This window comes from Salmo salar, chromosome 16 (assembly GCF_965601325.2).
Source record: "Salmo salar chromosome 16, fSalSal1, whole genome shotgun sequence".
NCBI classification, from domain to species: Eukaryota; Metazoa; Chordata; class Actinopteri; order Salmoniformes; family Salmonidae; genus Salmo; species Salmo salar.
The window spans coordinates 42,345,211-42,406,158 of NC_138306.1; the positions used below are offsets into that span (position 1 = coordinate 42,345,211).

Genomic DNA, 60,948 nt, shown 5'->3' on the forward strand with positions numbered 1-60,948 from the left:
ATGGGGAAGCCCCACAATGAGATGGGAAACTCTATGGCTCATCCACATGTGTCCAACAGAAGTGTGTCTGGCCTTTAAAAGTACTCTGGAAAAACAACACACCTAGCCGACCCCAGTAAGGATGATGAACACCATGAGCCTAGATTTTGCAGGTTGGCATTTATTAAGATGACTCATGTACTGGAGGCAGCTCTGCAGTGGTCACTAGTAGGCACAGCCACAAAGTCATCAAATCTGATTTTAAACCTAACCCTAACCGTATAACCCTAACCTTAACCACACTGCTAACATTAATGCCTAACCCTAACCTTACATTAAGACCAAAAAGCACATTTTTGTTTTCAAGAATTTTATGATTATAGCCAATTCTGACTTTGCAGCTGGCCCATCTATCGAAAACTGCTCAGTTCTGCCTCTAGGGCAAGACTCATGACAATAAATGCCAACCTGCGTAGATTTTCCCCAGGTGCCCTCCAGGCAGAGTACCTTCCTAGAGGTTCCCGGAGATCCACCTGAAAGACATGGAATAACTCATTGGATGGGGACAGATGATAATGGTTGTTCTATTGGCATTTTCTAATTCCTTATTGTGTGATTCCTTGGTTCTGTTTCTATTTTACCAGTGTTTCAATTGAACTCAGCTTTAAACCCAATGATAAAGGGGAAAGAGCCGTTTATCACCGTAACTTGAGCATTGATTGATTCCTTTACGATACCTCTATTCGGGGTTGAAAGACATAAACTGGGATTTTTTTAACAATAGATTGGCTGGACTTTAAATGAAACTGACACAAACTATGATGAGGTATTAAAGCATACACTTTACAATAGTAACACAGATCACAGATATGGCAAAAAAAATGTATGACTTCGATGGTGCAAATAAATGTATCAGCTGCCATGGGTGAGTGCTTTCCATGGAAACAGGAAACAATACACTTCCAGTGGAACCTGCTGACTACTGCAGACACAACCCAGCAAACCAAAATTGATTCTGTGAAAGTTCCCAGAAATGTTTTTAAATCGCGGCAAATGTTCTCATAACACAAAAACTGACCAATCGTGCTGATGATTATAAAACATTTGCCTAATGTTGCAAGAACGTTCCTAGAACACATTTAATCTGTTCTTTAAAGGTTCCCTAAACCTTTCATAAGGTTGTGGAAACAGTTTGGTGAGAACATTGTGGGGTCATCAAAAAATATATGGTGCAAAAAACACTCCTTTGATGTTGCAGGAATGTTGACAGAACAGCCGTTCTGATTCTTTAAAGATTCCCAGAACATTTAATTAGGTTGTGGGAACAGTGTGGGTACATTACAAGAGATAGGTTCCCAAAACACAAAATATGCTCAGTTGTGATGACATTTATACCATGTTTAAGTTAGGTTGCACAGGACATTCATATAATGTTGTAAGAACGTTTACAGAAGTTATTTAAAGGTTCCCAGAACATTTAATTAAGTTATGGGAGTTGTCAGGGATGTTGCAAGAAAATTATTGTGATATTCACATTCAATGCATTCGGAAAGTATTCAGACCCCTTGACTTTTTCCACATTTTGTTGCGTTACAGCCTTATTCTAAAATTGATTAATAAAACAATTATCTCATCAATCTACACAATAACCCATAATGACAAAGCGAAAAAGGGTTTAGATATTTTTGCACATTTATAAAAAAAAAAGTACCAATCATAAGTTTGGACACACCTCCTCATTCAAGGGTTTTTCTTTATTTTTACTATTTTCTAAAACTTTTGACTGGTAATGTGTCATATTTCAGTTTTTAATACATTTGCAACAAATTCTAAAAAACTGTTTTTGCTTTGTCATTATGGGATATTGTGTGTAGATTGATGAGGGGAAAAAAACAATTGAATACATTTTAGAATAAGGGTGTAGCGTCACAACATTTTGAAAAAGTCAAGGGGTTTGAATACTTTCCGAATGCACGGTAGGTTGCACAGAACATTCCCACAATGTTGCACAATTTTCCACAATTTCCAAATAAATCAGTTTTTATGACGTTCATATACTGAACAAAAATATAAACACAACATGTAAAGTGTCTGTCCCGTGTTTCATGAGCTGAAAGGAAAGATCCCACAAATGTTCCATACGCACAAAAAGAAGATGTCTTTATTTCGTCCAGATTTATAAATCCAGTCAGAAGTGTAGAATTTTGACTAACTGTAAAAAATAAAGCATTCTGTAAAAATGTACTGTTCAACTTCTTAAAAAACACACCCAATATAATTCCTACCTTGAGACGCTTGACATGGTCTTGTTTTTTATTATCTGAAAAGCAAAAGTGATGCTAGATTAGCACGCATAGTCTTGGATATGTCACGCCCTGACCTGAGAGAGTCGTTTTTCTCTGTTTGGTTAGGTCAAGGTGTGACATGGGGTGGGCATTCTATGTGTTGTATGTCTATGTTGTTTTTTCTTTATTGGCCGAGTATGGTTTCCAATCAGAGGCAGCTGTCATTCGTTGTCTCTGATTGGGAATCATACTTAGGCAGCCCTTTTTCCCACAGTCAGTTGTGGGATCTTGTCTTTGTGTTGCATGGTTTTGCACGCATAGCTTTTTGTTAGTTGTATTGTTTATTGGGTTTTTTTCTGGTTCACATTTAAAATAAAAGTATGATGAACCTAACTCACGCTGCGCCTTGGTCTACCTTTAACGACGGACGTTACAGAAGATCCCACCACTAAACCACTAAAGGACCAAGCAGCGTGGGCCGATGGACTGGACATGGGAGGACATCCTGGATGGCAAAGGATCCTGGACGTGGGAGGAGATCCAGGCCGGAAGGGATCGCCTCCCATTGGAACAGGTGGAAGCAGCGAGGGAGGTACAGCGACGAGATCAACAGGCAAGGCAACAACAGAGGCCCGAGAGGCAGCGGCAAAAATAATTGGCTGAGGCGGTTTTAAGACCTGAGCCAACTCCCCGTGCTTACCGTGGGGAGCGAGTGACTGAACAAGCACCGTGGTATGCGATGATGCGCACTGTGTCGCCCATGCGCACTCACAGCCGGTGCGCTCGGTGAAAGCTCCACACCGTTGCCGTGCTAGAGTTGGCCGTCAGCCAGGAAGAAGTGCGCCGGCTCAGCGTATCTGGTCTCCAGTGCGTCTCTACGGCCCAGGTTATCCTGCGCCTGCTCTACGCACGGTACCCCCCGTTCACCAGCGCAGCACAGTTTGTCCTGTACCAGCACCTTGCCCTTGCTGGGCTACAGTGACCATCCAGCCAGGACAGGGTGTGCCAGCCCTGAGCTCCAGACCTCCAGTGCGCCTCCACGGCCCAGTATACCCTGTGCCTGCTCTGTGCACCCAGTCTCCTGTGAGTCTCCCCAGGCCGGTGAGACCGGTTCCAGCTCCACGTAGGAAGCCTCCAGTGATGATCAATGGTCCCAAGCCTCCAGTGATAATCCATGGCACGAAGCCTCCAGTGATGATCCATGGCCTGGAGCCTGTAGTGATAATCCATGGCACGAAGCCTCCAGTGATGATCCATGGCACAAAGCCTCCAGTGATGATCCATGGCACGAAGCCTCCAGTGATGATCCATGGCCCGGAGCCTCCAGTGATGATCCATGGCACAAAGCCTCCAGTGATGATCTAGTAAAACTTTTGTTACTTCAACACCGTCTGCATCTGGGTCTTCTCCTGAAACATGATATTTAATGGGGTTGAATGACCTCTGACCTCTTTTCTGACTTTCTGGTGAGGCCTGATCACCCTCACTAGAAAGGCTAGAGACATTGAGTGACATTTAAATGTAATGTGGACACACTGATAATTAGGAAGAAGTTTATTATTTATCAATAGCCCTATATGTGATTGGACCACGAGAAGAACAGAGAGAGAGCGCTGCCCCTAAATGAGGGGCACCTGTCTCTAGTCTATTTCACAATTTATTGAATTACCTTATGGGATACAATTATCTTAAGATGGAGTTATCAAGGGTTGTAATTGTAATTGTATTTCTTATTTTGATTTAACTGGCAGTGTTGTTGTTTTTTTTGTCTTGCTTCAATACAGATTTCTCCAGATTGGGTCTGCTGGATGGTCGGGATTTCTCCCTAAGGATTGGTCCTGTAACTTCCTGACCATGTAACTCTGCGGTGAGGTCGCTAATGTGATAGGGGAGTGTAAGCCAATTTGCAAAATTGGTTTCAACAATGTGTTGTTGTTCTCTTCTCTCAGAAATGCGGATAAAAACATATTGGTAGTATTAATAACTTGTCATATAGTGAATAGTTTGTCTGGATTTCTTGAATTAGAAATGCCGTAAACTAAACTGTTGTTCTGGTCTGTCCTCTCTCGAGGTTATGGCGAAAGTGACCACAGATGGTGTCTAGATGCATGTAAGGGATAATATAAATGAGAACAGTGTGAGCCTCACCCCCTCTAACCAGCTGAAGTGATGGCTACAATGGCATTCACTATCGCCCTATCCTTCACCACTTCTACCTGAGACCTGAGTCAGCAACCTGTGCACAGCATCCAGTCGAAGCTATCCCCTGCCTTTTCTTTCAGGAGTGTGACATGAGTCCACGTGGAGTGAGCATGGAGAAAGACCCTGTCCAAACTTCTCTTATGCTGCTGGTGTACTGGTCGGAAAATGAACAAGACATAATGGACCGTAAAGGATGGTGGCGGCTCAGGTGAAATATTTGTCTGCTTGGGAAATATTCCCCAGATATTGGAATAAGGACATTATCAAGGGCCATCCACTTTGAACATGTGCCATTGGGGGGATGAACTGAAACACTATCTGGAGAAGAAAATGAAGAAATGCCAGAAGAATGAGTGCCAGGAAGGAGGGAGAGGATCAACCGTGACCGTAATTGATTTAGGCTTGTCCAAAATTGTTTGTTTGGGGTATCAGGTTGATTGTGGAGGTCTGCACACTGAGAAATGTATAGTGATTTAGAATAAAATGCATTGACATGCCGATCTGTCATTAACATGCCACACGCAACAAAAGCGCCCGCTGAAATGTCATTGCCAGAATCCATCAATTAAATTGTGTAATGAAGCATATGTGTAACTGTATGAGCTATGGAAACAATCTGAGTCTACAGATCCCTTGTGTCTATTTTAGATTGTACAACACAGAGTGAAGGGTTTTAAAGGATGAAGTGTCTGGTTTTATGTGTTGATTTCACTTACATTAATAGAAGTACAGAACCTCCTTTTGATAGAAGCTTTAATCTAATGCTTACCTTAATATTTAACGATAATGATCACATGGTGATGAGGAGGGAATGTGAAGGAAAATGTTATGTTGTGATTTTCTAATAACCAATTTGACTGGGTCCATGCAAGTGACTGATTGATCGTGCCTGGAAGGAATCCTCACTATCAGTATAAGCAATTTGGCAGTACATCCAGGAAATTGCTTTGAGAACCGAAAGGTGTATCTCCGTTTCAAGGTCTCAACTTGGAGAGAGGAAGTCTCGTGAGGTATTGGTTGGTCACATGCATGAACCAAACGTTATTGATGAATTAATGATGAATAACTAAAAATGTAAATCATGCGAATTTAACTTGCCTGTGTAAGCAGTATATAAGAGAACTAATAGGACTGCCCCGGCGAAGCTCCCAACCGACGTGTACTATGGTGCTGATAATAAAGAATGATTCATTTAAGATTGACTTCAGGTGTCCCTGGTGGTAATTTCCACTACAATATCTTTTGTGATGTCCCAACAATGTTCCCACCAGACTGTTCCCACAACCTAATGAAACATTCTGGGAACCTTTAACCTCTCTGGTATAAGCGGGCGTCCCACCTCAACAACAGCCAGTGAAATTGCAGGCCGCCAAATTCAAAACAACAGAAATCCCATAATTAAAATTCCTCTAACATACAAGTATTATACGCCATTTTATAGATAAACTTCTTGTTAATCCAACCACAGTGTCCGATTTCAAAAAGGCTTTACGGCGAAAACACACCATACGATTATGTTAGGTCAGCGCCTAGCCACAGAAAACCATACAGCCATTTTCCAACCAAGGAGGTGTCACAAAAGTCAGAAATAGCGTTAAAATTAATCACTTACCTTTGATGATCTTCATCTGGTGGCACTCCCAGGACTCCATGTTACACAATAAATGTTCGTTTTGTTCGATAATGTCCCTCTTTATGTCCAAAAACCTCCGTTTTGTTGGTGCCTTTAGTTCAGTAATCCAAAGGCACAAAGCACGCTCTCAACATCTAGACGAAAAGTCATTGGTTACGCTTGTCATACATTAAAAGTTGGTAGAAACAAGTCAAACAATGATTCAAATCAATCCTCAGGTTGTTTTTGTCATAAATAATCAATAATATTTCAACTGGACAAAAGCTTCGTCAATAGAAAAGGAGAAACAAGAAAGGCACGTTCCCGATCACGCGCTGGACTCATGTCTGGAAATTTCCACTGTCCACTCATTGAAAGTGCTGTATCTCCCTCATTTTTCAGAGTAAAAGCCTGAAACAATGCCAAAAGACTGGCCACATGTAGAAGAAGAATGTTTAATACGTGGTTTGGTAACATCAGTTTTTTAGGTGCATAAACGCTATAGTGCATTACAAGTAAGAATCGCACGATGGTCAGTTCAAAGTGGGAATCAAAAAGAACCTGTGTTTGAGTCAAGGCTATAATATTTATACAGCTGGCTCAGTTTAAGGCGACATGTTCAAGTGTGTGCGAGTTTGTGGTCTTAGTTGTGTATAAAAACTCTTTGGCCTGCCTCTGCTTTAGAAATTCAACTCTGCAATGTAACGAGTCGCTCTGTAATTCCCACTCCTAAATAAAAAAGAATGACTGTTTTTGGCAGATCCTCCAGCAATCCTGTGGTTTCGAGACAGAATGGACGGGAATCTAGAGCATTGAAATTATACGAACTCTGCCAAGTTCAACTCTAAAAAATCTCAACCCAAGCTTATGATTCCCTATTCTAATTGTTGAAACCCTTTTGCTTTCAGATTCCTTGTTCCTGTTTGTTTAATAAAGACTCATGTCCGCTCCACAGTATTGTTATAACGGCTGTCCAAAACAAAGTGATGAAGTTATTGCCTTTTGACTGGATCTCAGTTCACTCTCTCTCTAGCGTTGACCTCACCATCACGGGAAACATCTCTGGTCATTGGACGTATGAGGATCCCCTCTTTCATATATGTGGGAGAACACCATAGCATTGCGTGACCACTATGGGAGGAGTTCTCAAACAGGGCCCAAAAGAGTTCATACAGATGTGCACATTGTTGACACGCAACTCTGAGAGAAAACAGAAGGAAAACAGAAAAAAGTAAGCATGTCTGTTTTCATTATTTCAATAGAAGGCCACTTTTCACCTTGCTAGAATGAAAACATTTCCAACAGCCAGGATTACAGTATGTGTCCGTGGAAGACCTGAATGATTTGGAGTTTTAACAGCTAATAAAATTGCCTTACTCTCCCCAGTGAATAACCAAACCAATTAGATCCACATGCACCCACATGCACTCTCTAAAACATGCCAATCATGGAATAAGGCCTTCCGTGTTGTTCTGGCACGTCCTGTTTTGAAAGGGAAGGAGGTCTCCTTAGTGTGCAGCAAAAACAGACCTACACTGTAGTGTTTATAAAAATGCCCCAGTGTTTCACTCAAGTTCAAACCAGATACACGTTTCTGAATTCAGATCGAGGTGCTGTTAAATGGCTAACCCTCCTGTTGAGTTTGCAAACCCTCCTCCAGTACTCAGTCCAATTATCTGGGACTTGGCCTCACACCTACGCACTACATTGAGTGGCTTAATCCAATAAAAAAGGAAAAAATCTCCCCTTTAAATACTTAATAACCTCAAATTGTTAACAGACATGTGAATCCTTAAAAACATCCCAGAGTTAAACCCTATAAAAGATGACAAATGAGGGACATTTAGAACAGATCTTATGTTGTTTTTGACCAATTTCACATATGAAACCATTCACTCAACTCGGCTAATAAAAAATGGTTACCTGGGGTGGTAATAACAGAATAGAAAATACACTGGTTGATTCATTTCTAACCTGTTCTCAGAATGGGCCCCTATACATTCCTTAAAACCATGAATACAGCACTGTATAATGGTAATGAACCCATCCAGTGTAACACACTGCTCTCCCTCCCATTTGTTATTATGTTTTTTGACAGTCTCCCGCCTGCCTCAGCAACAGTAGAGGAATCTCTCTCTCTCCCTCTCTCTCTTGCTCGTTCTCTCTCTCTCGCTCTCTCTCTCTCTCTCTCTCTCTCTCTCGCTCTCTCTCGCTCTCTCTCGCTCTCTCTCGCTCTCAGCCCCGGCGCCTGAAGGATTCCCCCAGGGACACAAAAATGTAAACAGGCGCAGCCACCAGTCTCACAATTATCTGTGCCACTGTTTCAGACAGAGATACTCTGAGAGAGGTGCACTTTAAGGCCTGGAAGAGCCACTGAGACGTGCTCTGTCAGACTCTGTACATGTGCCAGGCCAGCCTTTTGGGAAAAAAATCCATCCCCCTTTTTTTTCTCCTTTTTTCCCTCCTCCTGGAGCCTGGCTGTCTCAACGCTATCATTCCCTGATTCCCTTTGAATCTGCCCGCGTGTGAGCAGGATATGGAGCCAAGCGGGCTTCCTGAGCGTCCCGGAGAGGAAACGCTGTAATAAGCAAGGGGTGTGTGTTTAAAAATAACCCTCCTATATAAGAGGCGAGCAGGAAACCCACTCACTCTCAGAACTCTTGATCGCTCTCTCTGGCTCCGGCAGTGGCTCTCTTTCGCTCTCTCTCAGTCCAGCGCTCTCCATCTCCCTCTCCCCAAAGCGCACACACAGAAAACGAGACAGCCTTCCTGCCGTGCGGAGGTAGGAGGAGAAGGAGAGCAGGTGTTTCCAAGAAGTTTAACAAAGAGATAAAATATGCACCATGGAGGCCCACTTTATCCAAACCAGGCATTCATAACTCTCAGACAGTGAGAAAAAGTCAGAGCTGTTTCAAATAAGAAATCAGGACACAGATAACATGATTCAGCCTTTTATAGAAATGCTTTGACATTGATCTCATTCACTTTGTACATAACCTGAGCCTTCTTTTTTTAAAGCTGAAGAAGATGCATGGCAGCTTAGATAGTAGACCTGAGGGCTACAAGTCCAGAGTTGTAAATCCATGTCAAAACTATGACATGGACACTGATTACCACATGTGTAAACCATCTAGCCTTTGGAGGCTCCAACCCTTTACACATGGAAACCAACGCTGACACAAAGTGACATCACTCAAAAACACGTAAAAACACACTCAGTCAAAACCATTGGCCATCAAGTGATGTCGTGCTGCTGCCTTGGGACACTTAAAGTGCCTAAACGTATGGACACGATTATCAGTGAGGGCTATGAGGACAGATGCAAGTGGTTCAAATAGCAAATACACTCTTTCACTTTAATGAACCACATCGTTTGGAAACACAACACGGAGGACAGAGATGGGACTCTCTTCAAGAAGATATATTGATTCTCATATGACGTGCCAGGTAACTGCCTCTATGCCAGAGCTGTAAAGCAAATGCTGCAACCTCACATTCATATGGTGACCAACTGGGAAAAGGTGTTCAACATGCTACCCATTAATAATACAAAAGAAAGTGTCTAGGAAGTTAATTGTACATGGGAATGTACTTTTTTTTTGCTTTTACAGTGCTTAGGAGAGTATGTCATGTTCTGTCCTGTTGTACCACAGCAAAAGCAGATAATTAGCTAGAAACCAAAATGTAGCATGAATGACTGGAGATGCATAACTTTAGGATGGCACTTGAATAATTTACATTAAGACACCACTCAAGTAGCCTTTCCTCTGAAAGTTATGTGCCTGCATTCATGTAGCACTAATCACGCTTAAGCACCGAGCAGTGAGTCAAATTCCTCCTAATCACCAACAGTTTAGGGTTTTACCTTATCAGGTCATCTATCAGAAGTTGACACTCAGGGCCAGTGAACAGTTCATGCCTGCTGTCTGATACTACTATGTAAGTGCTTCTGAATCTTGGACTGTATGTCGAGATTGGCTCTGTGCTCTGCAATACTGAAATTCCTTATAACCTAAATAGGTTTTCAGAGATAAAAAAAGGTCTGACTGGACATCATTCTAAGGAAACAAGTGAAATCGGATACACATGTGGTAACAGCTGTTACCGATACCTGTTAGCTATCAACAAAAAGATTGATACCTACCCTATGTGCTCTCCTATAGTAACTTTCATGGATACATATAAAAAAGTGAAACATTTCGAGTAGCCTAGTGACCGTAATATTCTAGGGGTCATACAGATGCTTTGACTTGTGAGTCACTGATACAACTGGTCATCACTAATGTTGCACAATAATCTAACCACTCTACCAATCACGAGTTGAAGGATATATCAACTTATGTCCTGGTAGACGTGCAGTTTTCACCAACCGTCTTATACGCTGGAAACAATGTCTGGCCGCCAAACAAACGTCACCACGCATTGTAGAACATTGTTGCGAAACCTGATTTAATAGAGACATCCTTACTAATGACGTTGGAATGTCACACATGTACATACAGCGTATGCAAACCACATCATCCCAGCCTATAATTAATACACCAAATTGATGTTGGCCTGAGGAAAGAACACATTGTGAAGTACAGATTAAAGTCTCACCAAATTGAGGTTGGCCTGAGGGAAGAACACGTTGTAAAGCACACTCCCCAGTCCCTGCCGGTGACAAGCGTAACCATAACATGATGCTGCCATCGCAATACTTGAAAATAAAGTAAGGATGTATGAAAGGAGGAAAGCCTGGATAAAAAGGAAAACCCGCCTCAATCTTCTGAAAACCTACAGTGCCTTCATAAAGTATTCATACCCCTTGACTTATTTCACATTTTGTAGTGTTACAGCCTGAATTTAAAATGGATTCAATATAAAATGTTTTACCCATCTACACACCATACCCCATAATGACAAAGTGAAAACATATTTCCAGAAATGTTTGTTAAATTTATTTAAAATGAAATACAGAAATATCTTATTTACATAAGTATTTACACCCCTGAATCAATACATTGTAGAAGTACCTTTGGCGACGGTAACAGCTTTGAGTCGTCTTGGGTATGTCTGTATCAGCTGTGCACGTCTGGATTTGGAGATTTTCTCCCATTCTTTCTTGCCAATTTTCTTAAGCTCTAAAATTAGATGGGGAGTGTCAGTGAACAGCAATATTCAAGTCTTTCATGGAGATTTTCAATGGAATTCAAGTCTGGGCTTTGGTTTGGCCACTCAAGGGATTTCACATAATTTTTCTGAAGCCATTCCAGCGCTGCTTTAGCAGTAAGCTTGGGGTCATTGTTTTGTTGGAACGTAAATCTTCGCCCCAGTCTAAGGTCGTTTGCACTCTTGAAGCAGGTTCTCATTACAGGATTGACCTATATTTGGCTCCATTCATTGTTCACTCTATCCTTACCAGTCTCCCAGTCCCTGCCGCTGAAAAGCATCTCCATAGCATGATGCTGCCACCACCATGCTTCATGGTAGGGATGGTGTTCGAAGGGTGATGAGCTGTGCAGTCTGTGGAGACTGTTGTTCTTCTGGCAGAGTCTGGGTAGTTCTATATTTTTTTCCTTTTCCCAATGATGGAGACCACTGTGCTCTTGGAAACTTTCAATACTCAAGAAATTGTTTTATACCCTACCCTTCATGGAGATCTATGGACAGTTCCTTGGACTTCATGGTATAGTTTTTGTTCTGACATGCACTGTCAACTGTGGGACCTTATATAGACAGGTGCGTTTCTTTCTAAACTCAGCAACAACAACAAAAATACTCTCACTGTCAACTGCGTTTATTTTAAGCAAACATGTGTAAATATTTGTATGAACAAAACGAGATTCAACAACTGAGACATAAACTGAACAAGTTCCACAGGCATGTGACTAATATTGTCTCCCTGAACAGAGGGGGGGGGGGGGGGGGGGGGGGGTCAAAATCAAAAGTAACAGTCAGTATCTGGTGTGGCCACCAGCTGCATTAAGTACTGCAGTACATCTCCTCCTCATGGACTGCACCAGATTTGCCAGTTCTTGCTGTGAGATGTTACCCCACTCTTCCACCAAGGCACCTGCAAGTTCCCGGATATTTCTGGGGGGAATGGCCCTAGCCCTCACCCTCCGATCCAACAGGTCCCAGACGTGCTCAATGGGATTGAGATCCGGGCTCTTCGCTGGCCATGGCAGAACACTGACAATCCTGTCTTGCAGGAAATCATGCACAGAATGAGCAGTATGGCTGGTGGCATTGTCATGCTGGCAGGTCATGTCAGGATGAGCCTGCAGGAAGGGTACCACATGAGGGAGGAGGATGTCTTCCCTGTAACACACAGCGTTGAGATTGCCTGCAATGACAACAAGCTCAGTCCGATGATGCTGTGACACACCGCCCCAGACCATGACTGACCCTCCACCTCCATATCGATCCCGCTCCAGAGTACAGGCCTCGGTGTAACGCTCATTCCTTCGACGATAAACGCGAATCCAACCATCACCCCTGGTGAGACAGAAAACCGCGACTCGTCAGTGAAGAGCATGTTTTGCCTGTCCTGTCTGGTCCAGCGACAGTGGGTTTGTGCCCATAGGCGACGTTGTTGCCGGTGATGTCTGGTGAGGAGCTGCCTTACAACGGGCCTACAAGTCCTCAGTCCAGCCTCTCCAGCCTATTGCGGACAGTCTGAGCACTGATGGAGGGATTGTGCGTTCCTGGTGTAACTCGGGCAGTTGTTGTTGCCATCCTGTACCTGTCCCGCAGGTATGATATTCGGAGGTACCGATCCTGTGCAGGTGTTGTTACAAGTGGTCTGCCACTGCAAGGATGATCAGCTGTCCGTCCTGTCCCTCTGTCTTAGGCGTCTCACAGTACGGACATTGCAATTTATTGTTCTGGCCACATCTGCAGTCCTCATGCCTCCTAGCAGCATGCTTAAGGCACATTCACGCAGATGAGCAGGGACCCTGGGCATCTTTATTTTGGTGTTTTTCAGAGTCAGGAGAAAGGCCTCTTTAGTGTCCTAAGTTTTCATAACTGTGACCTTAATTGCCTACCATCTGTAAGCTGTTAGTGTCTTAACGACCGTTCCACAGGTGCATGTTCATTAATTGTTCATGGTTCATTGAACAAGCATGGGAAACAGTGTTTTAACCCGTTACAATGAAGATCATTGAAGTTATTTGGATTTTTACTAATTATCTTTGAAAGACAGGGTCCTGAAAAAGGGACGTTTCTTTTTTTGATGAGTTTAAATCATGTCCAAACAATTGAATTGGCCACAGGTGGACTCCAATCAATTTGTAGTGATCTCTCAAGGATGATGAAAGTAATTTGGATGCACCTGGGCTCAATTTGGAATGTCATAACAAATTGGTATGAATACTAATGTAAATTAGATATTTCTGTATTCCATTTGCAAAAATGTCTAAAAACATGTTTTCACTTTGTCCTTATGGGGTATTGTGTGTAGATGGGTGAGACAAAAATAAATGTAATGATTTTTTAATTCAGGCTGTAACAAAACAAATGTGGAATAAGTCGAAGGGGTATGAATACTTTAAGACACTGTAACCCTGGGATAAAGTTGTATTTTTCAGCGGGACAATTACACATTTCTTTATGCCAAAGACACACTACAATGGCTTTCCAAGAGATGCTGAGTGTTCATGAGTGGTGCAGTCTCAATACTGACTTAAATTTGCTTGAAAATCAGAGACAAGGTTTGAATATTGCTTGCCCATGAATGACTCCCAACCAAATTTACTGAGCTTGAGAAATTTTGACAAAACCATTGGATAAATGTTCCTCTAAAAGTTTTTCAAAATGATTTACAGCTGTGATGACTACCAAAGGTGCTTCCACCAAGTATCACTAAGTGTGACGACATGTGTGACCACCAAGTGTGTTCCACCAAGTGTGACGACATATGCAATCAATACTTTTTTTATTCAATTTGGACAGTTTTCTATGTTTCTTTCACCTTGAAAATGTGCAGTATGTTGTGTAGATCAGTAGGAATAAAATTAAATGTATCCCCTTTTGAGATGTAATTTTAAGGCAGCAAAATGTGAGGACTGTGCAAGGAAAATGTGAAGATGGTTCATCAATGCACTCCTACTAATGCGGTGGGGACTGGAAGTGTAGAGAGAGGTAGATGTGTCTAAAGGTGCAGGTTTACTGGGAACCTTTAGAAATATCCTACAAAACTCAAGATGAGCAGAACAATGTTTCTAGAATCTAGCAAAAGCTCAATAAACCACAACTATGAAAATGCTGTCTAGGAAAAACCTATGTATTAGGTAGGTACAAATAAAGAAAACACATACATTTTTGTTTACTCCAGTCTATTCTAAAACATTGTTGCGACACCTAATAGAGTGATACAGTAGGTATGACATTCTTACTAATGATGTTGGAATGTCACACATGTACCTACAGCATATGCAAACCACATCATCCTCTCCAAATGCAATAATAATCTGTACTATATGTTCTTTCCTCAGGTCAAATAATATGGCCTATGGCCTGAGGAAAGAACACACTGTAAAGTACAGACTAAAGCCACACCCATGTTTCTTTATTTGTATGGTTGTTGTTCACAATATAATTTATATAATAAAAGTGTAACCGCTGCTCCTTCGTGCCACAATCAGATAATTTCTATATGTTTTTTAGATCTCTCATTTGTTGACAGACTTTATAAGGGTTTTCATGCATGGTTGACTAGGGGTGTTTAAACTGAGGAACAGAAGCAGTTACCATGTTTTGGTACCTGGTTTGCTGGGAACTCTTGAATAAATAAGAATAAAGTAATTTGCTAAAGACAAACTCTGAATTGCCAATCAGTTAAGCCAAGTTGTACTGGCACAAAGGAACCAAAATTAGCAGGAGCGCTTTGGCATTTTAATTGAGTCCTACAAGATAAACAGGCAAATAAAACTTTAAATGGCAGTGGTTACTTGTTGTAGACTTACGGCATTGGAAGGACCATATTTGGTTGGCTGATTAGGGAAACTCAGATTACTCATTACATGGCGTTTATGGTTTAGGTTTAGAGGGATGTGGATTATGTAAGAATGATGATAAGGTATTCATTTACTGACCTTCCTCAACTATTCACTGTAAACAGAAGAACAGATAAAAAGTCAGAATAGTTTTCACACATACACACAGTTAACATAGAACCAAAAACACATCCGCCCAATTGTGAGAAAGGAAAGGTATCATCCTGGTACACCTGCATGGATATGGATGTTACAATATACGTAACAAAACAATTATCTGCACTTAGCTGAAGACTGTTTTGCGAAACTGGCGCAAGAAACCCGATACCAATGTGAATACGTCGCTGGACAAAGCAAGCTCAGCAGCCGCTCATTCAGCCTCATTATTTGCACCTGAATGGGGCTTCATAGAGGTTAAATGCTTTATTAGCGCGTGTTTACGTGAGCGTTTGAAGAGGTGAAAAGTTTCTGATGAAGGCCTACCTGGCGCCTGGTGGCTGCGCCGTTTTGAAAAGCCTGCTGCGTTGGGTAACTGGGTTTATCACAGGCTGATAGTGATAGGCAAATGACCTGAGAAGACGGAGGAGTTGGTCAGGTGATGGGAAGCCAACTGATCTGCCAAATTAAAGGTATTATATATAGGCCTATGCGAAAAACGAATATGGGGTTATATTTTTATATATGTTTAATTTTTATATACTTTAAATGTGACTTTATGGAATAAAATGCAGTGTATTCATATTACAATGTTTAGTCTATTATCGATAACGCAAAACATTACCAATAGCCTATCCTGTAGGCCTTATCTCACGTGTTGTCCTATGTATGCTACTCGGAGAACATCCATGCATATGCAGCTTGGACATGTCTTTCATATGTGTATGGAGATAAAACATGAGTTTCGGTTTTTGTGTTTGTAGATTATATTGGTTGAACGATAAGATATTTAATATGATTTTCCTAATGTTAGCCTATATTGAAAGAAAAGCTGTGCTTAATATTCTATCCAAATGGGTAACTGTCTCTAGTGTTCATCTTTTGGTTACCTTACCATATTCGTGACACATGCGTTTACATTTCACATACCGTATGCTACTCTGATTATTACCTATGCATAGTCACTTTACACTTACCTACATGTAGATATTACCTCAATTATATCGACTAACCCGTACCCCTGCACATTCTCTCGGTATCGGTACCCCTTGTATATAGCCCCGTTATTCTTATTTTGTGTTACTTTTTCCCCTTGAGTTTATATAGCATTTTTTCCCCAACTTTTTTTCTAACTCGGCATTGTTGGTTAAGGGCTCGTAAGTAAGCATTTCACCTGTTGTATTCGGCGCATAATCTTTTATTTTATTGTCATCATGTGTTAATTGTTCACTAGATGATGTTCTGCAAGGGGCGGTCTTTGCCTAGCGCGTCATTACGTGTTATACTTGTTTAACTCGTTTCTATGCAGGAAGGGGCGTGTGTATTTGTGGCTTTAAGACTTTAAAGCTCGCACGAGCGCATGAGGGAAAGCAAAGAGACTGCAAGGCTCACTGGCTTTATATAGCTGCGTGTTTCCTCCGCTTCGTACAATAGGTCCAGCTTTTCAGCTACAATATTTATAAGGTATAGGAACTCCTACCAATCAAACTTGCACATGACACTGAAACACTATTTCAAGTGAGGAGATATAGTGATTTACTACAACAACTAGTTTCTCGTGTGGACTCTACATCGCTTTTGCTGATATTCATAGACAGAAAGAACGTTTTTTATTCAAGAAAAAAAAGAATTTATTTTGTCATTACAACGTATGGAAATGTCCTTAACCGGGACCATTTTACCATCCATCGCTACATTTGCGAACCAAAAGGAAAAATACTGGGAATATGTAAGTATATTGGTTGATGTATTTAGAGATTTTTGGGGTTGTTTTACCTGTAGTTGATAAATGAATCTAGTATATATGTCGTGTAGTTAGAATAAAGCAATAGCATTTCAGTCCAGATGTAGAGTGAACCCATATGTTGTATCAGTTAGGCTTCTAACTTATTATTTGGTTACATATTGCTTTTACAGTTTTTTTATGTAACAAATATTAATGTTCCATTTTATTGTACAGAGTGTTTTTTGTTTTTTTACATGAACTTTTCACTAATGACATATTGTACTATTTCAGAGGTGGAAGGGCGAGATGGACAGGTCGGTTCATTCCAGCTGTGCCGTGGCTGAGGGCATGGACATCTGCATGGGCATAAAAGACGAAGAGGAGCTAGATAAGTTCCTGGATCTGGAGTTTATTCTCTCTAACTCCACTGGCACAGACAACAATCCATCCTCCGGGACGGAGGGAGAGTACAGGCTAGCAGAGCAGAACAACATGTATCACTCCGTGATGCAGTCTACCTACACGGTGCCCGAGATAAACATTCCACCTCCACCGTACAACAGCCTGATGGCTGAGCTCCTGCGCAATGAGCTTGACAGCAGCTTCTGCCACCAGCCCTCTGGCAACAGCGTCCATGGGAGATTTCTAGTCAGTTCGTCTGCTTTCCCAAATCAGGACTTTCCAGACAACATTAAGGTCGAGCAATCCATGGACAGTTACCGACCAGTTATGGAAATGGTCCCTCAGAGCTGCCCAAAAATCAAGCAGGAGGGGAACGTTTCGTGCATGATGTCCTTCGAGCATCCGAGACTAGCCAGCTCTCCGCAGGCTGCGGGGAACATGACACCACCTCTCAGCCCAGACGACCTGATGAGCTCCGAGTGTCAGACCCAGATGTGCCACTCCATGACTTTCCCCCAGAGCTACCGCTCCGCAGCGGGCTACCCTCACTCCCATCCGCCCCCACAGATGCAGGTCTCGTACCAGAGCGCACACCAGTTCGGGATGTACGAAGACGGAATGGGTATACAGCACACCAATCAGAGAGCGCTGCTCACTCCACCGTCCTCTCCGTTGGAGATGATGGACTCAAAGCCAAAGAGGGGTCGGCGTTCCTGGCCAAGGAAGCGCACAGCGAGTCACACTTGCACTTTCGCTGGATGCGCGAAAACCTACACCAAGAGCTCGCACTTGAAAGCGCACCACAGAACGCACACAGGTAAAGAACATTCCTCAATGCATTTATGCTTATTGGAAACTATAAATATTTGGCTATATGTTGCAAATGGCTGTATTTTCTGTCAGTATACTCATGGTATTTTCCCCTTTGTCGTTCAACAGGAGAGAAACCATACCATTGCAGTTGGGAGGGTTGTGGCTGGAAGTTCGCCCGCTCCGACGAGCTGACGCGCCATTTCCGTAAGCACACTGGACACAGGCCGTTCCAGTGCCACCTGTGCGAGCGCGCCTTCTCCAGGTCCGACCACCTCGCGCTGCACATGAAGCGACACATGTGAGAAATCACATACGATTGAGGACTTTGCTAAATGAATCAAGAAAGATATCTCCAAAATATCTATTTTGTATTTTTGTTTGTTTATTTAACGTTTTGGAGGAATAGGAAAACAGCATTTGAAAATAAAACATCGTCAAAGGAATTCTATATACAAATACTATTTTAAAAATATGTAGCTGGTACTACTTTGTTATTTTTTATCGAATAATATTTTGTAAAAGGCTTTAAAAAGTGCATTACACGGAGTTGGCATTTGTGAATTCAAGTCAACATATCAGGTTGGCTCTAAGTACACCCCTGACAACTGGAATCTAACGATAACATTGTTTAACATGATGTGTTTTGATATTCAAGATAGTGCCTTCTATTATATGCATCCTACGAGTGCCATATTTTCTACTGGCAAAAAAGAAGTTTATCTATGTGTTATAACTGTAAACAGCACATGAAATAAGCTTTAAGACAATGTTTTGATCTAAAACTGCCTTTCAGTCTTCAGAGGCTTGAATTGAATGTTCTGTGTGTGCATTTACCTGTTGAATAACATTTAATGTCAGGGTCTTTAAAACTATGGAAATAAGAGTAACCATCTCAACATGACAAAGGGCTAAAAGTCTTGTGACTTAATGTTCTTTTTGGTTTTCTGAGTAAATGTATTATTGGCATGTAAATATGTTTTATATAATGTAAATAGTTTATTTTAATGTACATATTAAACTAATTGAACAACATAATTCTTGACTTTGAGTACAATCCTTGTGTCTTTGGAAAATGGAGCAGCCCTGACATCTGTGTATCATCATCACACCATACTGTAACATCACACCAGTCATAAACTCTTCAACAATACATCCATATCTTTACATCAACCATGAGCCAGCTATCCTGCAGCACCAGTTCAGGCCTGAGCAGTTTATAATATGATTTCTGAGTGCAGTGTTTTCCAGCTGTCACAGGGCCACTGCCAGAGTCTTGCGGCTCATGCAGCCTATAAATACAAACATTACATTTACATAATTATAGAGATTCAATATAGATGTCCCCTCTCTGGGTCTGGGCACAGGGGCACACCGCACTGAAAGAGAGAGGAATCCTGGTCGCTGCCTCAATGACAAGACCCAATGGGACAGGATGGAAAGTTCAGTGGGGATGATAAGAGAGAGTGACACGAAGGTTATATGTCTGGTAGCCTGGATTTGAGTCTCACAATGAATGTATTCTATAAAATCAAAGCTTTCACTTCAAGTAGTCCCCTGGGTTAGGTTCTATTGTCTTGTTACTTCAATGTTCATAAAGCATGAAACAGTATTAAACAGCTATCACCTAAACATGGTTGCATATTCTTAAAAGTGCATTTTTAGGTCGGTATGCTACCCAACAACAAAGCACCTCCACTGTGGAAGGAGAAAGGTGTTAAAAGAAGAGGCTCAGAAAACCAATATTTTATCCATGATCCATCTCTTAATCAGGGGCCTAAAGTTAGGTGTAGTAGCCTTCAGAATAAACTCCTATTCACTGTGTTAGGGGCCTAATTATGGAATTTGGCTACTGTATGTGTAAAAACAGACAGAGAGTGGGAGAAAGAGAGAGCGAGAGAGAGAATTCCCTGTGTTATGGGCCTAATTATGTACTTTGGCTACTGTATGTGTAAAAACTGAGCGAGAGAGAGAGCGAGCGAGAGAGGAGAAAGGGTCCACCTTTGTGAACTCTGAAAGCTCACAACAATGTCTCTACATTGGCTCAATGGGGAAGCATAAAAGAGGACCCTTTTCTTAAAGTGTTATAACTTTTTAGGGACCGCATCATCTTCTGGATGCCCCTGCCAGTTTAGAGAAAAGAGGAAATAAGAATGCCCCTATGAATAGCCCATATACTCAAGTGAAAAATGGAACATTCTCATTTCACTTTTTGCTCTTCGTGTAATAATAACTTCTGGAAGAGAGTGTGGGAAGATTGAACCATGAGTTAGGGCTCAGCGGTAATATCATATGGTTTATCCATTCAGTCAGCCATGCCTGTCTGTCTATAAACAAAACAGATAGCATGTTTTCGGCATGCATTCATTGCTATCTGGTTTCCCCTTTAGAAGTCTCAAATTACAGGCTTTACTAAATGTTTACATTTATACCTCATCACACATGCAGCACAGTAATTCAGAATAATCTCTGAATCTGAACGATAGCCCTCTGCTCCAGTTTCAACCGAAGATTATCTGTATTCCTAGTATGAAACCATTCATAATCATAACACGCAGCATTCGCTGGCTCTTTGCCATGGCACACCTGAAACTCCATGACAGAGATCAAAAATACCATTAACAGAGCCAAGACAACCAAATGCTGCTCTACCTACTTTATTTGTGAATTAAGAGGGTGTATAAATGCTGTAAATCTAGTGTCAAGGACTGTTCTTAAAGGTCACTGGAGGTGATTATCATAGTTTGGGGACTAATGTCAACATGATATAAGCAAGATATCTCTTAAAGTTACCATCTTTATATGCAAATGTATCTAGGCCTATTCACATTTCTTTAATATTAGGTATACTTTAGTCTGAAGTGAGCACTTTCTTCAGGTCAGAGAAACTATCCTTATCAAGCAGAAATACATTACACAGAGTATCTTCAAAAACAACAGCATAATTTTAAACAATTCTACAAGGACGGTTACATAAAAAGGCAATAAAGAAGTAAGTCCATAGAGAGAACATGGAGAAGACAGCTTTTTAAAGCTCTACAGTACAAGCTAGATACGTATGTTTGAGTTTTATATGAATTCTCTGAAAGAGGTGAAAGAGTATTAACTGCTGAAAATCAAGGGAGCAGTTCAGTGTGTGTGTGTGTGTGTGTGTGTGTGTGTGTGTGTGTGTGTGTGTGGAGATCACTATCACAGTTGGCCCCCAATGGGCAACAGAACACACACAAATCCCCAAATTTCAGTTTCCAGTAATAACGCTCAACAGGATATTCACCAAGACTTTGAGAGACACAAACAAGCCTGCCCTCCATATTCAATGTACAGCCCCAACATCTCATACTAAGATCTTGTCTGAGTCAAATGTATAACATTGATTATACCAGGAAAGAGTTGGTCTCCTAGACTTCACGGCAGCCAGAAGCCAATTACCATGTGTGGGAAAAGTGGGAATGTCATGGGATGAGTACACCATCTACTGGAGCTGTTTGGAAGCTCCTCAGTGGAAGACACTCATCTGGTCTATGGATGAACAACATGGATTAACATCGGTACTGGCTAAATACAGTCCTATGTAGAATGATACTGTGTGTGGAGTGAAAGAGTGGGGTCCTTTCCCAGCAGACACATGGTGAGCACTGTACCACTATGCACTTGAGGCCGGAAATACACAACTCAATTTCTAAGGCACTTGATATATACAGCATATTTTTGTTCATTGATACATATGTTAATGTCTCGGTTCATTTCGGGAAAAACACTTAATGACATAAAAACATCCATACCAACATCAACTTTGTTGTATATTTACCATACAAAAACCATCTCCCCTCCCCAGCTGTATGTAGCCCTAGTACTGCTTCAGTGCATACCACAATATATATTTCTCAAAGATAAGCATCAGACTAATGGTGAATTATATGGTGTAACAGAGTACCAGAGAGGGTCCATCTGGACTGTTTTAGTCAGCATTCCTCCCCTGACAGTCAGTCCTATTGGAAAATATGAACACTTTCCCCCGGTCTGTACCACGACATTCCTGGGTCAGCCAGGCCAGGCAGCCCTGCTCTAGAGCAGCAAGTCCCACTCCTTCCCTCACCAACAGCTGATTAAATAGACTGGGCCAACGGGACAGGGTCTGCTGCACCTCACGTCCAGGGCTGATTATTTATTAACTATGGCAGATTTGTTAAAGGAGAGGGGGTTCTCTTAACTGTTTTCCTAGGCTTTTCTAGCATTGGGGCGGCAGGTAGCCTAGTGGTTAGAGAGTTGGGCCAGTAACCGAAAGGTTGCTAGATCGAATCCCTGGGCTGACAAGGTAAAAATCAGTCGTTCTGCCCCTGAACAAGGCAGTTAACCCACTGTCCCTAGGCTGTCATTGTTCTTAACTGACTTGCCTAGTTAAATAAAGGTTCAATTAAATTCTAGCTCTTGGAGCTAAGGCTGAATGGACCCCCAACTCCCCTAAAAGTGTGTGTGTGTGTGCACGCACATGTGGAGTGTAAGCATTCTCCAACATCATGAAGCATTAAACTAGCACTGGAGACCCACCATAGCTGGCAAGGGATATCCCATTATTTCCAGAAATTCTCTTTAAAGAGGGGGTAGCACAATTGTCCTGGTGAAAACACGTGCTGAAATATGCTGCTAGTGACAACATGACTACATGTGCAACCTTTCTGCTCATAACATGTCAAGTTCTTGTTAAGAAAACATGTCAATTCAGTCACTCTTTGAAAAGGTAAAAGACAACACTAGTAAATACCCCAAAAAGAATGCACAAATATGGATACAAATATTGGAGGGGCAATTTGTGAGACGAGCATATCTTCAATACGTCTCCATGTCCCATTTTCCTCCTTAAAGGCAAACAGCATTTCATTTCCGTACTTCCATTAGTATAAGGTAAATACAAACTTACCTAGGAATTTCCTGTTATTTTATACGGAGACAGTTAACATTCCGAACACAGGACTTGCTTGGGTTTCAAGTAATATGTCCAGAAATGAGTGGTCTATTGGCACAGAATTATTTTCACACGTGCAGCTGTATCCTTGAAATATAGACGGCTGTAATTCACAGCCCATTTTACTGCCTGGTGTTGCTTTTTGGCAGGTCTGGCATTTGGGGGAACATCAATGAGCATCTTGTCTAGAGGTTTAGATCTACAGTATTTACTCATTTGAGGGAGTTTTAATTCAAAAGGTCAAGAAGTATGAACCAACACACACATAAAGTCTCTGAATCTTTGGCTGGTTCATATAAAAAAAGTATATTTTGTATTTCAGATTCTTCAAAGTATCCACCCTTTGCCTTGATGACTGCTTTGCACACTCTTAGCATTCTCTCAACCATCTGCAGGAGGTAGTCACCTGGAATGCATTTCAATTAACAGGTGTGCCTTGTTAAATGTTAATTTGGGGAATTTATTTCCTTCGTAATGCATTTTAGCCAATCAGTTGTGTTGTGACAAGGTAGGGGTGTATACAGAAGTTAGCCCTATTTGGTAAAAGACCAAGTCCATATTATGGCAAGAACAGCTCAAATAAGCAAAGAGAAACGACAGTCTATCATTTCTTTAAGACATGAAGGTCAGTCAATACGGAAAATTTCAAGAAGTTTCTTCAAGTGCAGTCGCAAAACCCATCAAGCGCTATGATGAAACTGGCTTTCGTGAGGACCGCCACAGGAAAGGAAGACCCTGTGTTACCTCTGCTGTAGAGGAGTAACCAGCCTCAGAGTTACCAGCCTCAGAAATTGCACCCCAAATAAATGCTTCACAGAGTTCAAGCAACAGACACATCTTAACATCAACTGTTCAGAGGAGACTGAGTAAATCAGGCCTTCAGGGTAGAATTGCTGCAAAGAAACCACTACTAAACGATACCAATAAGAAGAAGAGACTTGCTTGGGCCATGAAACACGAGCAATGGACATTAGACCGGTGAAAATCTGTCCTTTGGTATGATGAGTCCAAATTTGAGATTTCTGGTTCCAACCGCCATGTCTTTGTGAGACTCGAGTGATCGGATGATCTCCGCATGTGTGGTTCCCACTGTGAAGCATGGAGGAGGTGGTGTGATAGTGTGGGGGTGCTTTGCTGGACACTGTCTGTCACGGGTGTCGTATGGATTGGACCAAACGCAGCGGGAGTGTGTACTCATCTTTTTATTAGGTAGAAAAAAGGAAAAACAAAACAAAACACATGTATACAAAAAAACAATGACGATAAACAGTCCTGTAAGGCTTACAGCTATACAAGGAACAACTACCCACAAAATCCCATAGAAAAACACCCCTCTTAAATAGGACCTTCAATTAGAAGCAACTAGGAGCAGCTGCTTCCAATTGAAGGTCAACCCAACAAACACCACATAGAAATATACATACTAGAACTAACATAGAAATAGACTAACAAGAACATAACCCAACAAACCCCGAACCACTCTAAACAAACACCCCTCTTAAATAAGAACATAGCCCGACAAACCCCGAAACACTCTAAACAAACACACCCCTGCCATGTCCTGACCAAACTACAACAACAAATAACCCCTTTACTGGTCAGGACGTGACACTGTCAGTGATTTATTTAGAATTAAAGGCACACTTAACCAGCATGGCTACCACAGCATTCTGTAGCGATACGCCATCCCATCTGGTTTGCACTTAGTGGGACTATTATTTGTTTTTCAACAGGACAACGACCCAAAACACACCTCCAGGCTGTGTAAGGGCTATTTGACCAAGAACGAGAGCGATGGAGTGCTGCATCAGATGACCTGGCCTCCACAATCACCAGACCTCAACCCAATTGGGATGGTTTGGGATGAGTTGGACCGCAGAGTGAAGGAAAAGCAGCCAACAAGTGCTCAGCATATGTGGGAACTCCTTCAAGGCTGTTGGAAAAGCATTCCAAGTGAAGTTGGTTGAGAGAATGCCAAGAGTGTGCAAAGCTGTCATCAAGGCAAAGGGTGGCTACTTTGAAGAATCTAAAATCTGAAATATGTTTGGTTACTAAATGATTCCATGTGTTACTTCATAGTTTGTCTTCACTATTATTCTACAATGTAAAAAATAGTAAAAAAAAAAAAAAAAAACTTGAATGAGTAGGTGTGTCCAAACTTTTGACTGGTACTGTATGTACAAAAGTATGTGGACACGCCTGAGTTGATTCGGCTATTTCAGCCAGTTGTTGCTGACAGGTGTTTAAAATCGAGCACCAAGCCATTTAATCTCCATAGCCAAACATTGGCAGTAGAATGGCCTTACTGAAGAGCTCAGTGACGTTCAACGTGACACCGCCATGGGTTGCCCTGATTAACTGTAAGTGATATTATTGTGAAGTGGACACATCTAGGAGCAACAACGGCTCAGCCGCGAAGTGGTAGACCACACAAGCTCACAGAATGGGACCGCCGAGTGCTGAAGCACGAAGCAACACTCACTACCGAGTTCCAAACTGGAAGCAACGTCAGCACAAGAGCTGTTCGTCTGGAGCTTCATGAAATGGGTTTCCATAGCTGAGCAGCCACACACAAGCCTAAGTTCACCATGTGCAATGCCAAGCGTTGGTTGGAGTAGTGTAAAGCTCGCCGCCATTGCAATCTGGAATAGTGGAAACGCATTCTCTGGAGTGATGAATCACACTTCACCATCTGGCATCTGACAGACAAATCTGGGTTTGGCGGATGCCAGGAGAACGCTACCTGCTCCAATGCATAGTGCCAACTGTAAAGTTTGGTTAGGGAGGAGGAATAATGGTCTGGGGCTGTTTTTCATGGTTCTGGCTAGGCCCTTTAGTTCCAATGAAGGAAAATCTTAACGCTACATCATTCTAATGGATTCTGTGCTTCCAACTTTGTGGCAACAGTTTGGGGAAGGCCCTTTCTTGTTTCAGCATGACAATGCCCCCGTGCACAAAGCGAGTTCCATACAAAAATGGTTTGTCAAGATCGATTTGGAAGAACTTGACTGGCCTGCACAGAGCTCTGACCTCAACCCCAATGAACAGCTTTGGGATGAATTGGAAAGCCAACTGCCAGGCCTAATTGCCCAAAATCAGTGGCCAACCTCACTAATGCACTTGTGGCTGAATGGAAGCAAGTCCCCACAGCAATGTTCCAACATCTAGTGTAAAGCCTTCCAAGAAGAGTAGAGGCTGTTATAGCAGCAAAGGGGGGACCAACTTCATATTAATGCCCATGATTTTGGAATGAGATGTTCGACGAGCAGGTGTCTACATACTTTTGGTCATATTGACTCTTTGCATCAACTTCATGTAATTGTCAATAAAAGCCTCTGACACTTGTGAAATGCTTGTAATTATACTTCAGTATTCCATAGTAACATCTGACAAAAATATCTAAAGACACTGAAGCAGCAAACTTTGTGGAAATTAATATTTCTGTCATTCTCAAAACTTTTGGCCACGACTGTACCTTGCTGCATTGATGGAATCCTTCAGATTCATACTAAGAAATCACATAACCACTAAGGGGAAAAGTCTGTATGGTTTGTACTTGTTCAAATAAACAGCAAGGGAATTGTTTAACACAGCTAATAAAGACAGGGGTATCAATTTGAGCATTTGTGTTATGACTATGGCTTGTCATATTATACACTTTACATAAAATGTTACATTAAATATATGTCCCAATATACATAACATTAAGGACACCTGCTCTTTCCATGACTAAGACTGGCCAGGTGAATCCCTTAGTGATGTCACTTGTTAATTCCACTTCAATCAGTGTAGATGAAGGGGAGGAGACAGGGTAAAGGATTTTTAAGCCTTGAGACAATTGAGATGTGGATTGTGTATGTGTGCCATTCAGAGGGTGAATGGGAAAGACAAAATATATAAGTGCCTTTGAACGGGGTATGGTAGTAGGTGCCATGCGCACCGGTTTGTGTCAAGAACTGCAACACTGCTGGGTTTTTCATGCTCAACAGTTTCCCGTGTGTATCAAGAATGGTCCACCACCCAAAGGACATACAGCCAACTTGTGGGAAGCATTGGAGTCAACATGGGCCAGCATCCTTGTGGATAGCTTTTGACAGACTGTAGAGAGTCCATGCCCCGACGAATTGAGGCTGTTCTAGGTGGAAATTGGAGGGGGGGGGGGGGGGGTTCCTAATATTTAGTACACTCGTGGCCAAAAGTTTGACCACAGGTTCACAGTGGGATTAAGGTCTGGGGAGTTTTCTGGCTATGGACCCAAAATATCAATGTTTTTTTCCCCGAGCCACTTAGTTATCACTTTTGCCTTATGGCAAGGTGCTCCATCATGCTGGAAAAGGCATTGTTTGTCACCAAACTGTTCCTGGATAGGTGGGAGAAGTTGCTCTCGGAGGCTGTGTTGGTACCATTCTTTATTCATGGCTGTGTTCTTAGGCAAAATTGTGATTGAGTCCACTACCTTGGATGAAAAGCAACCTCACACATGAATGGTCTCAGGATGCTTTACTGTTGGCATGACACAGGACTGATGGTAGCGCTCATCTTGTCTTCTCCGGACAAGCTTTTTTCCGGATGCCCCAAACAATCGGAAAGGGGATTGATCAGAGAAAATGACTTTACCCCAGTCCTCAGCAATCCAATCCCTGTACCTTTTGCAGAATATCAGTCTGTCCCTGATGTTTTTCCTGGAGAGAAGTGCTTCTTTGCTGCCCTTCTTGACACCAGGCCATCCTCCAAAAGTCTTCGCCTCACTGTGCGTGCAGATGCACTCACATCTGCCTGCTGCTATTCCTGAGCAAGCTCTGTACTGGTGGTGCCCCAATCCCGCAGCTGAATCAACTTTAGGAGACTGTCCTGGCGCTTGCTGGACTTTCTTGGGCGCCCTGAAGCCTTCTTCACAACAATTGAACCGCTCTCCTTGAAATTCTTGATGATCCGATAAATGGTTGATTTAGGTGCAATCTTACTGGCAGCAATATCCTTGCCTGTGAGGCACTTTTTGTGCAAAGCAATGATGACAGCACGTGTTTCCTTGCAGGTAACCATGGTTGACAGAGCAAGAACAATGATTCCAAGCCCCACCCTCCTTTTGAAGCTTCCAGTCTGTTATTCAAACTCAATCAGCATGACAGAGTGATCTCCAGCCTTGTCCTCGTCAAGACTCACACATGTGTTAACGAGAGAATCACTGGCATGATGTCAGCTGGTCCATTTGTGGCATGGCTGAAATGCAGTGGAAATGTTTTGGGGGGGATTCAGTTCATTTGCATGGCAAAGAGAGACTTTGCAATTAATTACAATTCATCTGATCACTCTTCATAACATTCGGGAGTATATGCAAATTGCCATCATACAAACTGAGGAAGCAGACTTTGTGAAAATTTATATTTGTGTCATTCTCAAAACTTTTGGCCACAACTGTACTCAGTGCCCGTGCAAAAGGAAAATCGATTAAATAAAAAAACACCAAAAAACACCTATTCATTTAAATGAAATGTTTATTCTAGTAAACAATGACCATGTACATAGGATTAACATTTAAAATAAATCCAAGCATTTTTTTTTACTCTTAGTGTATAGTCATATATCCTCAAAATGTTTTAAGTTGCACATTTTTTCACTTCTTATGGGACAAATATAACAGACATAATATACCGTTTAAGACAGCTTTGATTATTTCTTCTCATCTACAGCGGAAGGACAATTAAAGGCAGACCAAAAGAAAATGGAATGCATCGAGCTTCAGAAGTCAGATCATTTGTCAGAAAAACAAAAGATAAGTCCTCTACAATCTCTACAATCTGTTTAGGCTTGTATTAGGCCTCTGCATGTATCTCTGAATGTAAGATCAAACTCAGCCAAGTTGGGGCAGAGGGCACTCATATTAAAAGCATAGATATATTAAAAGTCCAATGGGATTCACAAGTATTTTTAGCACACGAACAACGAGAAAAATATGAAATAAAATCTATTGCACGATGTAGGTATCAAAGTCAAAATACAGCATGAGTGGTAAGTATGTAGAGAACACTAGGTAGTGGATGAGAGAACAGTTCGGCCCTATTTCAATACTCTCAAAATGCATCCTTCCATCCTGCCTCCCTAATCTGACATGATTGGATGGGTGATTGGGATACATAATGGAACCCTTTCTTTCACCAATCCAACAGTGTCAGATCAAGGGAAGACCTAATCAGTTGCACAACTGAATGCATTCAAGCGAAATGTGTCATCCGCATTTAACCCAACCCCTCTGAATCAGAGGTGCTGCCTTAATTGACATCATCAGCGCCCAGGGAGCAGTTGTTGTTGGGGGTTTACTGTCTTGCTTAAGGGCAGAATGGCATATTTGTTTCCACCTAGCCGGCTCAGGGATTCAAACCAGCAACCTTTCAGTTACTGGCCCAATGCTCTTAACCGCTAGGCTAACTTCAAAGAATGGAGTAAGAAAGGATGGATGTATTTTCAAGGCATACAAAAAGGGCCATGAAATGACCAATGAACAGAGAGCTGTGGCTGAGTCTCCGGCCAACCAAACACCCTCACTGTGGATTTCCCCTAACCCGAAGGCACACTGCAGGGGTTCTGACATAGAGCAGGCTGGGTAAGGGCGGGAGTGTTGGCATCCCAAGCTTCGAGAGTCTGACCTGTGATTAAAACACCACAGGTAGGGCCAAAAAGGTCAAGGGTCAAATGCAGACGATGACAGGTTACCTCCCCACTGGGCACAGATATCAGTTCAACGTCTAGTTTTGATTTACATTTGGTTGAGTTGTCAACTAACATGAATTCAACAACAAAAATTCAACATGTCATTTGATTTACGTTAAAAGTTAGGGTTAGGGGTACCCTAACCCTAGCCTCTGCCGAGTACCCAAAAAACCGATGTTCCGGTTTTAAGGGGAAATGGAAAAAGAGCCTGTGAAGCGACTTCCACATTTAGGCGTTAACAAGACACGGCGCACCATCTTAACTCCTCCACCACATTTACTGGATTGGTTGAACAGTGCAGAAGAGAACCTCCCCCAACAGTTTTTTTTCTTCTGGTCAAGACCACTATGTAGTGGATCTAGTTTCAGGCGTTTCTTTTACCCCTGCTTTGTTAGGTTACCCTAACCCTAACCCAAAATACCAAATTCCCTCACGTTGATGACTTTTTTCTACATTGACTCAACGTCATCACATACATTTTTTTGTTAAAATGACGTGGAAACAACATTGATTCAACCAGTTTTGCCCAGTGAGTCAGCTATACACAGCAGCACAGTTAAAGGTCAAATCTGTACCAGAACAGGTTCTTCACATAGAGTATAATTACACTGTTTTAACCACTAGAGCAAATAAGTTTGATATGTAAACATGAACAAATAAATGTTACGGAGAGATGGTTTCTATTTCCACCTTGTGGCAGCGTTAACGGCCCATACCACTGAATTGTAACTTAAATCATGTCATTTTCCAACCCAAAGGGGATGTAACTTTCATAATGCATTTTCACAACATCCCATATAGTTAGGTGAGGTCTTTTCACTCAGCCTAGTACAATAGTAGGTGACAACAATGATATTACATGGAAGCTTATAAAAGTCAATGTAGGACACATACAGTTCAGTACAACAGGAAAACATAGAACACTGGGGCAATTAATGTAAGTGTCCTTTTCATATGATTAGGACCTCAGCTGCTATCATCATCATCTCTATTCAGTTCAATTCAAAGCTTAATTAAGGTGAAAGTGAAGTAAAACCCACAGGTGTAATGTGCTAAGCAGGCAGTACCATCAGCAAGGAGTTTCAAGTAAAAGACAAAGCAGCTATAAATAAAAGTGGTTGAGCCCAAGTTGTAACATCAAACTATGACACACTGTACCGTAAACAGCGGAATATTCCAGTTATAGCTGTGAAACTCATGTGACCTAATGAATTTGCATATCATTGATGGTTAGCTGAAGAAAACCACAGGCCATTTCTAACTTTCTTTAACCTCTCTGCAGCTTGTGCTTGTAGGTTTGTAATTTTTGGCAGCTCTTTTCAACTAGAATCGTAATAAACAACATTTTTCTGTCTTTTAACAAATAATACCTAAAATAATAAAATAACACATCACATAATAAAAAAAATTATAATAAAAAAACTCTATAATAAAACAATAAAACTTGAAATAATTTCCCTCATCTCGCCTTTTTGGTTGTTGTTTGATATACATCACAGCTTTGTGAACTTACTTGAACTTTCAGAGGAGGCACAGCTAAGTACCCATTCCTTCTTCCTATGTTCGCTGAAGAAGCACTGAATTGTTGTCAAAACAATGCATCTACTATCTCACACTCAAAGAGAAAGAAAATATATCTGTACAGTTTGTTCTGGTCCAAACAGACCTCTCTCTCGCACAACACTTACAGTAGCCAGTCAGAGAACCCTGCCACTGGCTTGCCACATTCACATAATAAACCAATACTAAAATAATGTCTCAATCTTAATAAGCATTCCAGCATAACCTTTAGGTATTCCCTTTTTCACATCTGTCAGAGCTCTAGTTGCGATTCATGCTCATTCACCAAACCAACACATATTATGTTCATCTTTACATCTTTCATGTTGAGCCAGCCTCTATAGTGCATTTTAACAGTGCATCAGTTCATTCTAAAACCACGGGTCATCATCTTTTCCCCTCCCCACCTATCAATTAAAAACAGTAAGAGAGATTGTGATTGTTGGCTTCAATCTCCCACTCCAACTCCAACCTACTATCGTAAAGTCAAATCCAGTTCCATTTCCACCAGTGATGTAGTGGTAAACAAATTGGTTGGTAAACTCTGATCACCGGTCGTGGTGAAAAAAGTAATGCATTTTTCCGCAAAAAGTGGATTAACTGTCACAAAAAATAAAAAAGGTTGGTAAACTGCATTTACTAGAGTTTCCCCTTCACTACACCACTACACCACTACACCACTGGTGTCCACTTAGGGCCCAGGATAACCCCAAAAGTTCTGTTTTGTATTTTTTTTTGCTTTGAGAATTTGTCCATCCAGAGATTGTGTGGTGACGTGTTTGTTTCTGTGTGTGCGTATCAGATGGCGTGTGTATGTGTGTTGTGGCGGTGGTATGTGTCTGTGTGTGTGGTTTAGGAAGCGGTCATGTGTTGGGCACATCGGCCCTGAGAGAAATGGCCAGCTCCAGGTCCTTCACAGTGTGATGGGGTATGGTGTGTGAGTCGTACACGCATGTGTTATGTATGTGTATGTGTCCAAGTAATGCTAGTAAGAGTATGTCTATCTGTGTGTTTGTCTATATGTGTCTGTATCTCTATGTGTGTGTTTGTCTATATGTGTCTGTATCTCTGTGTGTGTGTTTGTCTATATGTGTCTGTATCTCTATGTGTGTGTTTGTCTATATGTGTCTGTATCTCTATGTGTGTGTTTGTCTATATGTGTCTGTATCTCTGTGTGTGTGTTTGTCTATATGTGTCTGTATCTCTATGTGTGTGTTTGTCTATATGTGTCTGTATCTCTATGTGTGTGTTTGTCTATATGTGTCTGTATCTCTATGTGTGTGTTTGTCTATATGTGTCTGTATCTCTATGTGTGTGTTTGTCTATATGTGTCTGTATCTCTATGTGTGTGTTTGTCTATATGTGTCTGTATCTCTATGTGTGTGTTTGTCTATATGTGTCTGTATCTCTATGTGTGTGTTTGTCTATATGTGTCTGTATCTCTATGTGTATGTTTGTCTATATGTGTCTGTATCTCTATGTGTGTGTTTGTCTATATGTGTCTGTATCTCTATGTGTGTGGGCATCCCACTGGGCACAGAATTCAGTTCAACGTCTAGTTTTGATTTACATTTCTTTGAGTTGTCAACTAACGTGAACTCAACATGAAATCAACAAAAAAATCCCCATGTCATTGGATTTAGGTTAAAAGTTGGTTGAAAAAAATACTAAATACCCTTACGTTACTGACTTTTTACAAATCCAATGAGTTTTCAACGTTAATTCAATGTCATCACGTATTTATTTTTTGTTGAAATGATGTGGAAACAACGTTGATTCAACCAGTTTTTGTGCAGTGGGATGTGTGTGTGTGTGTGTGTGTGTGTGTGTGTGTGTGTGTGTGTGTGTGTGTGTGTGTGTGTGTGTGTGTGTGTCCAGTCCAATCCAGGTCACCCATGGGACATCTCGGCCTTGCTGAGAGCGATGGCCAGCTCTAAGTCCTCTTGCTCCTGCTGCCGGAGTCTCTTCAGCCGCTCCCGCTCCGCTCGCTCACTCTCTCGCTTCGCCCATTCCAGTTGCTGAGCCTCATTTCCAAACTACAGAGAGAAGAGGAGAGAGGCATTTAACATACAAATGATTCATCCCTCACACCATATAGAAAACACATACATTAGGAGGTGTTTTGACAGATTATTGCATTTTAGTGAACCTTACACTATATATAAAGAGTAAACTTCCATGTTTGCCTGGCTACAGTAAGAGGATATACATGACTAGAGTTTTCATAGTCACCATCTACTCTGCTCAAGATTATAACTATACAACATATACACACATATTAACACACATCAGCACACACACAAAATATACACACTACTACACACACACACTAATTGACTTATCCCTATCCTTACTTTAATATTCAATTCAAGTGTGTTCTGCTGTTGGAGGAAAGGTGCTTCTTATAGTTAAACCTAAGAGGTTGTGCTCAGAGCCTACAGTACGAGACCAAAACACAAAACAAGCCACTATTCAATTTGACCGCATGTTCAAACATTCTTACCTTAACCTTTTCTGGTCCTGCGAAAGAAAAATGAATGATAAAACACCAAAGAAATAATTCACCAATCGCGCATCACCATCCAATTTTACACCGAGCACACTTCGAAACACCACAAGATACAACTATGACAAAGCAACATGGAGGAATTTCAGTTTGGTCCCAAGTGAAAATGAACAAGCAACTAAAAGCATATTTGAGATAACATGCAAAAGTGACATGCAGGGAGAAAATGGAAAGGAAGAAAGTGACATTTTCCTAATCTGTTAAAGTGATAGTATGAGATCTAGCCTGTGTAAGGATCACAGCAAAGTAGAGCTAGGAACTCTCCCATGCATACCAAAACACACATATCAGGAGACACTGCTTTACCAACCTTAGATCTGATTCAGATGTTAGACTCAAATGAACGCCTTCAATTCTGACTCACCAAAATAAATATGGAACAGAATCCATTGTGGCGTTTAATAGATACATTACATTTGTTTCAAATTATTCATCATTCAATTCAGGAGCCAAGTTAATATACGATTATATATTATTATTATATTATTATATGATATGGTATTTTCTAGATAATATCTTTATTGTGGAACACCATGCCTCTTTAGTTTCAATAAAATCCAGCCAGCTGATTCTGTTCAAATTGTTTTGGTTACTTTGGGAGTAGTTTGGCACAAGTCAGAGATGGTAAAGCAGGATCTATGCTACCAATGTCATGCAGCAGACCAACACTAACCAGACTGAGCAAACTAAGCCTCAAGAAAAGACAAACTGATACTGCATCTACACACTAGTAGGACAAACATCACTGATACACACCATAGACATGCTGGGTAAGAACTCAGGACTGAGAGCTGAGTAGTGATACTGCTGCTTCCCATGTCAACAGATCCCACAGCCAGACCAGTGACCTGGAGCTGTCAGTCACTAAACCACACCGGATTGGCTTCCCTCTCTGGCCTAGCTTGGCATAGGGCACACACTGACTGACTGACTGAATGACTTAATAAGGGACTGATGACACACTGACTGACTGACTGACTTACTGACTGACTTACTGACTGAATGACTTAATAAGTGACTGACTGACTGACTGACTGACTGACTGACTGACTGACTGGCTGACTGACTGGCTGACTGATTGACTGACTGCTGATGATTGGAGCTGAGATGGTAAGGGTCAATATTCAAATATGAGTATGCTGGATTATGGCTTCACTGAGTACATTTACATGCACACTAATCATTTTAGATTAAACAGATCATGGTAGTAGGCCGAGTATGGTAATAGTCATGTAAACACTTTACTTTGCTTATCTTAATCGGCGTGAAGTCAAAAACGAAGTAAGCATACGCCAATTATAACACCTGGTGTTCTGAGCAATCTGTTGAATCGGCGCTCCGGCTGTATATTTGATCTGCCAGCACCGGTAGTGCAATCCTCCCTCTTATCTGCGAGTGGGTTAAAAAAACTGAACGTATGCATCTAGATAATATCTTTATTGTGGAACACCATGCCTCTTTAGTTTCAATAAAATCCAGCCAGCTAGCAAATTGTTTTGGCCAAATGTATGTGGACACCACTTCAAATGAGTGGATTTGGCTATTTCAGCCACACTGGTTGTTGACAGGTGTATAAAATCCAACAGACAGCCATGCCATCTCCATAGACAAACATTGGCAGTAGAATGGCCTTACTGTAGAGCTCAGTGACTTTCAATGTGGAACCGTCATAGGATGCCACCTTTCCAACAAGTCAGTTTGTCAAATGCATGCCCTGCTAGAGTTGCCCCGGTCAACTGTAAGTGCTGTTATTGTGAAGCGGAAATGTTTAGGAGCAAAAATAGCTCAGGCGCGAAGTGGTAGGCCAAACACAAGCTCACAGAACGGGACTGCTGAGTGCTGAAGTGCGTAAAAATAATCTGTCCTCGGTTGCAACACTCTCTACCGAGTTCCAAACATTCTCTGGAAGCAACATCAGCACAAGAACTCTTAGTCAGGAGCTTAATGAAATGGTTTTCCATGGCCAAGCAGCCGCACACAAGCCTAAGATCATAATGCGCAATGCCAAGCTTCGGCTGGAGTGGTGTAAAGCTCCCCGCCATTGGACTCTGGAGCAGTGGAAATGCGTGCTCTGGAGTGATGAATCACGCTTCACCATCTGGAATTCCGAAGGACGAACCTACCTGCCCCAATGCATAGTGCCAACTGTAAAGTTTGGTGGAGGAGGTTCAGGCTCCTTAGTTCCAATAAAGGGAAATCTTAACGCTGTTTCAGCATGACAATGCACCCGTGCAGAAAGCAAGGTCCATACAGAAATGGTGTGGAAGAACTTGACTGGCCTGTACAGAGCCCTGACCTCAACCCCATCAAACACCTTTGGGATGAATTGGAACGCCAACTGCGAGCCAGGCCTGATCGCCCAACATCAGTGCCTGACCTCACTAACCTCACTAATGCTCTTGTGGCTGAATAGAAGAAAGTCCCCACAGCAACGTTCCAACATCTAGTGGAAAACCTTATCAGAAGAGTGGAGGCTGTTATAGCAGCAAAGGGGGGACCAACTCCATATTAATGCCCATGATTTTAGAATGAGATGTTTGACGAGCAGGTGTCCACATACTTTTGTCCATGTAGTGTCGTTTTCACATACAAACTTTATATGTCCGAACTTAGAATCAAATAGGCTTTTCAAAAATAACATGGTCACTGTGGTAAAACATTTATTGTGATTGCCTATTATCTGTATTTATTTAAGTCCCATCAGGCAGCCTGATTTCAGATGTGTCCATGGAAACAGGATTATTAGGGAAATCGTTCCTTCTTGCAAAGCATACAAACGTTTTAAACAAAGTATTATATTAATATGACTATCCACAATAATGGTATTATTGTGTGAATGTAACTGTACTCACAGACAGCCCAGGCCATAGCACCACACTGGCTGGATTATTCAACACTGATTTTAAGGCAACCACTGGCTGGTTGAATAATAATTCACACTCTGCCAGAATCCACTTATTGGACTGCCAGAGAGGATTGCCAGAGATATAATACTTTCCAATTGCGCTTGTTTAAGCCCTCAAACTCAACTCTGAACCTCAAAGCAAGTTCAACTGCGTTTCCTTTCATTGTTCCCCTCTAATCAGGGTGTAATTAATTATCAGGTAGAACAGAAAACCAGCAGGCTCCGGACCTCATTGGACAAGAGTTGAATACCCCTGCGCTATAGCATGCTAACTAGCAGCAAACCACAGGAAAAATATATTTCTATTTGTTTAAATGTTCCGATCGCAGCGTACACATCAAACCACAAAAATGGCTGACACCCTTGCCTGCACAAGTACTGGGGATCACTTCTGCAATGCAGCTTCTGTGCTTTACTGCACAACATCAAATGCATTGTAGGTGGTGTGCAACCAACTACAATGTATGTGTTGAGAGAAATCCCCCCCAGAATCAGAACCCAGTATAGACAAGTGAGTGTCTTCTTCAACAGGAAACAGCTTGTGTCATCATCTAAGATGTGAGGTATGGTTGGAACGCACGCTCAGATAATCAGTGATCATGAACAGTAGTTATTGCTAGGGATTATGCCATAGGTCTGAACAGTTAGCCTGTTACATGGTGGTTAATATGCCTGTCTCTGGTCTTTGTGTGGAGTGATGGTAGGTTATTCACAGAGACGTCTGCACAGTGAAGGGAGGCCAGGATGAGATGCAGCAGAAAGGTCTAGATAGACAGGCTGAGCCTTGTCGTCTGCTCTGCTCTAGATCCTTCAGTTAAACGTTGTGGGAGCTAGAAGTAGCGAGGTAGTGGCTAGGTATATAAAGACTGGTCTGGACAGAGAGAGAGTATCACTGAGCTCAACTTACAGAACTGAAGTCTGCAAAACCCAAGGAAGAGTCTTTAGAGGCTTTACTTGAGGCAGAAGGAGCAAAGGGGTCTTTGCCACTAAAGGGGTCTCCGACCACCTTTTTACTCTGAAATGGGTCGATGGCGTCACTGCCGAATGGCTGGAAGGGGTCGCAGGGCTTGGCCAAGTCACCCGCTCCTCCAGGCAAGTTGACAGGGCTGCTTTTACCTGAAGACATTGAGACAGTAAGGACACAGTCATTTCCCCAACAGATATGGTGTACTCCCATTTGAACTATAAATGTTACACTGATGTATCAAAGATTAAATATGTGGTTACGGGGACAACTTGAGGTATTAAGTGATGGTTTGATAACTTTTACCACAGAAATGTGAAGTTTTTCCTTATCACTGTCTGCACCAAAACCACACGCAGCTCAACTTAAACAAGATAGAGAGAGCAGACAAACAATGCCCCCCCACCATCTCGTACACACAAAATTGTAATGAAACAATATGCCAGCATGGTATGAATTAAACACATTAAATTAGATAGGCCATACAGTATATTGCAAAAACCCAGTATCAAAATACACGGCGAGAGCAATTTCCTCTTTTATGCTGGGTTTTATGGCGAGCAGATGGGTAGAGTTTCTGCCCACATAACCAACAGAGGATTCAGTTCACAAGTTCATCAGATCGCTCCTCAGTGTGTGATGCCATGCCAAGGCCCTCGGGACGACAGTGTTTTCTGACTACACTTTAAAAAAAGATTCCAAAAGGGTTATTTGGCTGTCCCCAAAGGAGAACCCTTTTGGGTTCCATGTAGAACCCTCTGTGGAAAGGGTTTTATATGTAACCCAAAAGGGTTCTACCTGGAACCAATAAGGGTTCTCCTTTGGGGACAGCCAAATAACCCTTAGGTTCTAGAAAGCCAGTTTTTTTGTAAAAGTGTAGGGAAAATAAATATTCCTTGTAATGTCAGGAAAAACTCCTGGCCTTATTTATGCCAACGTATTGTATCCTCATACCTTTATTTCCACATATAAATATATAAATCATTTCACAAAGAACTGAAACTACTCTAAAATAGGCTCATGTTAACATGGGAGTGATGTTTCTCTGTAGGCCAACCTCGGCTGGCACAGTCAGTGGGCCGTGGGAACATAGCGCTGGTGGTTGTTGCTTCTGAAGGTGTTGACCACATTTCCAATCGAACTGTTATTTATACCCAGCTTGTCAAGGTTAGCAGTTCACAGCCCCACTGAACAGCCAGGCAATCAGTTTCTCTTTCGGGAAATGGAACATAGTCTTTACCACATACCATCAGCTCCACCCTGTTCCAAAATACCAGCACATCATTAGTGCTACCTATCAATGTAATGCACAAGGCACACCTCAGAACCCCACAAACAAAGGTTCTGACATAAATCACATGTCCTATTCATGACCGACTGACTGTATCTCGTAAAAATGTAAAGTATTGCTATGTAATGACTTCAGAAACCACCTAGAAACATTAAGATATTGGCATCAAACTATCACACTATGCTAGTGACCTTTCACTTATCTACTGTATGTTGCAAATTCTTCTCTACCCATAGTTTCCATGGTTCTATAAAACCAGGTGTAAAAGATGTTTATTGGCCAGGGCACAGAGTGTGACCCGAGTCGGGCAAGAGGTCGCCAAAAAGCCACACTGCTCACCCGAGTGTGCACACACACGTGCCTGCACACACACACACACACACACACACACACACACACACACACACACACACACACACACACACACACACACACACACACACACACACACACACACACACACACACACACACACACACACACACACACACAGAGTGGAAAGAGAGGAAGTGGGGAAGGGTGGGGTTGAGAACATTGTTGTTCTTACTCATCATCTCCTGTGAGACCTGATGCTCTGTGTTCTCCCTGCAGCTTGGCATCAAATAATAATGTCAAGTAAGGATTCTAAAGATAGGGGATGTTTAGCTACAATTCATTTCTTTATTTTAATTTAATTTCATGCTTGTAATTCAGCACATAAACCACTCACATGCATCTAAGTTGCAACTACTTTGTAATAATGTATACCTAGGCTACACTGCAATTACATTGCATGTTGAATACATGGTTTTACCATGAGGTGGGACCACTTTAATAATAGTAAGTGGTGAAACCCTGAATACCATGGTCCATTCAACTTCCTTTGGGAGGCTTAAATGGTGAAATAACACTGTTACTAACTAACGTTCTGGGTAAAAATGCATATTAGGCCTAGCTACATTGCTACTAAGTTGAGCAGAACTACTGCATAGTCAACTGGACTCATCTCCTTGCAAAACTGATCAGTTTATCGATCTTCAAAAGGAGAATGAGATGATCAACTCTTCTTATCTGTTCTCATGAAGAGCCTTTCATGTTTTCTAAGCTGCATTGACCATCGCTGTTTGATCTATGATTACTGACTAGCATACTCTACTCTACTCATGCAGAGGTAAGAGAGGAGGTGACACCAGCTGAGTGTTACCTACGGGCACAGACGTCAATTCAACATCTATTGCACGTTGGTTCAACATAATTTCATTGAAATGACATGGAAACAACGTCGATTCAACTAGCGTGTGCCTAGTGGGTATTCAGGGCCCTTACAACTCCTTCTAGTCAACTAGGCTCTAACAGTCAGAAGATTTGTGATGAGCCACGCCATTCATCCTCACAACCTTCTTCTGAGTATGTCACTAGAAGATCCAAGCAAAAGAGGGCAACACTTGCAATGAGATGAGAAAGACCATTAAGGGGAAATGGCCAAGGGATACTAAGCCATCACAATTCTATAACACAGAACCAAGATCAAATTGACCTATATTGCAAAATATACTGTTAATCAAGGTACAAGGTGTTAAGTAGTATTATTCATAGTGAAACCTAGAAGGTAGGCACTACCCATCCTTGGTTAACGCACTACCCATCCTTGGTTAACGCACTACCCGTCCTTGGTTAACGCACTACCCGTCCTTGGTTAACGCACTACCCATCCTTGGTTAACGCACTACCCATCCTTGGTTAACGCACTACCCGTCCTTGGTTAACGCACTACCCATCCTTGGTTAACGCACTACCCATCCTTGGTTAACGCACTACCCATCCTTGGTTAACGCACTACCCGTCCTTGGTTAACCCACAACCTCACCCTCCTCTAGTTTCTTTTTCTTCTCTTTCCCTCTCTCTGTTTCTCATTCTCTATCTGCCCCTTCATCTCTCTCTCTCTCCTACACCTCCATTCCATCTCTATTCTCCCACGTATTTCCTCCCTCTATTTCTCCCTGTTTCCCCTCGGGCCTCACTCACCACTGGGAGGTTTGGGTCTGGGGGGAACACTCATCTTGGGCGGCAGAGCTGGGCCGTCCTGATTCCTACTGAAGGGGTCTTCTACAAACCCCGACTGGAAGGAGAGAGAGACAGAAGAGAAGAGAGAGAGAGAAAGGGAGAGAGAGAGAGAGGGAGAGAGAGCGAGAGGGAGAGAGAGAGGGAGAGAGAGAGAGAGAGGGAGAGAGAGAGAGGGAGACAGAAGAGAAGAGACGAGAAGAGAAGGGAGAGAGAGAGGGAGAGCGAGAGAGAGCGAGGGAGAGAGAGAGCGAGGGAGAGAGAGAGCGAGGGAGAGAGAGAGGGAGAAAGGGAGAGAATATATGAGTCTTCAGATGCCAAAGCTGAAGCTAATAGCACTAACTTCACAACTGTCCATAAGTTCCAAATCATATCAAGACTGATGTGCAGTGAAGGTGTTAAATCAGGAAGTTAGAAAAAATACCTCTGGATAGGAATTGTGCAGTCTAATGATTAAATAAATAAAATGTAAAAGTTCATAGTCTTTAGTAGAAATACCTGCTGGTATTCTGGGAAACCTCCTCTTCCTTCCATTGGGTCTCTGACCTTTGACATTTGGCTGAAGTCTGCAAACCCACTGTTACTGATACTGCCAAATGAGCTGGTACTGCCTCCAAAAGCAGTGCTGCTTCCAAAGGGGTCCAGAGTACCAAAGAGATCTGAGCAAATATCAACATGAGATGTTCAAGAAACGTTAGTCCAGGGTTTAGGTTACACAGCACGAATACACAGCACAAAAAAATATTCAAAGTATGGGAACCCTGGCACTCTCCCAGAAGCTTCGCTGGTGGGTAAAACCCGCACATTCAGACAAACAAAAAAGTGTATTGGGTCCGCACTCAAAAAGACGTTGCATAAAGCTAACTTCATTATTCGATTTTTTTTAAACAAGACTAATATGAGTTGTGCTTCCAGAGTCAATGCTCAAAGGTTGGCACACTGGTGCATCTATGTTTCACTGTTTCACCCCTGAGTGTGTAGAAACCCTGTGTCGTTTCAGTTAAGAGTGGCAAAATGAGCTGGCGAAAAGATTTGAATATCAAGTATCCAACGTGACACCTTTTCACTTGGCTCATAAGTTCAATAGGCAAACTAACATGAAAACCTGACCCTACAAATATCCAACTGCCACAGCCTGCCCTGTGTTCTAGCACGGCGATGTTATTGCAGTACTGCATGGTGTAATGTGTTTATATGGACTACAGCAATTTCCTAGGGAAAATAAAAAGAGTACTTTCTCGCGCAACGCTAGAGAAGTGAAGGGGTTGATTGAGAATGGGACCTACACACTTGCACAGTTACAGATGGCCCTGTCCAAGGTCTCTCTAGGGCTATTTCAGATGCCACGAGCCATCCTCTGGGCCCTAGCCGCAATGCAGCTCTTGTTTTCACAGGGACTCTTTCAAGTGGTTCATGTGCTGCTAAGAATGGGAACCTTAGGAAAATATCACATCAAAAAAGAACCTCAACTGTTTCCCTGTTAAAACCATTAGGGTCAACATTTTACCCATCTTATCCATACAAATTCTATTTGAGGTAATGTGTAATTTTACACTGATATTTGTTAACCACCAGCACCCAAACACAGACTGAGACCTACCCTGTGTTCAAAAACTTGAAGGGGACAAAAAGGGTTGGAGGGTTTAAACGGATGTCAAAGATGGGAACTATTTTCAGTGCTTCTCGTCACCTGCTCTGCGGGTTAAGACAGCTCACAACGCCAAAGGCCTATGGGCTTATACACAGACAACAGTAGACTGGGCCAAAAAGGTGTGGGTGCTCTTGTGCAACTCACCAGAAAATGAATCACCTTTATTCACCAAATACATTTGCAAGTAAAGAAATGTGACTTTCCACATCACTAGTGTATATCTCTCTATCTCTGAATACAGAAGGCAGACTTATACATGACAGAGAAAGAGATGGGGAGAGAGGTAGCCAAAAAACGACTTGGGGTGAGGAGAAATAGGAGAATAGGAGAAAGAGATTTGAGCATGTACCTGGTCCTGGGCCTCTGGTGGGTTTTGGGCTAATGGATAAGAAAGGGTCTGCGCTGCTTGTAAAATGACTTGTCTGCAAGAACAAGCAGAAAGAAACAGTTACATACATACACTGAGTATACCAAACATTAGAAACATTAGGAAGCTTTGATCCCTTATCTATTTTAGTTTGCTAAATCTACTTCAATCAGTGTAGATGAAGGGGAGGAGACAGGTTAAAGAAGGATTTTTAAGCCTTGAGACAATTAAGACATTGATTGTGTATGTGTGCCTTTCAGAGGGTGAATGAGCAAGACAAAATATGTAAGTGCCTTTAAACGGGGTATGGTAGTAGGTGCCCAGCGCACCGGTTTGTGTCAAGAACTGCAACGCTGCTGGGTTTTTCACGCTCAACAGTTTCCCGTGTGTATCAAGAATGGTCCAACACACAAAGGACATCCAGCCAACTTGACACATCTGTGGGAAGCATTGGAGTCAACATGGGCCAGCATCCCTGTTGAATGCTTTCGACACCTTGTAGAGTCCATGCCCCGACTAGTTGAGGCTGTTCTAAGGGGAAAAGGGGGAGTGCAACTCAATATTAGGAAAGTGTTCTTAATGTTTTGTATACTCAGTCTATACACCCATATATAAAATATACTCAGTGTGGTTAGAAGGTGCCATGATGGCTTCTCTGTACCTTGGTGGGGAGGGTGGCACTTTTACTGAAGGGGTCGGTGGTGCTGAAGGGGTCTGCCTTGATGGTGGTCTTCTTGAAGAAGTCTTCTGACGAGGCCTTGAAGGGGTCCGTCTCTTTGAAGGGGTCCCCCCCAAAGGGGTCTGGGTGGAGAGAGAGATCTAGGAGAGCAGACTGTGGATCAGACATGACCTTTCCTTTACACAGGCCAGTCTGACTGGTCTGTATACCTCACACAGCGACGCTATATGAATCAGGTGTACTGTGTAGTCTAAAGCATATAGTGGCTGAGATAATGTCTCATTTTGTTAACATTTTCAGTAAGACTCATTTAACCACGTTCAGGCACTATGTTCTATGTATATTGTTTAGATCAGTTCAAAATTATGTGTGTTCAACTCTCATTGACTTTACTATAGTCAACATTGAGAACGCAGCCATTCTCCATTACGCAAGACAAACACAACAAGTGTCCACAGATATTTGGCAATCACCATTTAGATAACATTCAATATCCAGCAAATATTTTCTTTGGAATCTATCTTATAATTACAGTTAGGAGTAAACGAGGTGAGTGCTGCAATGAAAACACCAGCGTTTTTTTCCCCTCATCGTGAAGATAAGGGAACAGAAAGTCCACAATATTACAAAGAGAGAAGTGTGACGGTGAAAGCCTGTTTCACAGTTCCATAGTTTCATTAACATAACAAGAGGATGGCATTGTATGTCCATCAGTGGAGGCTGCTGAGGGGAGGACGGCTCATAATAATGTCTGGAACGGAGCTAATGGAATGGTATCAAACACCTGGAAACCATGTGTTTGATGTATTTGATACCATTCCACCTAATCCACTCCAGTCATTACCACGAGCCTTTTCTCCCCAATTAAGGTGCCACCAAACTCCTGTGATATCCATGTATAATTAAACTCATATATGGCTCTTTCGTGTTGTGAATAAATAAATACCTGCAGCAGGTGGTAGTGATGACTGCTTTGCAAAAGGGTCATTTTGGAAGGGGTCACCTATAGGAGAAGAATCAAGTGGGGGGGAATCAGAGGCTATGCCACAGAGGACAAAAGCTAAAACGCTGGAATTGGTCATCTAAACCCAGAGGAATCAAAAACAAATTATAGAGCACACTTAAGGCAAACAAAGGCAGAACTGCAAAAACAAAGTCTTAGACAAGCTGCAGAGGAGTCCACATTGCTTCTGGTGAAACTACCAATAATGTCAGGGAGAGGGAGGATGGGAGCACTGTGGAAACATTTGAGTGAGGAGGAGAGGGATCTCAAGCAGGACTGTCTGAGGAGAGGAGAGGACAGAGGGATGAGGGGAGAGATGAGTCAGATGGAGAGGAGTAATCGCAGAGGTTGTTGAAAGAGAGAGAGAGAGAGAGAGAGAGAGAGAGAGAGAGAGAGAGAGAGAGAGAGAGAGAAAAGAGACAAGAGAGGGGGAAAAGAGAGAGGGACAGGAAAGAGAGAGAGGGACAGGAAAGAGAGAGAGGGACAGGAAAGAGAGAGATGGAGAGGAGATGGAGGGAGAGGTAAGAGGGGGGGAGGAAAGAGAGAGGGAGAGAAAAGAGAGAGAGGGAGAAGAAAGAGAGAAAGGGGAAAGAGAGAGAGACAGGAAAGAGAGAGGGAGAGGAAAGAAAGAGAGCCGGAAAGAGAGAGGGAGAGGAAAGAAAGAGGGACAGGAAAGAGAGAGAGGAGGAAAGAGAGAGAGGGAGAGGAAAGAGAGAGAGGGAGAGAAAAGAGAGAGAGGGTGAGGAAAGAAAGAGGGACAGGAAAGAGAGAGAGGAGGAGGAAAGAGAGAGAGGGAGAGGAAAGAGAGGGAGAGGAAAGAGAGAATCAGCACCTTTGAATGGGTCTGTCTTGAAGGGGTCTTCGGAGTGAAAGGGGTCTGTGTGCATCTCCTGAGGGACGCTATTGAACCCAGATGTATTCACCTTGAACGGGTCCTCCTGAGAAGGGGAGAAAAATAGGGATTTTGATGTCTGTCTGTCTGTCTGGCTCTGGAGAGCTTCGGTTTATTTACACTTAAAATGCTGCCACCATCTCCAACCATTTTCCCCTTCAGACAGGCATTAAGGAGAAAAACCAAGTCACATCGACTCCATTGTTTATTCAGTCGACCGCTAAGTCTCGCCAAGCTGCCAAACACGACGGACATCAAATTAAATACTTCACATTTCAATAACGGTCCACTCAGGTTCAAGTGAAGGAATTTGAGTTAAACAACACTAACAGAGACCTCGGAGAGAGAGGAATGTGTGCCTTTAGAGAAGCCCCACTATGACTGCCCGGTTCCAGACCAGACCAGAGAGCCCCCTGAGCTTGAGTTTCACTTTAATAACACACAGGCAATTTTCATTCTCCTGCAATTTGTCCATTCGGTGTCTGCTGCGCCCCACTGCACTCAGCTGGTCCCAATGAAAAAGCCTCCGAGTCGGTAGGAAACACAGGTCTATTAGGGCCCACATTCTTCAGGGTGTCGGGTTTCTCTAGAAAACCTGCCTTCACGGGCCAGACGAGACCTGGCTATGAAAACGCTTACTTGTTATGTTTCATTAGCAGGACTTCTCATTTCAATAAGAAGTCTGACCATGATCCCTGTATTCACTCCGCCATGACAATCAACACTGCCCAGAATTAGGACCAAGAATAAGAGCTAAGTGTCCGAGCCCTTTCAGAATGCACAGGTAATAAAGCTTAAGATGGAATAACAGAGGGCTGCCAGGTAAAATAACTGTGCGAGAGTATTTAAGGCAAGATAATTACATTATGCGGAAAGCAAATAAAATATAACCAAACTATGGGATTAATCCATTTAAGTTTGTGGAGTCGCTCGTTTGAACGGAACATTTCTGATGCTAAATCATGGAAGTGATACCTCCTTTCTCTGCAGGTGAAGGTTTTGCATATTCCCATCATCATCTCTTTATCTGCAGCTTTCTGCAGCTGTTCAAAGTGGTGACAAGCAGATTCATTTCACACCCAGGCCAGCAGGTTTCAATGACTCATCATATTACCATGATCTGAAATGAACTACAACATTACACTAGGGCTGCAATCCATTGTTCAAGTCCAAATGTACCAGCTGTGTTCAGTAGAGTAGAATTAGAGCCTTTTGTAGGTTTAACCAGTTCTCCACTAGACACCAACCATTCAACCTCAATTTACCTCTCATATATATTACTTCTACAGGCTTGCAATGCACTTAGGTACTACTACTATAGGTTTACAAATAGAGCCAGATGACGTGGCCAGGAAAGAAACTCTGGGCCGTAGTAATAAGGCCTGAATTCAACCTCCTGTCCTTTTAAACAGTGTGGTGTCCTCACCATGGCGCCGAAGTCTCCGTTCTCGCGGTCGGGGAATCCCTCGCTCATGTCAGCCAGGTTGGTCATGCTGCCTCTGTGGGTCCCATTCAAGGTGCTGTTGTACTGCTCAATGCTCTTATTCATCTCCTGCTGGCTGTCCTGGATCTGAGACAGCTTACTGCGAGCCTGGAGGAACAGCACATACACAGTAGGTTAATGTAGGGTTTCTTTCAACACAGAGAATGTCATGGTTGTTAGGGTAACAACACAGTCCTATGTGAATACAGGATACTGTGGTCCATGTGCAGGGCTGGCTCTAGACTTTTTGGGGTCCTAAGTGAGATTTGGTTGGGCCCCCCACCCAATCTCGTAGGTAAAACATTTTAATGGCCCCCCTGTTGACCGTGGAGAAAACATTTAAAAGTTTTAAAGTTCATTTCCTGCAATTTTACACATTTTGCCATAAGGCAAAGAGAAAATGTTGCCCTTTTAAAGCAGGTTTTCTGAAATTCTACACATTTTGCCATGACTTTTGCCATGGTAAAATGATATCTAAGTGAGAGTAGCTACGAAAATCCATGGGGGCCACCTGGAGGTCAGGGCCCCTGGGCATGTGCCCTTCACGTCTGGTCGGTAATTCGGACATGATTACTACAAGTTTTGATAATTGGCTAGACTAACTTACCAATCAAAACAAATTTAGTGTGTGACAATTGAGTGACTGTCATTGACTGACATAACAAAAGCAAAACTGCTGATGCACAACCAAATTTCAAAACTTCACCTTGTGTATTCTACTATTAGAATAGACTAGTGGCCGGGGCCCTAAGAGAACACTTATGTCACTTATGCTTGGAGCAAGCCATGTCCAAGTGTTTGTACATAAGGTTGTGATTACGTTTTCCATTTTATTTCAATATGTCCTTGAGAGACTAAACCAAAAAGAGCCAACACAACAAAAATAATCATAAAGTGGCTACAGCTGAGTACTGGTATTCCCCTTGGCTCCTCACAGATGGTGGGCTGAGAATACAACATAAACTATGGTGGTGTAATCTCAATATAATTCAAATTTACTGAGAGAAGAGTGACGAATTCTGATATTAGAGTCAATATGATTTGGTCCTAAAGAGTATGGAAGTGCTGCCATTTGTTCATAATGAGAGTAGATGAGAACGGATCATCTTTCACTTATTTCGGTGCAATGGCAAGGACGTCCTCACCTATTGAAGACAACACAGCCATATATGGCTCAGCATCCTTTCTCGGGTGATACGAGAGATGTGAGATCTGAGGCGTGGGCTGTGGCACGTGGAAGTCATGTCACATATGATGATTCAGATGGTGCAGAAAGCAGAGGTAAAACAGTTGGTTCTATAACTGAAACTGCCACACCCAAACCTGGCAGAGGACTGAGGACCAGCTGATATCTCCAAATCAATTCAAGAGGGGTTGACGACGATGACATGCACTTTACAATATAATAACGGAATATATTACATTTCTCTCTAAAACAACTTCCCTAGAACATCACTGAAAATGAAGTACGCCTTAAATGTCCAGTCTGTGCAGAATATCTTTCAGAGAAATGAGAGGATAGAACTCAAGGGGGAATGAACCAAGCCCAAATTGAATCTGGTTGTTTCCACCATTCATGACACAGTCTCCCCCTGGTGGTCACATTAGGAAGTGTCTTGCAACAGGTCCTCTCACATCGCAGACACATTAGCCTGGTTCACACCACAGGACAAAACAGAGCCAAGCCATGCTGAGCTGAATTGCCTGGTTATGCATCCACCATAGATACCTGTGCTGAAACCATGCAAGGAAAGGATAGTGCGACAATGAAATATCAGAGCCAGCATGGTTCGGGTTAGCCCTACTGTGTGAATCAGGTAAGGTTGTGGTCCTTGTCCTTAGCCCAATCCCCAACAGGACATCACTGTGTCTGGGACCTCTGCATATCTGGCTGGGAACATTCCTGTTCTTTCTCCTCTCTCACTACCTGGCCCCAGTGGTTCTCTCTCACCTGGTTGATCTCGTCCTGGGTAGCTTTGAGGGACCTGATGATGGTCTCCAGCTGGAACTTGCCGGCAGTCAGGCTCTGTTCCATCTGGCTCTCCTCCAACTGCAGCCGGTTCAGGTCTGCTTTAGCCCGGCTCAGTTCCTCCTCCTGGCTCTGCAGGTCTGTCTCCTGGGAGTGGATCTGGTTCTGCAGAGATGAGATCTGGGGTAGAGAAAGAGATTGACAGCAACAGACAGAGAGGGAGAAAGAGAAAGTGGACAATGTAAGCTTTGTCCACCAATGTAAGGATGGAAGGTCTGTCTACCAGATTGATAGTGAAAAGTAGCTTCATATATGTTTCATATTGATTCCATGGCTACTACATGACCCCTCCATCCCTCTCACCATTTGGGACTCCTCGTTGCACTGGATCCTGACTTCGTTGAGCATGTCCTCCAGCTTGGCCTTCTGCTGGTCCATCTCCTCCAGCCGCTCCTGGGCATCCTGCTTCTGGGCCTCCAGCTCCTGCAGACTGCACGTCTCTCTGTCCAGGTCGTTCTGCATCTCCTGATGGACAGATGGGGGGGAAAGAAGAGGATATTGGTTTGGGGGAAGATCCATTTCATCATTGAAATAGGGTGTTTTTGGAAAAACTGTACGTTCCTGATTCATCACAATTCTTCGATTTGGAGAACCACCATATCACATTTAAATATATATACTGTACATATGTGAAACCCCCTGAGTCCCCTTTTAATAAAAAATGGTATGCCTGCTCACCTGCACCTCTGAGGACTTGTGTCTGATGGCCTCCTCAGCATCTCTGATGTCCTGCTCCAGGGTGAATTTCTCCCTGAGAGAGGGAGACAAACACACACAACCATCAACCGACAGTGCCACAGGGTAGAACCAGACAGTCTCCCCCTCCTCCTTCCTTCTCTCCTACTCCTCCCTCTCCTCCTTCCCTCTCCTCCCCCTTCCTTCCTCCTCTTTTCCTTCCCTCCTCCCCCTCCTCCATCCTTCCCTCCTCCCTCTCCTCCTCCTCCTCCCTTCCCTCCTCCTCCTCCCTCTCCTCCTTCCTTCCTTCCCTCCTCCCTCTCCTCCCCCTCCTCCTTCCTTCCCTCCTCCCCCACACCTCCCCCTCCTTTCCGTCCCTCCTCCTCCACAAAAAACAACAAAAGAAAAAGGACAGACTGTGACAGCAAAGAGAGGGTTACCTGAGAGCATTCCAGTGCGTAAAAGCAAGATTGCTGACGCAGCATGAAGAGTATGTGGTGAAAACAAAAAATTTATAAAATACACACAGTAAAGGAAGGTTGGGGGGGGTGAGAGGAGATGAGGTGGGATGAGCGGAGATGAGGTGGGATGAGAGGGGATGAGGGAAGGACTCATCCACCAGCTGTGACCTGTCTTCTCCTTTGAAGTGTGCATTTTATGCCATGAGTTCTAGTGTGTAGATAGCATAACGATATATTAAAACACAAAACAGTATACAGATGTTGAATCTTAATTCGAGTCAGTTTGCTGCAGCAGGAAAATAATCCTTTAGCAACAGGAAATTATTATTATAATTAAGGAACTTATTATTTTATTTTTTATATTTTATAAACAATACAAAACATACACATACAAACGACAACATCATACAAACATCAACAACATCAGACCTGCCCAGACCCACTAGCACACACCCCCATCTTCAGCGCCGCATCACTTTCTACCACATGGCGTCACACTGCTCCCCGTTGCCCATGCACTTTCCATTTTTAGATAATAAAGCAATTGACCTTTCCATTGCATTAATGACGAAGGATTGGTTGATTTCCAGTTTTTAAGTATATGTTTTTTTAAGATGATAATGAATGAATTTTGTAGGTGGTTCTGCAGGGGTTGATACATTTTCGTAAGGGATATTTCAAAGTGGAAATGACAAACTTCAGAAGCCTTTACAAACCTCAAATAAACTACTAAGTTTAATATTTCTTGCATTGAAGGAAAGTTCTCCTGCAACAGGGTGATCAAATTAAGATCCTACATCTGTAGTTGCTACTTTTATTGCGTTTAGGTTAAACTACTGCTGTAAAACCGCAATGTCTAACTAAATCAAGTCAGAGCTATGTCGAGTGATGATGGATGAAAAAGGAAATGTAGAGAGGATCTCATACAGGATGACATAAGCTGGATATGACATAACAAAGCAAAAAATATCTGAAAAAACGACATCCCTAAAGACTTTGTGTCATAGTGTGTGTTTTTAAGGTACAGAATTCTGGATCATTGTCAGTGGCACAAATGTTGCGTGATGAGAAATAAATTACAATTTGAGATCACTTTGAAAGAAAATAACCCCTTTGATATCTCCACAGTGTTGTGAATTACCTCTGCAGCTGAGCGATCTCTTGACTGATGTCATCAAGCTCCTTGATTCCAGTGAACTCTGACCCTGACCCAACAGAACTGGAGCTGTCCTGTGGATGGACAGAATGAGAAAAAGAAGAAGAGAAAGAGAAGAAGAGAAAGAAAGTTAGCCCTATTCTTAGATGACCTGAGAGCTAGAATGCCACGACATCAAACCATCCAGACCAAACCAGAGGGTAGAGAGAGAGAGAGATCACAGGGAAGGAAGCATCACAGAGGGACGGGCGACGGGACGAGTGCAAAAATGTCTGAGGGGAGCCGGTCACCATCGCCATGGTTAGGAAACTCAGGAGGTCAAGTCACACCACCGTTCACAGTCACTGAGTTCTCACAAATGCTTTTCATCATTGGGTTTCTGTCTCGTGAGCCATCGAAAGCATTTGTCGAGTTTTACCAGTTACCTACCCAGAACTTGAACATTATTTGCTGATACAGAGATATAACCCAGAAAGCGGCATTCAGCAGCATTTAGGTTAGGGTAAAGAAGAAAAGAGTGTGCGGTAAGCTCCTGGTAGGGTCTAAGCACCAGACTAGAGCAGTCTACACACACAAAGCACATCACAATTCCGAACCACGATTCCGAACCATTGCGATTCCGAACCATATAAATATAATTTCACACCAAATCAATCAATGAATAGTTATTGTCCATCAAGAGGATACTCTCTCCACAGCTCAATGATGTAGTTACATAACACTCCCTGGCTGCCAAAACAAGTCTTTCTTATCAGAGGATCAAAGTCCCTCCGTCCACTCTTTTAAACCAAGCACCTGGAAGCAGGGCCATGGAAAATGATAACACATTTTCAAAAATCTAAATATGGGAGGACGTCACTCACCCGCCTCATCTCAGACAGAGCAGCCATCTCAGAGCTCACAGGGGTCACATACCCAGACATACTCTGTGGATAGAGACAAGGGATGAAGACTTCCTACTGAACACAAGAATGACACATTGAGTGTCAATCCCAGAAATGAATACAGGATTAGATCTTTTTTTTTAACTGTGTTATATGTCTAAAAGTGTATAAACATAAAGAAAGAAAGTTGCACACTCTGTATATGCCCCAACAATTTAATGGGTAAACCTTATAACCTTTTTCTCAAAGTGGAAATACAAGTACTTTAACCATGTCTCTGCACCAAAATAGGTTGTTTTCAATAAAACGTCACAATAAGGTGTAGAGCAGTGGTCACCAACCGGTCGATCGTGACTGGTGGATCTCCAAGCCATTCCTAGTCGATCACCAAACATTTCTGTTAAAAACCCAACAATAAAGCCTTACGTTCCTATTTTTTGTATTTGTTTGGTGCTGTTGGCGGTAGGTGCGCTTGATTCAGCAGCCCTAGTTCCGGGGAGGCACAGTGTTCTCATTATGAACCATTTCATGTGTCTGAAGGTAGAACTCCGCCTACCTGGCAGGCCTAGTGAGCAAATCAAGTGCACCTATTTGTATTTGTATATGTATTTATTATGGATCCCCATTGGCAGCAGCTACTCTTCCTGGGGTCCAGCAAAATTAAGGAAGTTTATACAATTTTAAAAACATTACAATACATTGACAGGTTTCACAACACACTGTGTGCCCTCAGGCCCCTACTCCACCACTACCACATACTTATAGTACTAAATCCATGTGCATGTATAGTGCCTACGGCTGGCCAATCATATAGCTCAGACCACCGTGTCTGCAGTTTCCTCGCGCCATAGACTTTAAAAAGAAGCCTCGAACGCACAGCAAAGTTGATCATGTGAGATTTCAAAACTTTTAAAACCATGACTTGAGAGAGACTCAATGAATACAGCAAATAGCTGCTGTTTTTATGGGTCAGTTCATGTTTAAGTTGTTATTCTGCACAGTCAACACTTTGTTCAACACTTTTATGAGCAATAAAATGTGCATTCTCCCTTCTTCCACTCAAGCTACAACCAGCACTGCAGCTTGCTCACAGCTGCTCCCTCCCCTCAGACTGGCCATCAGATGCAGGCCATCAGTCCAGTAAAATAAATAAGCTAATTATTATGCTCACTCAGCTGTGCCTCACAAGTAATACAACAAATTATAAATTACCAGTGTGATCATATACCTACAATGTTGAAATATAATTTCAAAATGGTCTGAGAAGAACAACATTGGCAGGGCAATTCAAACGTAGACAATATACAGTGATAATATATTGGGCCAAAGCCTACTGCACAAACTTCATTGCTACAAAACTGTTTTTAATTGGTTAATGTTGCATAGGCTTAAGTTTTTGAAGTCCTGTTTAAAAACAAATCTGAGCGGTAGATCTCAGCTTGCATTTTGCCTCAGAAAGTGATCTTGACACTGGTGTAGAGCGTTCGATTTGCCTACTGGGGAACAAGGAGACACACAGCTCCGCTAAAACCACTGACAACTGCGTGCCGTTTTCAAGGGATTGTTAAATACATGTGAACTATTTGGTTGTAATATCATTAGCTCTTGAAGAGCATGTTTACTGATCACGATAAGCAGGCAGGTACTTGCTGTATAACTCTGATGACAGAGCTAAATGAGCGCAATTGCTTTGCATGGAATAATCTGAAACTTGTAGTTCTGACTATGCTCAATAGGTGATTTATTTAAACAAAATAGTTATAACATTTATTTAACAATCCCTTAAAAACGGTATGTAGTTGTCAATGGTTTTAGCGAAGCTGGGGGTCTCCTTGCCCCCCAACAGCCAAATCTAATGTATTGTGACGCTTTATTGAAAACAACCTATAGAAAGCGTGTGTATGTGTGTGTGGTGCATGAATGCGTACATGGGAGGGAGTGGTACACACTGGAACGGGAGTGCCCCTCTCTGAAGGGGGGATCATGTCAGGGGTCAGGGCCTGAGGAGGGTCCATGCCTTTGCTGACTTTCTGCTGGATGAAGTGCATGGCCAGAGCAAACTGCTCCCGCGTCAGCTTCCCCATCTGCCTGGTGTCTGCCAGGGCCCTGGACACACAATAATAACAACGTGAGTAATACAGTCAACTTCAGTCCGGTAATCAGGTGGCATCAGCCATCAGTCAGTCTCTCCTACCATATATGTGCCAGTAGGTTCTGGGGCAGCCCTGAGTGCATGAAGATGTCCTTGACTTCCATTCCGCTGACAAAGCCATCCAGATCCAAGTCTGTCTTCAGGAAGATTTCATCAAAGCGTCCTCTGTCTGTCACCGGGACCACCCAGTTCACTGAGTGCTGGCATGGAGAGGAGATTACACGCATTATCACACACACATCTCACATCTCACATGTTAAATGTTTTTGTGTGTGTGTGTGTGTGTGTGTGTGTGTGTGTGTGTGTGTGCGTGCGTGCGTGCGTGTGCTTACCTGTGCAGATTTGAGTGTGTGTTTGGGGGAGAGGCTGCCGGCACTGTTGAGGGAGTTCATGCTGCCGTGGGAAGGGGTGGAGCGCAGGCTGTCCTTGGGGGGCGGGGGGCTGGCGGGCAGCACAGGCACGGTGCCACCAGGGAGGGAGCCAACCAGAGACTTCTTCCTCTTGTTCGGAGGGATGAGAGAGGAGGGGAGAACAGAGGGGACCGGCTCCTTCTCCAGGGCCCGATAGACCAGGTGCATGGCCTGGAGAACAGAGGGGAAAGAACAAAGATGACAAAAGTTATTACTAGTCATTACAAATGCTATTACAAGTAAGCCTTATTACCAATGTTATTAGACAGTTATTATATTTTACTATTGTGTCAGTTATAATCTTATACACATGTGAAGGTGAGCTGTGAAATATTAGTTTTTTATTTACTGGAGTACACCTTACCACAGCAAACTCATCTCGATCCAGATGTCCATCTTTATCAATGTCACTAAGATCCCAAACCTTTCCTAACACGTCCAGAGGTAGTTTTGAGTTGATTAGAACTGGTTTTACTTTGTCACCAGAGAGCAGTCCACTGACTGGTGCAAGACTTTCAAATATCCCATCGAATTTACCCTTTTCTTCGGGCTGGAATAGAAAATGAACAAAAAGAACAATGAGCGATTGATAAACAAAGGTAAACTCATTGTTGATGATTCTCTGAATTCTGTTCAGTGTTTTCGATGATAAAATAAAGAAAAGTCTAAGATACAAAACAAATATATTTCTGTATCAACCAAACATATGGTCCTGGGGTGTTTCAACATGACTCACCCTCACAGCCCAGTGGGGTTCACTAGAGATGGATGATGTGCTGAGCGATGGGCTGCTTGTGTCCTTCTATAACAAAACAATTTAAAAAATAACCTCACCTTCACGCTTACTTTACAATCTCCCAACCAAACATATTAACATATAGAGTTTGAGAAAATAAACGCATCATAAAACTATCATGAAATGTGTGTAGTTAGGAATGTACTAGGTAGGATTGTACTAGTTAGGATTGTACTAGGTAGGATTGTACTAGGTAGGATTGTACTTGGTAGGATTTTACTTGTTAGGATTGTACTAGTTAGGATTGTACTAGTTAGGATTGTACTCACAAATTTTGGGGGAGGGATAGTGAGGTTCAGACTAGTGAGGCTGACGTCTTGTTCGCTCTGTGCACAGGCCACCAACCGCAGAGCTACATAGAACCCCTATTAGACAAGACAGGACAACAGCATTGTTTATGGGAACCATACAAATACCAGCTCAATTGCCCTCAAGGGCCACAGAATCAAAGGCATCGCACAAAGGGAGGAAATGATTAGTTCTCTACCTGTTTGTCCAAGAACCCTTTCCCATCTGGGTCTGCCAAATCCCAGATCTGAGGGGAGACAAACACAAACAAGATGATTAACTAAGGAAACATCAATTAAAGCATCAATGTGCAACAATCATTATGGAATGTGTACAAAGTAAAGTAAATAACAATCAATGTGCATAAAAGTCCCAGATAACCAGCTGAATGTGATGGTGAGATAGAATAGGCTAAGACTCAAAGCAAAGTATGACATAAACAGACCAAGGTAACAAGTAAAACAAAAGATGGGTACAAACGGTACACCAAATATAGCTGAAACAAGTACACACCCTAAAGGTTCTGATAAATAGAAAGGAAAGACATTGATCCAATCAGACCAGGCAATGATGTAAGATGTGGTCATCTTTTCCAGTTATATTCCTCTGGGAATACTGAAGCATGCCTGTGTGTAGATGCTCGTATTACTCCTTAATGACAGAGACACTCTAATAAACATAACTTCCTGCTGGTTGCTTTCAGAACAGTTTATCCATCTACAGTGTCCAAGACTGTTCCCTTGAGTCTGCCACTCTGCCCAAGGCTTCAGAGGCCGGCAGCGCTACACAGTACCAGTGCTACCCACCTTTCCCAAGGTGACATCAGGAAGGCCAGATTTCTTCAGGAACAACGCAGCTTCCGTGGGCCCTACTCTCCCCGTGTTTCCTGGGTCCACCTTGCAACAAGCACACAGCAAACCAAATTATTAAATGTTTCTATCCACACCTCCACTCTATACTGTTGAATGTGTGTGAAATGGAATTATCCCCAATCTATGTAGACAATATGACTATGTGATAACCAAACTTAAAAATGTATTTTACCTGTCTATAAAAGTTCTCGTACACAGGGTTCCCACTTGACAGCTGATTGGGGAAAGGTTTTTCAGATTACTCATAGCATTTCAAATAGCTGCTGGAAACCATTGTCTTACGTCAAATAGTGTGACACACCCCACCAAACTACTACTGACATCTGGACCCATCCTTTAAAAAGCCACTTAAGGGTCTATCACAAACAACAGCCAGAGAGGGATTTCCTGTCCCATGACATCAAATATGAATGTCCTCTAATAGGCCATAGCCAAGTTGTTGAGTACCTTTTGTGAGCTCTTTAAACTTAAAGCATTGTGTGAATTATAAGATGGCAAAAGGGGTTATAAATCCATGTTCTCCAATAACACTAAAAGCCAATCTTTGCCATGTTTTAATGGAATAACTAGAAGCATCATGTAGCCTAGCTAATGTGACTGACACAAAACTGGTCCTCTCTGCAATCTTACTTAAAATGCAAAGTAGCCAGCATCGACATAAGCGCACAAGCTGGTCAGTCATCATTCATTACATCTAGTAGGTAGCTGCAGGCATTACGGTATCACTACTCACTTCATAGCTATCACAGTGTAGCAGTGTATTAATATGTATATATTAATACACTGTTATTACAGTAACTATTCGTGTTATTACAATGTTATAATAGTCAAATTGTGTAGCTTGCTAGCTAGTATTGTTTAGCTGGCAAGCTAGCTAAGCTTACCTAGCTAACTATGTATAGCTAGCCTTCTAGCTCGCTATAGCTAACTAACGTTGAAATATGTTGGTATGTTTTGGTTGCATACATTTTGCTCTTCTGTCTTGTATCTAAATCTAAATATTTATGAAACATATCTCAAAATATCTTTCCTCAAATGAGCATTAACTTTAGCTAGCTTGTTCATTTTTCAAGCAAGCTAACGGTAGCTAGCCCACTAGCGAGGCTAGCTAACTAGCTTTCTAACGGTACTCTCTTCAAGCTTACTGTCAAGGCCTTGTCCCATCCAGCTAGCAAGCTAAATACCTTCGCTATTTGTCTTCTTTCTTATACAAATTGGATAAAGAGCACACCACTAAAAACTGCAGGTCATCAGCATGCACAACAGCTAGACTGAAAGTCCACTGCATAATATTGAATACATTCGTGTAACATTACCTGGGTGAGAGATGTGAGAGCTGCCATCTTCCCTGTTGCTGCGGGAACGCACACACCCTCCAGCTCGTAGACAACACCACCTCCTAGTGGACAAGCTTTTGCATGGCACTTATGATTGAAATGATTGGTCTTTCAAACGTGTGGAAATTGTCATATTGTTTCAAGCAGCAATGTAAAGTACTTAAGTATAAAAACTTTAAAGTACCACTTAAGTCGTTTTTTATGGTATCTGTACTTTAGTTTACTATTTTTATTTTTGACAACTTTTACATTTACTTCACTACATTCCTAAAGAAATAAATGTACTTTTAAATTTATTTTCCCTGACAGCCAAAAGTACTCTTCACATTTTGAATGCTTAGCAGGACAAAAAAAGTGTCTAATTTACGCACTTATCAAGAGAACATCGCTGGTCATCCTCTACCTCTGATCTGGTAGACTCACTAAACACACATGCTTTGATTTTAAATTCTGAGTGTTGGAGTGTGCCCTGGCTTTCCATACATTAAAAAAAACAAGAAAATATTGCTGTCTGGTTTGCCCTCCAATAAGGAATTTGAAACGATTTATACTTTTACTTTTTTAGCAATTATATTATATGCTTTTGATACTTAGTATTCAGACCCGTTGACTTTTTCCACATTTTGTTCCGTTACAACCTTATACTAAAAATCTTGCATCAATCTACACAAAATACCCCATAATGACAAAGCAAAAACTGATTTTTAGACATTTTTTAAAAATATCTATAAAAAATGTAAAACTGAAATATTCAGACCATTAACTCAGTACTTTGTTGAAGCACCTTTGGCAGCGATTGCAGCCTCAAGTCTTCTTGGGTTTGACGCTACAAGCTTGGCACACCTGTATTTGGGGAGTTACTCCCAATCTTTTTTTTTTTTTGTCATTTTAGCAGACGCTCTTATCCAGAGCGACATACAGTAGTGAATGCATACATTTCATTTCATGCATTTTTTTTTTTTTGTACTGGCCCCCCGTGGGAATCAAACCCACAACCCTGGCATTGCACACACCATGCTGGCGTTGCAAACACCATGCTGTACCAACTGAGCCACAGGGAAGCTGATCCTCTCAAGCTCTGTCAGGTTGGATGGGGAGCGTCGCTGCACAGCTATTTCAGGTCTCTTCTAAGATGTTCGATCAGGTTTAAGTCCGGACTCTGGCTGGGCCACTCAAGGACATTCAGAGACTTGTCCCGAAGCCACTAGTGCATTGTCTTGGCTGTGTGTTAAGGGTCATTGTCCTGTTGGAAGGTGATCCTTCACCCCAGTCTGAGGTCCTGAGCACTCTGGAGCAGGTTTTCATCAAGGATCTCTCTGTACTTTGCTCTGTTCATCTTTCCCTCAAGCCTGACTAGTCTCCCGGTCCCTCTAGCTGAAAAACATCGCCATTGCATGATGCTGCCACAACCATGCTTCACTGTAGGGATGGTGCCAGGTTTCCTCCAGACCTGACGCTTGGCATTCAGGCCAAAGAGTTCAATCTTGGTTTCATCAGACTAGAGAAACTTATTTCACATGGTCTGAGAGTCCTTTAGTCCTTAACTCCAAACAGGATGTGGCAGTCTCTATGGGTGTGCCACAGGGTTCAATTCTCGGGCCGACTCTCTTCTCTGTATACATCAATGATGTTGCTCTTGCTGCTGGTGATTCTCTGATCCACCTCTACGCAGACGACACCATTCTGTATACTTCTGGCCCCTCTTTGGACACTGTGTTAACTAACCTCCAAACGAGCTTCAATGCCATACAACTCTCCTTCTGTGGCCTCCAACTGCTCTTAAACGCAAGTAAAACTAAATGCATGCTATTCAATCGATCACTGCCCGCACCTGCTCGCCCGTCCAGCATCACTACTCTGGACGGCTCTGACTTAGAATACGTGGACAACTACAAATACCTGGGTGTCTGGTTAGACTGTAAACTCTCCTTCCAGACTCACATTAAGCATCTCCAATCCAAAATTAAATCTAGAATTGGCTTCCTATTTCGCAACAAAGCATCCTTCACTCATGCTGCCAAATATACCCTCGTAAAACTGACCATCCCACCGATCCTCGACTTGGGTGATGTCATCTATAAAATAGCCTCCAACACTCTACTCAACAAACTGGATGCAGTCTATCACAGTGCCATCCGTTTTGTCACCAAAGCCCCATACACTACCCACCATTGCGACCTGTACGCTCACGTTGGTTGGCCCTCGCTTCATTCTCGTCGCCAAACCCACTGGCTCCAGGTTATCTACAAGTCTCTGCTAGGTAAAGCCCCGCCTTATCTCAGCTCACTGGTCACCATAGCAGCACCCACTCGTAGCACGCGCTCCAGCAGGTATATCTCTCTGGTCACCCCCAAAGCCAATTCTTCCTTTGGTCATCTTTCCTTCCAGTTCTCTGCTGCCAATGACTGGAACAAACTGCAAAAATCTCTGAAGCTGGAGACTCATATCTCCCTCACTAGCTTTAAGCACCAGCTGTCAGAGCAGCTCACAGATCACTGCACCTGTACATAGCCCATCTGTAAACAGCCCATCTATCTACCTACCTCATCCCCATACTGTATTTATTTATTTATCTTGCTCCTTTGCACCCCAGTATCTCTACTTGCACATCTACCATTCCAGTGTTTAATTGCTATATTGTAATTACTTCGCCACCATGGCCT

General features: G+C 42.5%; 2 protein-coding genes across 5 annotated transcripts; one reads left to right on the top strand and one right to left on the bottom strand.

Annotated features, from left to right (window-relative positions):
• The first annotated feature begins 16,570 nt into the window (after positions 1-16,570).
• Positions 16,571-19,191, top strand: LOC106573812 (Krueppel-like factor 2). Its single transcript, XM_014149159.3, has 3 exons — positions 16,571-16,944; positions 17,233-18,160; positions 18,283-19,191. The coding sequence occupies exons 1-3, from the start codon at positions 16,867-16,869 to the stop codon at positions 18,456-18,458; spliced, it is 1,182 nt and encodes a 393-aa protein (XP_014004634.1). The 5' UTR covers positions 16,571-16,866; the 3' UTR covers positions 18,459-19,191.
• A 9,402-nt stretch (positions 19,192-28,593) lies between these two features.
• eps15l1a (epidermal growth factor receptor pathway substrate 15-like 1a) lies at positions 28,594-58,385 on the bottom strand. Of its 4 annotated transcripts, XM_014149162.3 has the most exons (25): positions 58,265-58,384; positions 57,121-57,162; positions 56,883-56,972; positions 56,276-56,323; positions 56,058-56,153; positions 55,729-55,794; positions 55,357-55,542; positions 54,915-55,163; positions 54,625-54,782; positions 54,359-54,536; positions 52,410-52,472; positions 51,532-51,620; positions 49,933-50,005; positions 49,558-49,719; positions 49,177-49,374; positions 47,169-47,333; positions 45,683-45,788; positions 44,794-44,850; positions 43,830-43,987; positions 43,151-43,223; positions 41,649-41,809; positions 41,115-41,208; positions 37,810-37,971; positions 33,888-33,904; positions 28,594-33,420 (listed from the first exon to the last, which is right to left on the bottom strand). In XM_014149162.3, exons 1-25 carry the CDS (start codon positions 58,289-58,291, stop codon positions 33,274-33,276), a joined length of 2,865 nt encoding a protein of 954 aa, XP_014004637.1. In that variant the 5' UTR covers positions 58,292-58,384; the 3' UTR covers positions 28,594-33,273. The 4 variants fall into 4 exon arrangements, with proteins under 4 accessions (XP_014004637.1, XP_014004636.1, XP_014004635.1 ...); XM_014149161.3 differs by lacking the exon at positions 33,888-33,904 and having other exon boundaries at positions 37,763-37,971; positions 54,380-54,536; positions 58,265-58,385; XM_014149160.3 differs by lacking the exon at positions 33,888-33,904 and having other exon boundaries at positions 37,763-37,971.
• Between the last annotated feature and the right edge of the window lie 2,563 nt (positions 58,386-60,948).

Bases quoted from the DNA above. Each gene is read 5' to 3' on its own strand.
- LOC106573812 (XM_014149159.3), top strand. From the start codon at position 16,867: ATGGAAATGTCCTTAACCGGGACCATTTTACCATCCATCGCTACATTT. The intron at 16,945-17,232 runs GTAAGTATATTG...GTACTATTTCAG, and splicing joins AGGAAAAATACTGGGAATAT to AGGTGGAAGGGCGAGATGGA. The intron at 18,161-18,282 runs GTAAAGAACATT...GTCGTTCAACAG, and splicing joins GCACCACAGAACGCACACAG to GAGAGAAACCATACCATTGC.
- eps15l1a (XM_014149160.3), bottom strand. From the start codon at position 58,291: ATGGCAGCTCTCACATCTCTCACCCAG. The intron at 56,324-56,882 runs GTGGGTAGCACT...GTCTCCCCTCAG, and splicing joins CTGATGTCACCTTGGGAAAG to ATCTGGGATTTGGCAGACCC. The intron at 47,334-49,176 runs GTGAGAGAGAAC...CTGTTCCTCCAG, and splicing joins CCCAGGACGAGATCAACCAG to GCTCGCAGTAAGCTGTCTCA.